At 44.0% G+C, this 51,146-nt stretch overlaps 3 protein-coding genes, 1 long non-coding RNA gene and 2 other non-coding genes across 6 annotated transcripts; 3 read left to right on the forward strand and 3 right to left on the reverse strand.

Annotated features, from left to right (window-relative positions):
• Positions 1 to 698: 698 nt before the first annotated feature.
• LOC118989223 (uncharacterized) lies at positions 699 to 6,505 on the reverse strand. Its single transcript, XR_005066962.1, has 3 exons — positions 6,367 to 6,505; positions 1,645 to 1,895; positions 699 to 829 (listed from the first exon to the last, which is right to left on the reverse strand). It is a non-coding gene; the product is annotated as an uncharacterized LOC118989223 (long non-coding RNA).
• Positions 6,506 to 10,069: 3,564 nt separating this feature from the next.
• LOC118989255 (U6 spliceosomal RNA) lies at positions 10,070 to 10,172 on the forward strand. The gene has a single exon (XR_005066973.1). It is a non-coding gene; the product is annotated as a U6 spliceosomal RNA (small nuclear RNA).
• An 18-nt stretch (positions 10,173 to 10,190) lies between these two features.
• On the forward strand, positions 10,191 to 10,293 carry LOC118989253 (U6 spliceosomal RNA). Its single transcript, XR_005066971.1, has one exon. It is a non-coding gene; the product is annotated as a U6 spliceosomal RNA (small nuclear RNA).
• Positions 10,294 to 15,509: 5,216 nt separating this feature from the next.
• PRSS37 (serine protease 37) lies at positions 15,510 to 20,436 on the forward strand. The gene is made up of 5 exons (XM_037049304.1): positions 15,510 to 15,543; positions 17,362 to 17,503; positions 18,769 to 19,022; positions 19,597 to 19,733; positions 20,296 to 20,436. The coding sequence occupies exons 1-5, from the start codon at positions 15,510 to 15,512 to the stop codon at positions 20,434 to 20,436; spliced, it is 708 nt and encodes a 235-aa protein (XP_036905199.1).
• A 10,612-nt stretch (positions 20,437 to 31,048) lies between these two features.
• TAS2R5 (taste 2 receptor member 5) lies at positions 31,049 to 31,939 on the reverse strand. Its single transcript, XM_037049305.1, has one exon. It carries the CDS (start codon positions 31,937 to 31,939, stop codon positions 31,049 to 31,051), a length of 891 nt encoding a protein of 296 aa, XP_036905200.1.
• Positions 31,940 to 43,803: 11,864 nt separating this feature from the next.
• Positions 43,804 to 44,714, reverse strand: TAS2R4 (taste 2 receptor member 4). The gene is given in 2 exon segments (XM_037049289.1): positions 43,804 to 44,234; positions 44,237 to 44,714. Coding segments are annotated over 2 exon segments (909 nt in total).
• Between the last annotated feature and the right edge of the window lie 6,432 nt (positions 44,715 to 51,146).

Raw genomic sequence — 51,146 nt, forward strand, 5'->3', positions numbered from 1 at the left:
CCATGCCAACACCCAGGAGTCAGCGCTGATCTCTTTTGAAACTCCAGTCAAGCCCAGGTCCAGGGAAGCCTGGGACGGACACACATATGGAGTGGCCACGGGTCGGCCGGGGTGTGCGGGCATCAGTGGAGCATAATGTGAGCTTATTTTGTGGAAATAACGTTCTTGATCCACGGGCTGTAGCTGTGGAGGTCAGTGAAGACCATGGTGTGTCCTGTCAGAATACAGCCTGTTGCCCAGGACATAATTCCTTGTAATTCACTGCCACATATGGCTGGTGCAGCTGCGGCCACCTGCCAGACGGAGTACAGGAGATCAGAGCTTCCCTCCCACCTGAGGATCCCTCAACACCCGAACCAAAAACGACAGCCACTCTCTTTGCCACGCAAAGGGGCCCAGCCTATAAGAAAGGATATGACAGCTCCTTTCCACTGCACCAACAGCCCCCACCTCCCAGCCATCCCCAGACAGACATTTCAAAGCAGTAGCTCGCAGGTAGCTTGGCACTGCCAGAACATGTTTCTCCCCTCCCTCACACAGGCTGGAGGACAGAGAGTCATTCTCCAGCTCCTCTCCCTCTGAGCTCTAAGCTAACTGCAAATCCCACACCCTTGATGAAGCGTGACAGGTAACAGACACACAGACAGAAAAGAGCTACGGAGCCTATGGGCAAACGAGATAAGGAAAGGTACCTGGCATGGATCCCTGCTGCCTGGGGTGTTTCCCATACAGAACATGTCTGGAAGGAATTTTCCATCCAGTAATCTCTTGCAGTTTAAATGAGGATTCAGTTGAGTTCGCATGCTGTACGGGGTTCTGTCTTTATTCCCTAAGCATGAGAAACAAGAGATTTTTCATTCCGGTTTGCATTAGCGTAAAGTAGGCTGTGCCCGCCTCCCTCAGGGCTTCTCCTCAGTTGAAATGGACTCAGGGGAAGAACGAGTGGGACTCCCGTGGATTAAACACATCCTCCTGCTCAGTCTATCATCGCCGATGGACCGTCAGCCTGAACAGGTGGTTGGTGAAGAGACAGCAAGCAAGATCTGACTCAACCTATACCACCGCCAAGTTTGTGGCCTGGGACACTTTGTTAATCTTCGAGTCTTGGTTTTCTCGTTTCAAAGACATATACCCTAATAACACATCTACATGATGTATGATAACAACTGAATAATACGTACAGGGGACTTAGTGCCTAGTACATAATTAGCGCTCAACAAATGGTAGCTATTATTGATGTTGTCATCATGACAATATCCCTCCTGTTAGGCAAAGGGAAAATAGGACTTTGACAAATTTTCAAATTAAGATTCGAAGAAGTTAAGTAATGTGTCCATAACCCTATCATAAATGGCAGAACCAATATTCAAATATAGAGCCCTGGATCCCAGCCCCCTGTGGCGTGTGCCAATGTGATACATACATGCAACAGCTCGATTTGGGATTTGATTCCCAATGGCTTGAAGGAGATCACCCTTCTGCTTTACACAGCCAATAGTGTTGCTCTATTTCAGCTTCACACCTGTGCTTAGAAATCTGGCACCAGGCCTCCAATTTTCAAGTCCTTCCCCTAATTCCTCAGAGATCCTAAAGATGTAATATACCCAAGAACACAACCAACTCTTCTTTTCGACAGTCACTCACCCAAAAAATCTGTAGTCTGTAACCAGGTGTGAATCACGCAATCTTTAACCTCATTACTCAGAAGAGCAGGTAAGTGCAAAGTGTCAGTGGAGAAGAAGGTGAGACGCACAGACAACTTTATCAGCATCAGGTCACTTTTGGGAGATGTAATAGTGAAGTTTGGGTGAATGAAGATCTTCTTATAAGGTATTGTCTCCCCAGTTGTGTCTTGGAAACTTCGGTAACCACCATGAAAGATAACCTGAAGATCTCTGGAAAATGGACACACAATAAAATTAATGCTATCATACATCACAAGGCTAATCTCTCTCCCTCACACACACTCAAACACATGTACACCATTTCTCTTCTATAATAACCCATTTGAGCTTCTCTTCTTATCTCTGTCCATTTGGTCTTTTATGCGTAGCTACCACAGGCGGTCATGTAGGTTGTGTACTCTATAAATTCAGGAGTCAAGCAATGCAATGGCTTGGGCTCTGCTCTTCGCATAATTCCAGAGAGTAGCTCCAATTCCAGACCAAGAAAGATGAAAGAAGCATGCAAATGCATAGTCAAGGCTTGTATGAAAGTGGCAAGTTCTATTAGGGGGCTCGTTGAAAGTAGGAGGAAAAAAATAAACATGTGATTGTACAAAGAAAATGAGTTATGACTTAGAGAGAGCTGAAATATTTTAAAGCCAAGGAGAACCTTCTGAATATATTATGTGTTGGGAACTGCCCTGCCTGGTTTCAAAAGCTGTAACCCCCCGCCCTCTGCCCCCCGCATGGCTAAGGCTGAGTGAGCAACCTTCAGAACATAAGCCACTAAAGGAGACAAAGCTTATCTCCCTGGCAGGGGCACCACCTCTGCCTCTTTTACTTCACCCTGTCTGGCCCCCAATGCATGATGGGTTAGCCAAGGACAGGTAAGATTCCTCAAGGGAGGGACAACCTAAGATAGGCACGATCATGGGGGGCTCCAGGAAAGGACTTGGGGGGGGGGGCTATAGTAAAAGGAAGTGATGGACCCTCACCCCTAGGCTTTGACATAGCCTGAGTCCTCATTCTGTCTTCAACAAGTCTCCTATTCTCTTGGTTGTCTTACTTCCCCTGCCTGATATAATGACAGAAGATGGTACAGCCCTGTGCTGGAAAGGGCAGGTTCCCCAGGGTGATGAGGCCTAAGAAAAAATATATAAAATCCTGTGAAACCTGCCTTGCTAAGAATGCTCTCAATTAAATGATAAGGGTCTGAGCAGGAAATGAGTTTGTATCCCAAAGTCTTGTAGCCCTTTAGCTAACAGACCCTGGCTCAGAATAAGCCCTCGTAGTTCTTTGTATGCTATCTACTGTTTGATCCTTACTGCCTGACAATGATTAATGAGCTTTACCTATATTCCTGAGCAAATTGATCCCAATAAAAGCCCAATAAGGAAACGGCTCTTGGCCCTTCTCCTTGGAGAGATCGGCCACCTTTCCTCCCCAAGCAGATCATGTCTTGGTAGACTTATTCTCATCTGTGGTGGCTGGGGGACCCTATGGGCAGAGCCCCCCTGCCCAATTATGCTCTATTGATTGCTATAAAAAACTTTGCTGGATCAACAACTTTTTCTGGTGGTCCTTTAGGAGAACAACAGTCAAAAATCTTGGATGTTCCACTGAGACCCATTTAATACTCACTCACTACCATGGCTCAGGACCCCAAATGCAGAACAGAACACTTCCCAGAGACCCCTGGGTCTCTGACTCAGGGGTCTCTGCAACCATGACAGGAAGGTTAGTACCACACTGGGGACTGAGCACCAATTTGTTTGCTGAACTTCCAAATGCCAAGTTTACTTTGTCCCCTAACAACAATACCACTTGCCTCTCAGTGTGTTCTTGTCACTCCGTTGGGAGTACATAAGATACAGTCTAAGAGGATAAGACAGGAATGAGCCCTATAAGACCATTCTTCAGGCAGCCCCATGGACTGAGAAGCTTAGGAGACCTCATCAAAGCAGCATCCTCTAGATAAACTTTGTTTGGGGTCAATTTTATAAGACACTGAACCTTCTAAGGGCTCTCCTTTGTCTTGTTTCTGCATCGTCTCTATGTTCATCCGCTTGGAGTGAAGGATTCTGCGGGGACCCAGTTGTGGGGGACTGGTCTTTGCCACGTTGTTTTTACTGACCACTGTAGTTCCCATGGAATCATCTCAGTCTGTCTGGTCCTTGGTAGCAAACATGTAAATGCTGCTCTAAATGGAGTAATTCCCCAACGACAACAGGGAATTGCAGCAGCCCCTTAAGGAAACTTTTGACAAGAGCAAGACGGTTCATTTGAGGAACACATTAGAACGAAAAGGAAAGAAACCCTCATGATAAGATGCTCTTTTGACCATCTAAGTCAGCCAGCACTTACTGGATCACCTCCTGCATTTCCACACCCTGGGGATTAATAAGGACTGGAGTTTCAGTGACAGAACACGATGAAATCATGGGATCTTTAGGCCTGATTTACTGTTTAAATCAGCTGTAACAGCTCTCTTGTGTGCCTGTGTTTGTCAAATTGGCCTTTTCTGTTTCTAAGATTACGCTCCTTTCTTGTAGAAGGAAAATCACTCATGTTTACAGTGTTAATTTAATAACTACATAAAATGGGTCCTCTGTTACGGTTTCTTTTTTCTTCCTCTATTTCCCTTTTCCCCTTCTTTTAAGAATCTACTTTAATTTGCCATAAAATATGTTTGTAAGTAAATACAGAAGTTTATATTGAAGAGAGTTCACGATAAATAGATGACTATCTCATTATGGTAAATTATGGGGAGTAAATTTTGGCTTAAAACAACTCAAAAGCATGAAAAGTTAAACAACGGTGGATAAAAAAACAGAATAATGGTTGCTTCTGAGGGATATGGATGGAATGTACCTGAGAAGGGACATGAGGAAGGCATCAAGATATTGTTTAACTTTAGACTTTGCTACATTAAATAACCATATTAAAGTTTATAGAGCAATGGCTAAAGGAACAGAAATAGCATGTGTATATTTCACAAAAATTAAATGTGAAAGTTATCTAAAAACATTAATCTAGTAAAATGGCAAAAAGTGTTTTCAGGTTAACATAAACAGAGTAGAAATTCAAAATAGGCAGAAACAAGTCCAAATGTAACAATAATCAAAATAAATAGAAAAGGCCTAAACTCACGAGTTAAAAGATATAAATTGTAATATAGTACTTTTCAAAAATCCTGCTATGTGTAAACTAAGAGACATGCTTAAATCAAAAGGATACAGAAAGATGTAAAGAAAAGATGTAGCCCTGGCTGGTGTAGTTCCGTGAATTGAGTGCCTGAGAACTAAGGAACTGTGGTTCAATTCCCAGTCAGGGCACATGCCTGGGTTGCAGGCCAGTTCCCAGCAGGGGACTCACGAGAGGCAACCATACATTGATACTTCTCTCCCTCTCTCCTTCCCTTCCCCTCTAAAGAGAAATAAATAAAAAATCTTAAAGAAAAACTTACCCTCGGGTAAGAATAAAAATTTTTTTAAAAAGAAAGAAAAAATGTAAAATTATATACCAGGACTGGTATGTTAATATCTGGCTAAAAAGGTTTTAAGACAAAAAATTGTCTCCCTGAGTAAAATCAATAACATAATAACATGTTCAATAATATCAAGAATGTACAAAATACATAATTTATAAATGTACCTAAATTTACAGATACTTAACAAAATAACCTGCAAATACATCTGTAATAAACTTATAAAAACTATTTTGACCATTCTATTAATACTAGAGAATATTTCAACACAGTCCTCTCAACTGTTAATATCGAGCAAGAAAAAATTAGTAAGACTATAGATTTCAACTACACAGTTTAAGAGGTTAATACATTTAACATATTAAGAACTTTCCACCCTAAGATCAGAGAGTATACGCTCTTTCAAGCACACGAGGAAGGTTTATAAAAATTGACTCCCTACTGGTCCAAAGAGCAAGTCTCAATTATATTCAAAAACTCAGTATCACAAAGATCACACTGTCTGTGATCACACTGACCACAAAGCAGTTATGTTAGAACTCAAATATTTTGGCCTTGACTTATGAATTACTAATTTGTGAACATTTCCATTTCATATTTTCAAACCACAGTTGACCACAGGTAACTGAAGCCATGAAAAGCAAAACCACAGATAAGGAGGACGACTGTATATACTGTATATACAACTGGTATATAGCTCTAGAGTAACACTTGTAGATAAACACCAATATGTGCATACACCAACACACATAAATATTGCAGATGTATATACAAGAATATCCTTAAGACACATGGTACAAATATGTTTACGGTAACTATGTTCAAAATACAGTGACAGAAAACTAGAAATAACTCAAATCTCCATCCAGAAAAGAAAGAACAAGTTGTGTGATATTTACACTGAAATGTTATACAGCACTAAAACATGAAATATAGTCATACACCTAGCACTTTGGATAAATCTGAATAGAATGATTGCACGATTACTGTTACATATATGTAAGATGTCATACCACATCGGTTTTCCTTCTGGACATGTTAAACGTAAGGATGTGGGGCGTTCCTCAGTCCATTTCTATTGGAGTAACTGAGGCCCTGTTAGCCACCCCAGCCCTAGGATTTCCCGACCAGCACAGGTTGTTTAGAATTCCCCAGGGGGTGTTGAGTCCCGGCCTTGGAGCTTCGGAACAGAGCGGACCGGTCCCCATTACTCACGGTAAGAAGCAGTGTGCAGCTGTTATGACCCACTGAGGGGCAATCAGAGTCCCCACACAGGGCTGGTAACTAGACTTCAGATATAATATGTAGAACATATGATTGAACTCTCCTGTGCCTGCACATGGAACAGCACCTGGGACACAGACAGAAGAGAATCAAGAGACGTTCCAGGTGATCAAAGGAAACAGGGTGGTTATGGAGAGTTTGGGATGCCGGCGTCAGACTGTATCAATAATTACCACTTATTCACCACCACTTTATGGTGCCAGAAGGTCACACTATGAAAACACTGTAGTGAGCACGTGCCATAGTTTTTTTTAATTTTCACAGAACAAGAAAACTGTTGGGGAGATCAATTTTAGATTAGTTTACAGATTAAGAACCTAGCATTAGGAAACTTCCCTGAGGCCATATAAACAGTGTATGATGGTTGGTTCAAGGATTCAGACTTCAGTCTATCCGATTCCAAACCCCATGTAGGCGCTTATTCCCTGCATGGCCTCCTTACTTCTCTCCAGAAATCCTTGTTCATTTCCAGCCTCCTAAAATATTTCTTGGCTCCTCCCAGAGTCTCAGCAAAGCAGCCTTTCCCACACCTCCCTGACTTTTCCTACTAATCACCTGTAGGGACGTTGTGGGTCCAGTTATCATGACTCCAACAGAAATGAAGATTTAAACTTTAATTCTGAAGTGAGAATATAGGGAGAGATGCTTGGTACAGATGGGCACTTAAATACAGTACAATACTCATTCTCTGGAAATAGAGCCTACATTGAGATTCTGGCTCTATCATTACTATTAGTATGAACTTAAACAAATTATGTAAATCTCTATATCTTAATTCCTTATTTGTGCACTGAGATCTTAAACTTCTATCCTAGGGTTGTTTTGAGAATCAAATGTGTTAATATATTTAAGTTGTTTGAAAGAATGTTTGGCATATAATGAATGTTCAATAATGTTATTTCTCAACATTTGAAAATCAATTTGGAGCTTCTTCCTTGTGTTTTTTTTTTCTAGGGGTTTTATTGATTCTGATCTTATGTTGAAGTCTTTAATCCATTTGAGTTCATTTTTGTGGGCGGTGTAAGACAAAGGGTCCATTCTCATGTTTCTGCCTGTGGTTATCCCATTTACCCAACAACATTTGTTGACAAGACTGTCCTTTCCCCATTGGGTGTTCTTGGTTCCCTTGTCAAATATTAGTTGACATACATGCATGGGGTTATTTCCAGCTCTCTATATTCTGTTCCATTGGTTTGTGTGTCTATCTGAATGCTAATAACACACCATTTTAATTATTATAGCTTTTCAGTACAGTTTGCTATCAGGAAATATAATACCTCCTCTCTTTTCTTCTTTTTCCAGATTGCATTGGCTATTAGAGGTCTTCTGTGGCTCCATACAAACTTTATGAGTTTTTTTTATTTCCATGAAAAATACCTTTGGAATTTTGATAGGGACTGCACTGAATCTGTAGATGGCTTTGGGTAATGTGAACATTTTAACAATGTTCTAATCCATTAGCAATTCTTCTAATCCATTAACATGGGTTATCTTTCAATTTGTTTGTATCCTCTTCAATTTCTTTCACCAAAATCTTATAGTTGTCACTGTAGAGATTTTTTATTTCCTTGATTACATTTATTCCTAAGTATTTTACCATTTTTAATGCTATTGTGAATGAAATACTGTAAAAATCCTACAAGATAATATGAGGAAGAAGCCCATGCTGATGAAACAAATCAAAGAACTAAATATTTAACAAAAGGAATGACATGCTGTGTTCATAAACCACAAAATTCAACAGAATAAAAATGCCAATTCTGCCCAAACTAATTTACAGGTTTAATAAAATTCATGTCAAAATTCCAGCAAGATTTATTGTATTCAGAGAGAAACTTATAGAAACTTTTATAGGTAAAGCCACAAGCTAAAATAATGTTTAAAAATAATAATAGAGTGGAAGAGATCATTGTACCCACTATTAAGACTTACTTGTCTAGGCACAGTGTTGGGAACCACACTGCCTGGTTTCAAGAGTTGTAACTGCCCCCCCGTGGCTAAGGCTGAGTGAGCGACCTCTGGAATGTGAGCCACTAAGGAGACAAAGTTTGTCTCTGGCAGCAAGCGCTGCTTCTGCTTCTTCCCCTGCCCCCAAAGCATGGTCGATGTCCATGGCGGGTACGACCCCTCAGAGAGGGGCAACCTAGGCCAGACAGGACCACTTGGAAGGCCATCATGGAAGGACTCAGGGGGCTGCCACAAAGAGGGAGTGATGGGCCCTCATCCCCCAACTTTTCTGACATAACCTAAGTCTCCATTTCCATCTGGGAGAAGCACTTCCAGGCTCTAATCCACTTAAGCCTAAAAACCTATGATGGGGAAGGAGGTGTAGCCCTTTGCTGGCTAGAGCGGGATCCAGGGTGATCAGGCATAAGAAAGAATTCCTAAACTCCTGTGAGGACTGCTTTGCTAAGAGTACTTTCATTCATATGATAAGGGTCCGAGCAGGAAATGAGTACGTCTCCCAAAGTTTCTACAACCCCCTTACCTGACAGACACTGAGTCAGACTAAGCCCTCAGATTTCTTTGAAATGTTATCTACTGTTTGTTCCTTGCCACCTGTATTCCTCTGTATTACAACCCAATAAAAGCCGTTGAGGAAGGGGCTCTTGGTCTTTTCTCCTCTGAGAGATTGGCCACCTCTCCTCCCCAAGCAGATCACGTCTTGGTAGTTTCACTTTCATTTATGGCAGATGGGGGCACTTTGCGGGCAAAGTTGCCCCCCACAGCACAGTACTCCAAACAATGTGGCATTGGCAGAGGGGCAGGCACATAAACTGATGGAACAAAACAGGAAACCCGGGAGTAGACACACACCGGTATATCCGACTGATTTTTGACAAAGGTACAACAGCAATTCAATGAAGCACAGCCATTCAAATATTGCTGGAGCAATTAAACATCCACAGACTGAAAACAAAATCCCCACCTAAAGCTCACACCTTATACAGAATTTAACTTAGATGGATTACAGACTTAAACATATAACTATAACACTTATAGCAGAAAGATAAAGAGAACATTTTCGGGATCTAGGGTTACACAAAGAATTCTTAGACTTGACACCAAAACCAAAACTCATAAAAGGAAAAGTTGATCAATCTGACCTTATTAAAAAAAAACACCCTCTGAAGAATGGTTAAAGACAAGTTACATACTGGGGAGAAAATTTGTGCAAACCTCCTATCTGACAAAGCACTTGTATCTAAACTATCTATTACAGACTCTCAGAGTCAACAGTCAAATAAACAATGAAAGTCTAGTTAGAAACTGAGCGAAAGACAAGAATAGAGACTTCACTAAAGAGAATATACATAAGGCAAATAGGCACATGAAAAGATATTCAACAGCATTAATCACTGGGTAAATGAACATTAAAACTAGGAGATATTGCTTTACAGGTAACAGGATGGGTAAAGGAAAAAATAACACCACCAAATGCTGGCAAGGATGTAGGGAAAATAGCTCACTCACACATTACTAGTGCGGATGTAAAATTGTGCAGCCAATCTGGAAATCCATTTGGCATTTTGGTATGAAAGTAAACATAAAATTACCATAGGGTTAGAAATTGCATTTTCAGGACTGAATCCCGGACAAATAAAAACTTATCATACAAAATGTAGCAGCTTTTGTGCTTCAGCAGCACATACACTAAAATTGGAATGATACAGAGAAGATTGGCATGGCCCCCGTGATAGGATGACATACAAACTCATAAATAAAAACTTATCATACAAAATGTAGCAGCTTTTGCGCTTCAGCAGCACATACACTAAAATTGGAACGATACAGAGAAGATTGGCATGGCCCCCGTGATAGGATGACATACAAACTCATGAAGTGTTCCATACTTTTATTATGCTGAGTGAAATAAGCCAGGCAGGAGGTGAGGGACAAATACCATATGATCTCACCTTTAAGTGGAACCTAATCAACAAAACAAACAAGCAAGCAAAGTATAACCAGAGACATTGAAACTAAGAACAACCCAACAGTAACTAGAGGGGAGGTGGGAGGGGATAATGGTGGGGTAGGGGGAAGGGTTTTCAGGAACAACTATAAAGGAAACGTGGGCAAAACCAAGCGGAGGTGGAAGCAGGGGAGGAAGGTGGGGATGGCTGGGGTGGGGGGAGTGGGGGGCGGACAACTGTACTTGAACAACAATAACATTTTTTTAAATGTAGCAGATTTATTCATGGATGTCCTTTATTGGGTGAGTAATTAAACAAACTGTGGTGCATCCATACCACGGAATAATATTCACAATAAAAAGGAACAAATTATCGATATGAACACAGCTTGGGAAAATCTCCAGAGAATCATGCTGAGTGAAGTCACATGAATCTTCTTAAATCATAAATGTGGACACATAACTCCCGTATTTAAGACTCTTTAAAGGCTTTTTATTACCACCAGGACCATTTCTAAAACCAAGGCCAGAAGACCCTCTGCGGTTGGACTCCCAGTCCACTTGCTGCCTCTGCACTCCAGCCGCATGGGTGGCCTTCTGACCCCGTCACACCTCCGGTCACACCTGCTGGTTTCTCTGGGTGAACGAAAAAACCCCCGTCCCCTACTGCACTTAACGTGGTTCACTACACTCAGTCTAACAGGTTTAGGAAGCATTATGCATTATTAAAAGATAGACATTATTGCATAAGGAAACTGAGGATCAGAGAGGTCAGGGTTTTTGTCCAAGACCGCTTAACTATTAAGCAGAAGGGCATTACTGCCTAATAACAGAGCTATACTAATTTCATTATAGTAGGTTATTCCATTGTTCTGTGCCTCACTTTCCTCATCAATAAAATGAGAAAATACTTATCTCACAAAGTTGAAATAAGAATTAAGTGAGTTAATGTGTAGAAAACAGGGCAGTGATCATTATACAGGTGCTATGTAAGTATATGCTTGGATGGTGGTGATGGTGATTATTACTACACGTTATGTTTTAAAGCCCAGAGAACAAGATCTACTTTTTCCTTTTGAACCTTACAACAAACTACCTGCTGTTCTTGCTCTTTATATCTTTTATAAATTCCGATTCCCCCTTCCAGGATCCTCTCTCCACCCTCCCTGCTGGCATGCCTCTGTATTTCAGCCCAAGAAAGTCATCAGACACTCAGAGGAGGTTTCCAGCCAGTAACAAAAAAGGTTTAATCAGGTACAACAAATGGCCGAGCCTGCACGTGAGATGGCTAGTATAGCACCCACTTCCCAAACTTTCATGTTCTGATCCACCAGCTCTCCCTCTACTGAAGCACCACAGCCTCCCCCCGCCCCCGCCCCCAGAGTCCTAATCAACTTGACAGAGATACCTTCAGTCACTCACCAGTCACCATCAGCAAAACTACTAGCACACACTTCATGTTGATGCCTGAATCCTGTTCTGAACGGAAGGACCTAGTGGAAACCAATGGGCACAAAGCAGGTTTAGAACTTATCATGGGGATTCTGAAGAGCAGGAGAAGGTGTGGGGGGTAGAACCGGGAGGAGGGCTCTATGAACGTCTGTAGTCTAGAGGGCTCTCCTTCCGGGCTTGAGCCTCAGTGTGAACAAAGGACAGTGCACGTGGAAATCTTCTCAGTCCAAGCGCGGTCTGCCCAGGGGGATGATGAGTTCAAGGACCTGGGCTCTATCTGCCTTGTCTAGGGGAAAGAATTCCAAAGGAGTCAAGTGAACCCTCCGTGGAGTTAAAATTCATCCCAAGTTCCTTCCGTTGCCTCACAGTTCTTTTCACCTGTTCCTTCCTCACAGAGTGTGACTTGTAGCCCTCCCTCTACATGAGGGGTCCCCACTGACCCCTCTTCTTTCTGGGCTACTCTGATGAAGCAGAGCTGTCCCCACCCCTCTGTGTGACTCCCCTCCCCTTTATGCACGTGTCACACTCAGCCCGCGCCCCTCAGAACTGCTTTGCCTGCACGGATTCATACTGCACAGCCACACACCTCATGTGAATGAAAGTTCCCCACCGAGGCCCACACCAGTGGCCCCCGTCAGATCCTTCCATCTGTCCTGACCACACTGCCCTCCCGGACATGGTGCACACATGCTCATTTGCATACTCACTTGCACATGCTCTCTCTCTCTCTCTCTCTCAACTTTCTTAGTAGCTCCCTTTTTCAAATTTATTTCTGGTGGCAAAATAGAACAAAAACATTACTTAAATAGAAAATCAGATAGCAGAATGAAATAAGAATAGATTTAGAGTCCTATAAATTTGAGATATATTCTGTGGAATGAGACCAGGGACTGGTATGTCTCCGTATGTACACAGAATCTATTATAACACTAATAGATGAAGAACTTAATAACAAATCACTTACAAACATATGAGGAAAAATTGACTATTACACACACACCATCCATCCATCCATCCATCCATCGGATTCTCAAGTTATTTTTTCAAAGAGAAGCTTTAAGAGCACTGTCCACATCAGCTATCAGGATCCAAAAACAAAAATGAAAACAAATGGGATTGACAAACTAAAGGAAGAATTCAAAGGCTAAAGTCATATAAAGAGGTATTAGTATTAAAGCCCTGGCTGGTGTAGCTCAGTGGATTGAGTGAGGGCCTGCGAACCAGAGGATCGCGGTTCAATTTCCAGTCAGGGCACATGCCTGGGTTGCAGGCCGGTTCCCTGCAGGCCAACTCCCAGCAGGGGACGCACAAAAGGCAACCATACATTGAAGTTTCTCTCCCTCTCTCCTTCCCCTCTAAACATAAGTAAATAAATAAAAAAATCTTTTTAAAAAATAGGTATTAGTATTAAAACGAGAAAACCCACACTTCAGTTGGGTAGGTCCCCCAAAAAGTAGGTGAGGTGGGCAGGTGGGACAGGGTGGCAGGGGAATGAGAAGAGTGGGTGACAGAGACAGATGAGATGAGAGTCCAGGTGAGGCCCCTAAAGCACGCTTGGTGTTTATTCTTTAGGCAGCAGGGAGCTACCAACGAGTTTGAAGAAGGAAACTAATACGATCTCATTTGCATTTTAGAGGGAAAAAACAGTTGCGTTGAAGAGAGAGTGTTGTTCCAGCCACAGTAGATGGTCACAGGTGTCAGTTCCTGCCAGACGACTTCACGGCCTGGGTTAGGATGGCAGCAGCGAGAATGGGAAGGCGTGAGTGGATTTTCGAGATCCCTCTAATGAGCACGGACTTTGGGATTCAGTGGTGAGAAAAAGAGAGAAATCTAACAAGCAGAGGGCACATTTACCTCCCAAAATAAGGAAAGCAGGTAAAAGAATGCATTTGAAAGGCTGGAGAAATAAGGAGTATAATTTTAATGTGCTGCATTTCAGGGGCCTGAAGATGCCAGCAATGGCCTCTAAGGGGCATTGGAAGAAGTGGGATTGGATGCCAATGTCAACTTCAGAGACACAGAGTAGTCCCCAGTGCCAACCTCCCGCAGATAATCTGTTGTCTTTAGAGAGCTTCTCCTAGACAGAAACCCTGCTTTTTCTGTTCTTAGCCCTCACACTCCTGAACCAAGCCCCCAATTCCCTTCCTGGCCCACGGTATTTCCTGAGGATCTGGGGAAACAACCGCAGAGTAAACCTATCTCTTTCCCAACTTCTCACCTGTGCGAACTAATCCCAGCACCCGCCGCAGAAAACCTTTCCCGAGCCCACGCTGTCTTCGAACCTCAGCATACAGGGTGGGGCAGAAGTGGATTTATGGTTGTGAGTATGCGAAACGGAGTTTATTCTTGCATTGTTTTATTAATTATTGTATTATTTTCCACGCAAACAACTGTGAACCTCCTTTGGCCCCACCCTGTGTTTCATAAACCAGCTCTGCTCCACGATGCACCTCTGTGATCACTGAGACGTCAGCAAAGTTCGCGCTGTGTCTGGTGTTCATTTCACACCTGGGGGACTTTGTGGGAGGGAACGGGGCGTTTGCGAAGGTCCGCGACGCTGGTAGATCAGCTGCAGCCTAGAGGTTGTGGTCGAAAAGCCGCGCATACCTAATAAGATCTACACTCTACATCTAGTCTTCCCAGCCAGGTATGAGTTTGAGAAAATTACTCAAATTCACCATTTCTGTTCTGTCACCTACAGCTCTGGGGGGAAAAAATGATACCAGCTCAGCCCAGTCTTCTCTTCCCAGAGTTGTTGAGATATTGGCGTGAGATTATGGGTTTAAGAAAATCGAAATGGTTATAGTGATATGCAGTGTGACTGATTTACATCATATTAGACTAACGTACTATAAAATGACCACTAACAACGTTTGTGAGAACTGAGCCCGGTGCACGGCCTTCGGTGAGTACTCAGTGGGTGTCAGCTGTTAGCATGACAGCTCTTTCTCTCATCCCGTGCGCTCCCAATTGTCCCAGGATAGCATGGGCTGAGAAGTCTTTTCATTAGGTTAAAAAGCACTTAGAGGTCTTGCCTTCTCAACTGTCGCCAACATAAGTAATCTGGAATCCAAACATTCCCCAAACGTCAGAACTGTTCAGTGAGTGCTTCCCATTTCCGCATTTCCTTGGCTCTGGGCTGTTGGGCAGGACAACCCACCCGAGCTGGTGATGATGACTGAGTGATGAAAAAGTGATGAACAGGGAAAGATGAAGCCAGTGTAATAAAGAAGGGAGGGGCCGAGGGGGGGTATAAATAACTATGAGGGGGTTCAGAGCAAACCTGGGGACACTGTCTTCTTGAGCTAAGGTGCGGAATCCTGCCCCCCATGGGCCTGGCCTCAGAAACTACATGGGGAATATTAGGCCTGAGCCTGAGCTCGCGTTCCCACAGACAGCTGAGCTGCCTTTAGTCAGAGGGGCCTCTAGGAAAAGCAGGTAGAGGGACCTGGATTGAGAAGCCTAAGGAACTAGGCTTCTTTTTCCTTCCCCAAAGGCTCCAAGAGAGGTACAGTCCCCCACCTCCTGAAGCAGAAGGGCTTCCATCTGCCCACCTAGAAGCCTCCTTGTCCCCCTGCCCCCTGCCACCATGTGCCCCATGCCTAACCATAGCCACTGATTCTCCCAGGTGTTCTCAAGGAGAAGACTGAGCCGCAAGTTCCACACTATGCTGATCTTCTACACATCACAGGGAAAGATCTGGACCGCCATGAGATTTATCTTCTGTTTGAGTGTCCCTGTTGGTAGGTATCCATGACCTGCTACTCCATAAGGCAGAGGTTAATGTAGGATGGAGTGAGGCAAACAGGAGCAGGATGTGTGGAGGGTGCAAAAAAAAGGGTCATGAGCAGAACGGGGGTCCCCCCTGCTTCTTATACCCCATCCACAGTGCTCAGGACAGGCTGAGGCCACTCCTCCAGGGCTCAGCTGTGGGGTGCTTCACGGTGTACACCCACCTTGACGTATACTCAATAGTGAGTGTTCTCCCTGTTGTTTTTTTTAAAACGTGGGCCTCATCACCCAGAGGGAAAGTCTCAGGGTAGCCCTAAGGACAGAGAGCTCCTTTTGACATCAAAAGCTTAGAAACTCAGAATGCTGGGAAGGGAGAAGGTGGGAACAAAAGATCAAATGCAAGAGCCCTGCCCCCCAACACTCCCTGACTTCCAGAAGGTTCTGAAGGCAGGATTCACTGGCGGCACTGGACTGCCTGGGCTGCGTCACCAATTGGACAGGTTAATCAATCCATCTGGGCTTCAGTTTCTGCAGCCAAAACAGGGATATCCTGCCTACATAATAGGATCATGGTGAAGGTTAAACAAATCCAAGATCTCAGTGTCTTTTTTTATCCTTATTAATACTCTGCCTTTATTCCCCCGGAGTTTTTCACTGTGACCACACAGAGGAGCTTACATGAGAAGCCATTCTAGCTAAGCTTGGGGTAGATTAACAGAGGTATCAAGGGTAGCCCACACAGGAACAGGACTTTTTTTCTGATCCTATAATTAGCCTTTTTCCTCTTTCCTCTCAAGTTTTTAAAAATAATTCATTTATTTAAAATATTACATATTCATGTCAAGAAATTTAGAAATATTAAAAAGTAAAAGAAAAATAAACATTACTCATAATCCCACCTCTCAATGCATGCTAATACTTGGCTGAGTTTACTCCCAGACTTTTATTTATATATTTTTGAATTTAAGCGATTTAATTTTGGCTTCTTATTTTTAGACAATTGAATTACTACATTTAATTATTTTTAACTTAAAGAAAAGGTACCAATATGTTCTTTGCTGTTTAATATTTATAAATATTATTTATACGATTTTAATATGTATGGTGTTCCATTTGTACACGTACTTTTTCACTTCGATGTCCAACATTACTGTGTTGAACATTTGTTTCCAATGTCTACCTACTATAGATAGTGCTGATATGAGCAGACTTATTCATAATCTTTCTCTATATCTGATTATTTCAGTAGAATGGATTCTTGGGGCTGGGACTATTAGGCCACAGGTGATGAATATTTGTCATTTTTGATGCCTATTTCCAAATTGCTTTTCAAAAAGTTAGAATTAGCCCTAGCTGGTGTAGCTCAGTGGATTGAGTGCAGGCCTGCCAACCAAAGGATCACGGTTCGATTCCCAGTCAGGGCACATGCCTGAGTTGCAAGCCAGTTCCCAGCAGGGGACTCTCGAGAGGCAACCATACATTGATATTTTTTTCCCTCTCTCTTTCCCTTCCCCTCTAAAGATAAATAAATAAAATCTTTAAAAAAAAAGTTGGAATCAATTGGCACTCCTTTAGGGCAGTGAATAAGAGTCTCTCAGTGTGCTTTCTTGGATTGAATCTTATCAACATTAAAGAAAAATGATGATTACAAATCTTAGATAAAGCGGTACCTCTTTTTCATTTATATTGTTATTAGAAGAAAATGTCAAGCATTTCTTGGCCAATCAATTACTTTTTAAAACTGTACATAGTCCTTTTCGACTAGGAAACGGTTGATGGTACTGCTTGTTCTAAGAATGTCTGATGTGTGAAGAATGTTATTTCCTCAGGGACACTTCTCTCTGCCTGTTCGGCTGTGCAGCAGGAGGACCACGCCCCCTATTTGGCGTACCTACGGTCCCACTTCAACCCCTGTGCGGGTGTCCTCATCAGAGCAAACTGGGTGCTGGCCCCGGCTCACTGCTACTTACCGTGAGTGTTGGGCATCTCCCCTCGCCCCTGAAATAGCTACTACTCATTGGACGTCAGTGAGTCTCAAATAGAGGCAAGGCTCCCCCCATCCAGGGCACATTTAGCAATGCCCAAAGATATTTTTGGCTTGTCACCCCAAAAGTTGGGAGTTGGGGGGACAGTGCTGTTGGCATCAACTAGTGAACAGAGGCCAGGGCAAGGCAAGGATACTGCTGAAGATCCTACAATGCACAGGACAGCCCCCACAACACCGAATTATCCAGCCCCCAAATGTCAACAGTGCTGCCATTGAAGAGCCCTGTTCTAGGTATTACATCTCTTCGGTCTCTCATCAACTGGTCCAAGTTTTGTACTAGCAATATGCAGTATGAATGCACTTCAGAAGTTAAGGGACCAGTAGCTAACTTAGGAAGGCTCAAATTCAATAAATTCAGGAGAATTTTTAAAAAAGAACTAATGACAAAGGTGTGGACAAAGGAAATAAAAAAAACACAAAGATTGGTTCAGCACTCCCAAGTTAGTATTGGAAAGGTACAGTTACTACCCCTAGACCTGAATGGGTGAGGAGAAAATGAATACAAGTGGGGTTAGATAGTGGCTATGGGAAAGGAGAGAGAAAGGAGTCATATGGAGAGACAGCCTTATATGACCTGTAACCTTTGGTCACGAGACACACCCAACAGCCAATCCATGGCAACCCTTCAGAGAAGGAGCTGGGAGGATAAACATTCCAGCCTCAGACTTCTTCCTCCAGTTACTGGGCAGTGCTTCCTACTGGACAGAGCCCATCGATTTAATCCACATATATCACTTTCCAAAGGTACAGAGCAGGGCACCATAGGGTTGGGCGTGGAGCTGATGAAGCAAACAGGAGCTATATCCAACATCCATTCCCTTACCTGCACCAGAATGGAACTGCCCAACTGGAGAGGCTGGAGCTGCAAGGGACGGGGAGTAATACAGCGGGGACATGCCTAAATTTCCTCTCCTCTGCATTAAGGATGCTTCCGCAGAACCTAGTAATGAAAGGCTCCACTACTGACTATGTGAGCAAGGCTGATTGCTCTCACTCGCCCCCATGACTTGAACGATGGGCATTAAAAACAGAATCCCCTCCACAGATTTGTTGAGTGGTACATGAGGTGACTCAAAATTCAGATGGAATCCTTGCCACAGCTCCTGGCACAGGGTAACGTTCAGTATCGGCTTTGGTGACGATGATGATGGTGATGATAGTGATTACTTCCAAACCCTTCTCCCTCCAGAAGCCTGAAAGTGATGTTGGGAAATTTCAAGACCAGAGTCAGAGATGGGACAGAGCAGATTATTAGCCCCATCAACATTATCCGCTACTGGAATTACAGTGACAGCTACCCCCAGGATGACCTCATGCTCATTAAGCTGTCGAAATCAGCCAACTTCAGCCACAAAGTCCAGCCCCTTGACCTCGCCACCAGCAACGTCCGGCCAGGCACTGTCTGTCTGCTTTCAGGTTTGGACTGGAGTCGGGACAACACTGGTGAGTGCACCCCCCAGAGCAAGTTGGGGGTGCAGATATCCCTCGAGAGGGGCACTCATGACTGCATAGCTGAGAAGAGAGGACGGGAGATTGGGGAGACCAAAGGGAGGGACCACAAGTGGTCTGGCAAAAAGAGCCCCGCCCAGAGTCCAAAGCTCCTCCTTTCTCAGGGTGTCTAATGCCCCGCCCACTGCCCATCTGACCCTATGGAGAACGTGGGTCCTGATGGTCAGAGACACAGGTCACATTAAACAGGCCGCGCCCCTCCATCCCGGACAGGCTCATGTTACATACAGAGGAGGCCTCTGAGACCCTGAGTCAAGCCACCTTTTCTTCCTTTAAGACCGGACACAGAATAGAAAGAAAACTCTGCTTCTGACAGAAACAAAAAGGCTCCTTCAAAACCCTCAGGAGTGACTCTCATAACCATGCCCAGGGTCATCTCCTCCCATTTCTTCCTTCCTTACTTTCTTCAGACACACAAATGAAACACCAGTTGTAGGAGAGGGTGGTGGCCGGAGGGGCTGAGTGACAACTGTGAACAGGAAGATTTCTTTGTCCCTGATTCCCTCAGGCCGACACCCTGATCTAAGGCAGAACCTGGAGGCCCCTGTGATGTCCGATAAAGAATGCCAAAACACCGAGCAAGGGAGAAGCCACAGGAACTCCTTATGTGTTAAATTCGTCAAAGTGTTCAGCCGGATTTTTGGGGTAATCTTTCCTCTATAGTCAGCTTTCATGAACTTGTATGTGTCTAGTTAACTACTTAATCTTGATACTGAGAAAAATGGAAAGCCCTCATCCTCTCCATTATTTTTTTTTGAGAATCTGATAAGGCTGCAGCAACCCCCTGTGGCTTCTTCAGTAATGGGCTCTCCTTACCAGACCTTTGCTCATTTAAGGGCTTCTTGCAGCACCTGCAGTTAATCGTACTGTTACTCTCGTAGCTGCAAGTGAAAATGGGCATTGCTGAAAAAAGATAATTCAGACTTTTCACAAATGGAAACCGGCTTCACTAGTTCAGATAAGTGGGATTTGACTCATTTTACATGTGAGTTTTCAGAAGGTTTTTCTCTAACTTTCTCAGGGTCACACAAGGTTAATGACAGCCAAGCCAGGTAAATGACTCAAGCTTCCTGTCTCGTCCTTCAAGTACTCTTTTCAGGACTCAGCATGCTACCTCCAGCCAGGACTCGCCCAGGTTGGGGACTAAAGTGTGCCTTTCATATCTGACCAAATCTCTCTCTCCCTCTCTGCACTGTCCCTCCGGTAGGAAGTGGCCGTGGCTACGGTTGTCTGCAAAAACAAGCTCCAGGGGATCGAGGTCGGACACTTCATGGGCGGGGACGTCGGCATCTACACCAATGTTTACAAATACATATCCTGGATTGACAGCATCACTAAAAACAGATGAGGCCCTGCTATTTGCTCTGCAGCCCACCAGCTCTGCCACTGACTCTGTAAGCAAACTCAAACTTTTCCCCAAACTCAAAATAAAATATCCAAATACAAACATTTGGATGCAACACACCAATAGGCTATGTTTTCTTATTTTTGTTCTTATTCTAAACTTCTTATTTTGCTCTTATTCTGATTTCTTATTTTGTTTCCTATTCTAAAAGAACCAGAAACAAAAGATGAAACAGAAACTTACCATACTGCCCCAGGGTGCACTGGCTCATAACAAACCTTTGAGGGTATCTTTTTATCCCCATGTCACAAATGAGAAAATTAGAACTAAAAGAGGTTACTTAACATTGTCTACAGCTGGTGGATACCAGGCCCTGCATGGACTGCAACCCCATCGTGTCAGATTCTCAATCCCATGCCCTTAGCCTCCAAATCAGAGTTTGTGTGGCATCATAACAGATGTTGACTTCTGTTTTCCCGCTCTCTCTCTCATCACTCAAAGGGCTTAAGGTTCTCACCTGAGTCCAAGATCCTGGGTACCAGAATGAGCTCCCCTAAGACCGGTCATGCTTGATCTCACTGATGCACTGACTGCAGCACGAAGCAGGGAGAGAGCCAGTGGATGGGTAGAATGTGAAAAACAGAATTTTGGGAAAGAGTGACGGACTGAGAGTTACTAAAAGGAGGCCTGGCAGCTCCAGAGCAAGGCGATAAGTCACCTATATCCAAGAAGAGCATCATCTTGGGGCAGCAGCAGAGCTCAAGAGGCAGTGATGGCTGAGAGGAGGTGAAGGATGGGTAGAAATTGGGCTTGGCCACAGACCCGTGAGATTAACAAGGTCAAGAAAGCAGGTAGCAGCCCTCTTGTTGAGAACTTGGTGAAACACCTCTCCATACGTCCCACATCTGGAAGTGATAGAAGAATTCTGGGTACCCAAGAGATTGGGGCATACAAAACAAGGGTGGATAAAGTAATCTCCCAGCAGAAGATACAGGAAATAACCACACACTATCCTTGGGCAATATATTGTACTCCTACGGTTTAAAATACAATCTACACTTTACCAATTTCTGTGTTAGGTGTAAAAACGCCCCTCACCAAAGTGTCCACACCCTAATCCCAAGACCCCATGAATATGGTATTTTATATGGAAAATGAAGCTTTGCAGATACATGCTTATGTTTGTGTATCTTAAGACGGGGACAGCGTCCTGGATTATGTGAGTGGAACCAATGTAATCACATGGGCTTTTTAAAGGAGAAGAGGAAGTCAGACTATTTGGCCAGAGAAATACAGCAACAGAAAAGGAGGCCGTAGAGATTCAGAGCACGTGGAGGACCTGACCCACCACTATAGGCTCTGAAGATGGAAGAAGCAGGCCACAAGGCAAGAAGTACAAACAATCCAGAAACTGGGCAGGATCCTCAGCCACCAGCTAGCAAGGAAATGGGGACTTCCACCCACCCGTCTCTAACACTGCGCTTTCTAAAGTCAGCCATGACTTGTATATTTCTAAATTCAAAGGTCTCATTTTACTTGACCTTGTCAGCATCCTTTGACAAAGTCAGTCACTCCCTCTCCCTGAAAAGATCCTTACCTGGCCTCCAGGACATCACTGTACCTTGTCCATCTGCCCTACTGGCTACCTCGTTTCTGTCTCCTTTACTAAAGCAACCATTCTACCCTCTCAACATCCGACTTCCCCAAGTTTTAGTCTTGGACTTCTTTTACCTATATACACCAACTTCCATAGGGACCCATACCAGTTTTATGACTTTATTTATTCATTTATCTGTTATTGAATTTATTGGGTGACATTGGTTGATTAAACCACACAGGCTTCAAGTGTACACCTCCATAAAACATCTGCACACAGCATCATATACTCACCATCCAAAGTCAAGTCTCTCTCGGCCACCATCGACCCCCCACTTAGCCCTCTTCCACCTCCCCCCCCCTTTCCCTCTGGCTATCACCACACTGCTGTCCATGTCTGTGTGTCATATGTACACATATTTTTTTGCTCAGTCCGTTAACTTTTTCACACAGTCTCCCAACCCTCTGCCCTTCTGACAGCTGTCAGCCTGTTTTACGTACCTATGCTTCTGTTTCTAGCTTGCTCATTGAATTATTTTGTTTATTAGATTCCACATATAAGTGAGAACATATAGCATTTGTCTATCTCTGATTGATTTATTTCACTTAGCATAATAATTTCCAGGTTCATCTATGCTGTTGCCAAAGATTTTTTCACTTATAGAGCTGAGTGGTATTGTATTGTGTAAATGTGTCACAGCTTTTTTATACCCTCGTCTACTGATGGGCACTTGAACTGTTTCCAGATCTTGGCTGTTGTAAATAACACTGTAATGAACACAGGGGCACACCTTTATGGCCAATTAATATTTGACAAAGGAGGCCAGGGCCTGCAATGGAGTAAAGACATTCTTTTCCATAAATGGCGCTGGGAAATTTGGATAGGTACATGAAAAAAAAATGAAACTAAACCACCAACTTACACCACATACCAGAAAAACTCAAAATGCGTAAAAGACTTAAATGTAAGTTGTGAAACCATAAAAATCATAGAAGAAAACACAGACAGTAAAATCTCAGGCATCTCTTGTAGCAATATTTTTACCAATATCTCTCTGCAGGCAAAGGAAATACAGAAAAAAAATGGGATCACATCAAACTAAAAAGCTTTCAGTTTGTGCAGCAAAAGACACCATCAATGAGATGAGAAGGCTCCAACCACTCCATGGGGGAGCACATTCACTATTAACACATCTGATAAGAGGTTAATGCCCCAAATATAATAAGAACCTTAACAACTCAACACCAAAAAGATAATGCAATTTAAAATGACCAAAGGATCTAGACACTTCTCCAGTCCTGTGATTTTTAAATACCATGTACAATCTAAGAACTCCCAAATGTACTGGAATATCTCCAGTTTAGACTTGTCCCTTGACCTCCAGTCTCAGGTGTCCAGCTGTCCACTCAGCATCTCTACTCTGATACCCAATATACATCTCGGACTTAACATGCCCAGAACTGAACTCCAAGCCTTACCCCCAGATCCACGTGCTTCGCCCACTGTCTTCCCCAGATAAGCTGATGGATGGCCTTGCAAGTTGCTCAGGCCCAAAATTTCAGAATCACTTCTCTCATACCTTATATCCAATTGATAGCCAAATCCTGCCAGGTCTACCTCCAAAACATTTCAACAATCTTTACATCTTTAATTTTTAATATGTGTTGGAGTGTATAATTCAGTGGGTTGTCTATATTTACAGAGTTAAGCAATCCTCACCACTATTTAATTTTAGGACATTTTCATGACCCCTAAAGAATCCCTACACACATAGGCAGTCATTAGCCATTCATTTCCTCTGTCTTTTGCCCCTGGAAACAATTAATCTACTTCCCATCCCTATAGATTTTCCTACTCTGGAACTTTTGTATAGTAAATGGAATCATCTAATATGTAATCTTTTACAACAGGCTTCTTTTATTTAGCATCATGTTTTCAAATTTTATCTATGTTGTAGTATATATGAGCACTTCTTCCCTTTTGATACTTGAATGACATTCTATTTATGAATACATGTGCCATATTTTATGTATCCATTCAGCAGATGAAGGACATCTGGGTTGACTCCACTTCTTCACTATAATGGACAATGCTGCCATGAACATTCATGCCCAGATTTTTGTGTGAAGATATGCTTTCATTTCTCTTTCACTGTAGATACATACCTACAGCGGAGTTGCTGGTTCATATAGTAACTGTATGTTTTTGATATTTTGAAGCACTTCTGAATTTTTTTCCAAAGTGGCTGCACCAGGTTGTATTCCCACCAGTAATTAATGAGCGTTCCAATTTCTCCACATCATCAACAGGTCTTATTGTCTTTTTTGTTTTAGCTATCCTGATGGATATGAAATGGCATCTCATCATGGCTTCAATGTGCATTTCCCTAATGACTAAGGATGTTGACCATCTTTTCATGTGTCAGTCGTCCTCTGGTATATCTTCCCTGGAAAAGCACCTACTCAAACCCTTGGTCCATTTTTAATTAGATTGTCTTTTTACTATAGAGTTGTAAGAATCTATTTCCTGGATACAGGCCTCTTATCAGATATATTATTTGCAAATATTTCTCCTATAGTTTGTCTTTTCACTTCCTTGGTGGTATCCTTTGAAGCACAAAGGTTTTTTGAATTGGTGAAATCCAAATGTTCTACTCTGTTTCTGTTGTGATTGTTGCCTTTTTTTTTCTTTTGGTGTGAATCTAAGAAACCATTGCCTAACCTAAGGTCAACAACAGTTATAGAAGTTATTTGAGAGATATGCAGATGCATAGTCATAAGAATTACTCTTAGGTCTATGATATGTTTATAATCACTTTTTGTATCCCGTGTGAGGTAAGGATCCGACTTCCCAGCACCATTTGTTAAAAGGACGCTTTCACCACCAAATTGTCTTGGCACCTTTAACTAAAATCATTTGACCACGATTCCTTAATTATGAGAATTTATTTGTGGATTCTCGATTCCATTCCATTCATTTATATGTCTCTCCTTCTTCCAGTAAGACACTGTTCTGACTACTATACCTTTGTAGTAAGTTTTGAAAGCAAGAGGTGAGAGTCCTCCAAATTTGTTCTTTCTCAAATTGTTTTGGCAATGATGGGCTCTTGCGATACCATATAAATTTTAGGACCAGGTTGTTAATACCCGAATAAAGGGGGGGCAACTGGGTTCAGATAGAATTGTGTTGCCAGTGTGGGGGGTACCGATATCTTACCAATGTTATGTATTCAAATCCATGAACATGCAATGTTTTTCCATTTATTTAGGTCTTATTTTATTTCTTTCAGCAATGTTGTATGGTATTCACGTACGAGTCTTGCACTTCTGTTAAATTCATTCCTTAGTATTTTATTTCATCTATAAATAGAAAGCCTGTCATTATAAATGGAAGTGTTTTCTCAACTTCATTTTTGAAAGCTCATTGCTAGTGTACAAATATATAATTAAAATTTTTATATTGATCTTGCATCCATGTAACCTTGCTTAAGTTGTTTATTAAATAGTTTTACTGTGGATTCCATAGTATTTTCTATATACAAGATCACAACAATATTTTTTCTCTTTTAGTAATCTTATCAGTGGATTTTCTACTTAGTCTTTTCCAAGAACAAAATTTGACTTATTAATATCTGTAAGTCAAAAGAATAATACACTCAAAGAGATAACTGAAAAGAAGTTAACCGTTTATAAAGGTGTGGACAGGATTAAAGAAACTAGCAAGGGACAGTGAAGTACACAGATTCTTGGGAAGCCACTGCCAAAGCATATTCATCAGGCATTTCTAGTCTATGTTCTCTGGCTTTAATTACTCCTTGCCAGGGCAAATCCTTAGCTACTTTTCCGAAGAGCAGTGTGATAACAATACTAAAGGTATTTTTGTATGGGGATATTAAATACTTATAGATATTACTATGCACCAGGCACTCTTCTAAGCACTTCACATATTTTAATTCATTTAATCCTCATGAAACACTTATGACAAATAAGTCATCCTGCTATAAAGTGATATATGTGTTCTCATAAAACATAGTTGAATATACACACACAAATTAAAAGAGCATATGAGGAAAATAATATTGGAGGAGACTACTGAAAACCTATGCAACCTTGTAACCCCAGCACTAACTGAAATAAAAACAATCCTAATAAGAATCCTGGAAAGATAGGTATTTCTGCTAGCCTTTGCACTCAGCATCGATCACTCACAGCTTTTAAACTGGAGCTTGTTCCTCTTTCAAAGAACAAATCTTTGAAGACACTACTTTCTAATGATCAGTTTCACTACCATTAAAAATACAGACCAGTCTTCTAACAAAGACTTCTTTAAAAACACAAAAGGAATGTTTTTCAGCTATTGAATTCTCACTCGTAATTTCACCAGTAACTCAGCATTGTGTAGAATGTAGATTCATGAAGCTACGACTCCACTAGCTCCCACTAAAGGAAAGCACTTAGCAAACTTTTCAGCTTCTTTCCTGGAACACCCAGATATTGCTACGGCTTCCATTGTAATGGACAGTAAATTACCCCAACAGTTTATTTTGTCTTCAGTCTATATGCTTACTTTTTTGTCTATTTATCCTCTTTCCTTTACTTCATTCTATCACATTTTGTAGCACTGGTAATTATTTGTGCTAAATGATTTTTTTTTTTACCTAGAATCATCTTCATCTACATGGAGAATTGACCCCTTTAATTCAGTCATAAAGTCACACCAGTCTTTCCAAGTCCTTCAGAGTTTCAAGATTTTCTTTTATTGTTAGAACACTTCAGAATTTGCTCATAATCATCAACCCAGTAAGCTTTCACTGACATTTTAAAAATTAACTCTCTGCAATTAATGCAAAATAAACACTTTATTTTAGCCAGAAAAAAAAATATTTCTAAACTTTTGTTCTTGGTGTTATTTGAATCCAAGAATAAAACATTTGCCAGAATAAAATGTGATGCCAAACATTGTTTTTCTGCACTCTGCTGAGACATGTCACTCTGATTTTTTATCTGCTCTTTCTCTTCTAAAGTTCTGGAAACTTTTCTTCCATCTTCGATAGTCTTAAACTTTTCTATAATGTGTGTAAGTGTGAATGCCTCCCCCCTCAACTTATCCGTCTTGTTTAACACACTTTGAGCCTTTTTGATCTAGTATTTTTTAATACTAGATTTTCGGTCATTAATTCTTCAAATATTTTATTCCTTCTTTTCATTTTTACCACCTCCTTCTGGGACTCCATTTACACAAACACTTACCCTGTTATTTCTTTCTTTCTTTTTTTCTTTTTGCTTTTGCATTACTTGATTTTATTTTACACTAGGTTGTGGGCACAAAGCAATTGTCCTTAATGAAGTTCATGAGTAGCTTCACTCTGAACATTTTTAACAATGCCCATTCAAAATATTGCCGCCCGTGGTTCTGCAATCCAAATACACAAGAGCTTGGGAAATGTTTTGAAAACAAAAGCCAACGTAGAAAGATAGATGAAAACAACTAGAACGGTACAAGTTTTATTTGGCTCTGATTTCATAGTTTCCTCACTACCTCATCAATGTGTGTCAGAAACCCGTTCCTTCTGCTGGCCCCACTGCTCAGGATTGAAAGAAATGCCTTCTCCTCCCTGTGTCACGCCACCTCCTGCATCCATCCAGTACCCCCTGCTGTCACCCAGGACTCTTCCTTAAATCCCAACACTGGCACCCCTCCTTTCCTCAGTCTGAAACACGCTGCCAACTCTGCTGCTCAGGATCTGCCTTAGACGGTGACAGGGCTCTTGAGCTTTCACCAGTGTTTGCTTCTTTACGTGTTTTTCTGAAGAAACTTGCTTTCTCCTCTTTCCTTTTTTGTCAACATCCCTCCCTGTCAGAATGGCTGGCAGAGAGTGTTCCCTTGATGGAGGCATTGCTTCCCTCCTGCTCCAGAACAGCCCTGCGCTCCAGAGCTCTGACTCTACCCTGTTATTTCTGCACACCGCATAGCTTCTTTTCTTTTACTTTTCCATCTTTCTGTTGCTTCCCCATACCTTCTAAGAGAGGTCTTTGGACGGACCTTCCTGTTCATTCATTCACCATCAGCTGTATTGATTCCGCTGCTTAAACTAGTTGATGAGTAAACTTCATTTCATCTGATTTAAAAACGCATCGTTCAGAAGCCAAAGGGGAATCAGACTCTCCCTACCCCTCCACCCCAGGACCTGTCCGCTAGGCAGGAGTGTGAGCTGGAATCCGCCACCCAGAGGCTCCTCGCCAGGATTTGGGACCTTGGAGCTGTTCCTGGAAGGGACATGTTCCCGGAGGCAGTGGCAGGGTGAGGACACAGTGCTGACAGGTGGGACGTGGGTGGTGGTGCCAGGGCCAGTCCTGTCGTGTAACTTGGTTGTGTTCTCGGTTGTTTAAACCATCTTGGCTGCCATTTTGACACCGAGGCTGCAGCCTTCCCCCTGATTCTTTCAGACGAAGCCATTTTTCTTCCAACAGACTTATCTCCTCATTAAGCTACATGGAGCTGAACAATGAGTTGGGTTTGGGGAGAAGTACAGGAGGGTTGAAACACTAACTTCCTCCTTCTACTTTAATTAAGATTCTCTAGACACTGCCATAAGTTACGGTTCAAAAACTAAGTTGAAAGGCATATTATTTAAAGTTTTAAAATTAATGACTGGTAGAATGACGAATAAATAAAGCTAATCAAACGCTGGAGAGGGGAACAGATTTGGGACAGAGATAATCCCCAAACTTTAATGAATGGGATTCGGAAGTTATAGTTCAAATTTGATGAAACGAGTAAGAGGGGCAAACCTTAATTAGAGTTGTGAAAATAATCACTAGAAGAACTAAGACAAATGGGAACATTTGACTGTATTTGGTCAGTGAGACTAAGAAGGGAGAGAGAAAGGGGCACAGGCTGCAGTTCATTTTCTACCTTTCTGTACCATTTAAATCCTTCTGAGTCCTCCTCTAGGCTACACAGTCACCCGGCACAACAAAAGGGAAGGCTAGTGATATCTACACACACGGGCACACAGGCACGCACGTGCACACGGATCCAGCTGTGGCTCTCAGAATGCAAACTACAGAAGGTTTAATTACATAGGAATCCATTCAAGCACACAGATTTGCCTCCAGATTTGTTTTCTTGGATAAAAACCCAAAGCAACCTCACACCCACTCTGAGCTAAATCGTGTGCAGAAACGGAAGGAAATCTAATCCCAAAAGGTGACTGGGAAAACACAGGGTTTTGTCCCTCAGAAAAAGCAAGTCATAGAAACTTCAGATTGTCGTGAGTTTGGACCCTGGCTCCCATGCATCCCACCAACACCAGACTTGCAAGATTTGCTGCTGATTTCATCTGTTTAAAAATACTCATCGACTTGAATACTCCACCGGCCTGCCAGCGTAAATTCTCACAAGGCCTGCTAGCATAAAGTCTGAACAAGGGGGACTGCAGGGTTACTGGACACCCACAAGACTTGGGAGCCCAGACATCTTAAACTGTTTTATCTGCATTTCCACCAGTTGACAGTTGATGATCTTGAGCAAATTATCATTCCAGCCTAAGTTCTGTTGTCTGTAAAATGGAGTTAGAATCGCTAACTACACAGAGTTGCTATTAAAATGTAATGGAATGATGGACTATATGTGAGAATACTTGACAAAATGTAACCCACCCCCCTACAGAAATGTTAGGTGCTATAACTGCCATTACAACGGTTGGTCACAAAGGACATCTGTCTAAACATGGCCATGGCATCATGAAAAATTCACACTGCTGCTAAAAACATAACCAAGGAGAGGCTGCTCTCTACTTGAGAAGAACGAGCTGTCGCTCCCAGAAAACAAAAGACAGTGCTTGACCCCAACAACTCCCTGCAACGTTGGTGGAGCCAGCTCTCCCCTCAATGACAAACACCCACACATGGCTACCACGTACCGCAGTTCACAACTTTCAGCAAGAAGAAGACGCGCTAGAGAAAATAAATTAATGAAAGTAGAGCAGCATGATGTGTAGGAAGTGGGAAAAGACTTTAGGCCTCTTAAGTATCGTCCGTTAGATTCCAGATGCCCTAGAACTGAACCGAAAGCAATGTGTTCATACAAGGCTAAAAACCGAGGCTAAGAAAGCACACAGAAGACGGATGGAATTAGGAGGAAGGCACTGCGAAGCTAGCTCACTAGGAAGGCAGCATGACGTCAAGGACAGAGCCCCACGCCAGGAGTCAGGAAGCTGCGCTTTAGATAGGGTTCCGGGCACTCGGAACCTGGGAGGGAACAAAAACAGACACAGCTCCTGCTGCTGTGTGTCTGCCCCCAGGGTGCTATCCAGCTCAAACTCTGACTTACGGCTGTGGGGAGGCCTGAGTGGACCCTCAGGGAGGCTCAATGACCAAGGAAGATGAGGGGCTCAACCTCTTCAAGGAGAGGCGTTCTTTTTAAGAGCAGAATCACGTGCCCCACACTCCTTTCTTGCCCACTCCAGGTTTGGGCTTTGAAGCTTCCTATCAGTCAAGGCAACCAACTGACTTCTAGGACTCAAAGAAATGTCCTGAAATATAAAGATGTTTTACTTTGTTTTTTAGTGAGATAACTAGACCTACTATGTTAAAGAAATGGCAAAAGAAAATTAGATACATCTTTTTTTAAAGCTTATCCAAAATGCCTGACATTAAGGGATAGATGAAATTTCACAAAAATTAATCTTATTGCCCCTCATCTCTGTTTCCTACAATAGAAAAAACGTAACTTACATATGTAATTTAAAAAGAAATGCATTATTTACTACACATACACAGAATGTAACACCCCTTTTTATCAAACCTAAAGCCCCAGCACTGATTTCCATAATACGTTAAAATAATGTACTCTCCACTGCTGAGAGAGAAACAGTATTTTTAGTCTACGATTCCCGTTGCCCGTTTGTGTGAAAGAAGGAAAACTTCAGAAGCTGTAGAAGTCAACTCCCCCGGAGAGAGCTGTCAAAAGACTGTCTGACACCCCAACCACTTTTCTCCCTTGGGTGTGCAGGCCTCAGGACCACCAAGCACGCACTGTCTTCCGCAGGGTCCTCCAACAAGCCTCCTTCACCCTGGGATTCCCCATGATCAATATGACAGAATGAAGAGAAGGATAGGCAGCCATGAGTATCTCCGAGACAAAGACAATGAAGAGATTGGCAGGAGGGGCCTTGTACATGATGGGGTAGGGGCTGACCACAAAGTAAACCATGTAAAGGATAAGGAAGCAGACCAAGGACTTCAGGACAGTGATGTGAGCCTTGGCCCGAGCATCACTCCTGCCAGCCGTGTGGACCTTCATCATCCTGTGGTGTCTATACAGAGAGACAATCAGCATCCCAGAGGAAATAAGAAACAATGCAAAAGGCAACACACTTCCCAAATTGAGATTCATTACACGCTGGTAGTGCCAGTTTGAAATGTGGTACAGAATGCTGCTATTTCTTTGGGAAGGTAAGTAGAACTCAAAGCCAATGTAGGATGCAAGTAATATATTGGTCAGGAGACCCCCTAAAAGGCACCAGCCACTCAGGCAATAAGCTCTCTGCTTCAGCCACAGGTAGACGCGGTGTTGGAAGGTTGTGATCTTCTTGCAGTAGAAGACACTGAGGAAAGTGGCAAACCACAGGCTTGCCTGGCTCACCACAGCCCACAAGACATTGAGAGAGTGAAGCCCAGCGCCGCTCTGGGAGAACGGACACAGGATAAAGTCCACCATGATCAGGCACTGCAGGAGAAATCGGCAGGCAGCCAGGCCCAGGACAATGAGGTGGTAGCAGAGCCCCTTGGATTTTCTGATGCATTCTCGCAGACTCCAGACCACAAGGACTCCGTTTCCAACCAGGCCAATGAGAAACTCCACCACGGCCACCAGCATGAGCAGCCCCAGGGCAGTAGTCAACATAGCTGCGGAAGGAACCCTCTCGGTTGTCCTGCTCTCCTGCTGAGGAATGCCTGAGGCTCCAGGTGGGGCTTCAGGTCCCTGGAGCGTGACACCACGCTCACGGTGAATTTTCTCACCACAAAATCTGGATTTGGCCTTGCCCTTCTGCAACCCGTCCTCAAGCAGACACCAACCAGCTGCGACCAGGAACAGAGTATAGAAGCTCCAATCCCTTCGTATTTGCATCCACATGAGCCAACGCTGAGCCTAGACCCAGAGACCTGGAACAGCAACGCAGACACCAAGTTTCCTCCTCCAGGCTCACGGGGTTGATCAGGGTCTTCAAAGCCCCCTGCCCTGATGACCAGCTACCCTCGCACACTTGACTTAGCATATATCTCATGTCGAGGCCTCAGCGAAAGGAGATGAGGAAGAAGATGAGCCCCAAGAAGTGGGAAAAAAGATAAGTGCATTTATCAAGAAACATAGGTAAAGCTTCATTTATCGTCCAGATTCTAACTTCCCTGGGACCAGCCCCACGCAGATGAGTGTGTGGTAGACTAAATTCTGAGAGAGCCCCCAAGGTCCCCACCCTGAATGATCCTTGAGCTGCCATGGGACTGTGGACAAAATGGGAGGGCACTTCTGTGCTTCCGTTATGTGGCAAAGATGATGGGCGTTGGCAGATGTAATTAAGACCCCAAATTATGCAAGGTTGAGTTTTTCCAAAGGAGCTCATCCTGGGTGGGCCTGACTCCAATCAGTTGAAGTCTCGGGCAAGGGACTGGGCCCTCCTGCTGGCCCTGAAGAGTCCCGCTGTCACGTGGTGACAAACTGCACAAAACCTCCAGATGCCGAGATGTACCCGCAGTGGACAGCCAGTAAGAAAACCTTGGTCCCACAGCTGCAAGGAACTGAATTCTTTCAACCACCATTGACTTTGAAAGAGTACCCTGAGCTCCATCGAAGGAAGAGCCCGGCCAACATCCTCACCACAGTTTCCAAAACCCTGCAGACAGGACCCACGTAGGCTGTGCCCGAACTTCTGGAGCCACAGAGACTGTGACACAATACACGTATGTCCTCTGAAGCTGCTAAGTTTGTGTTGCTACACAGGAAATTAAACAAGAAACCAAAAAACAATACAGTGTTCAAAGCAGGCGAGACGCGACTCTAAACAAATGGGGAGCAAGAGGAATTAGATGGGAAAGGAGGAGGAAGGCCAGGCTAGCTCCTTGGGAAGGCAGCGGCAGTGCAGTGGGAAGAATTCTGTTACGAGCGGTCAGGAGCCCCAGCATCCGGCCCCAGCGTGGCCTTGGATGCTCTGTGAAGCTGCAAACTGCCACCCTCTCTGGACCTCAGCTGGGCTGCTAAGAATTTCATGGACTGTGGGGCAGATTTCCCCTCATTCAGACTAAGATAACATGCTCATTATGTGCCAGGCAGTGTACCAGGTGCAGGACACAGGAGTGAGCATGTGCAGCCCTGCTTCCAGGGAGCACACCTGTGTACCCTCTCCACTCAGATGCAGGACCTGGTGCCTCAAGATGCTGGCCATGGCTGTGGAGACACAGAAGTAGGTTACAATCTGCCACAAGCCAGAAAACCTAGACGAGACATGCACTTCTCCAAGAGCAGGGTTTCTCATCTTTTAAAAAAAAATTTTTATTGAATTTATTGGTGTGACATTGGTTCATTGCAGTGTTATTTACAATAGCCAAGATATGGAAGCAGCTCAAGTGCCCATCAGTACATGAACAAATTTTTTTAAAAAAAGCTGTGGTACATTTGTACCATGGAGTACTACTGGGCTATAAAAAGAAGAAAATCTTGCCATCCGCAACAGCATAGATGACCCTGGGGAGTGTTATGCCAAATGAAAGAAGTAGGTCTCAGAAGAACAAAAACCAGGTTTCTAAGGTGAGTTCTTGACAGCAGACCTAGCTACCCCGGTCGGCCACCCTGCCCTGTTGCGCTCTAGGTTCTGGGCAGTGAACTGCATACAAAGTGTGGTAGTCAAGTAACATGTATCCAGAAAGCCTATTCTGGCCAAGGAGGGAGGGAGGGAGGGGAGGGGAGGGAGGGAGGGAGGGGGAGGGGGTGGGGAGGGGGGAGGGAGGGAGGGAGGGAGGGAGGGAGGGGGGGGNGGTGCCCGGCGCGGGGGGGGGGGGGGGGGGGGGGGGGGAGGGGACTGGAGGGGAGGGGAGGAGAAAGAAAGAAATTCTCATAAATATGAATGTTTCTTGACAGACTACTTTATTACTGGTATTAAGAAAGCCTGAACCACATCGGGCATTGAGATAATTTAGTTAATTCCAGTAAGAAAAATGCTTGCCAAAAAAATATCTAGCAATTGATGCACAAGTCTGTCTTTTTTTCAAACTACATCTTATTTCAAAATAATAGGTAGTTTTTTACTTCCTTTCATCACGGGAGATACAGTGTGTTAGCAAAGAAAATTAAGTTGTCTGCAGTAGTTTAGAAAAATGTGATACTTCCTATGCAAAATATGAAAACTCAGTTTTGACTTCTGGAGTTTATTAAAATAATGTGCTTTGCATTGCTTAGAGAGCAATAGCTCTGGTTTCTATTCTGTTTTTCATGTTACCCTCTTATTTTCTTTCAAAATCAAAGAAATACTGAGAACAAAAGTTTTAGTGAATGTTACTGCTGGCAATAGTCTAGAGTAAGGGCTAACGAGGTCCTTTCCCAGGCATGGTCCCTAGGATCCACACCAAGGCTGGTTCCTCGTGGCCATCACGATAGAACGGAGAGAAGTGTAGGCAGCCATGGGTGTCTCAGAGCTGAGACAGCAGTGAGCTTGCAGGAGGAAGAACTGGAGATTATAGAAGAAGGCTGGCCAAGGCACAAAAAGCCAAGTAAAGGTGAAAGAGGAGCTGCAAGACTCCGATTTCCAAGACTCGGGTCTGAAACTTTCCCCCTAGAAATGCTCTCCCCCACCAAGGTGCAGGACTAAGTACGTCTCCTTCCATAGTGTACTTGGGACTTGTCCCAACGACTAGCTCGCTGTGTACTCCCGCGCACAGGCGGCCCTCGTCTAGGCTTCCTGGAATTGTGCACTGCCCCTAGATGGCGTCCAGGCAACTCCTCGCTGGCAGGGGTTGACCTGGGCAAATTAATTCTTCTCTTCCTTAAGGCACCATGCAAGTCCAGAAACTGAGCAGATTGAGCTTCGAACAAACATGTGTAACAGGAACAAAAATTGTGGGTATACGTACAAGTATATTCAAACTCTTCCCATCTTCTTTCTCTCCCACCTTGTAAGGAGGTGGGGTTCTGGCTCCCTGGGTCAGTACCCCTCTTGGGTCCTAGACTTCAGATACTGGGAGGGGCTGGAGGAATGGGCTCTGGCCACAAGCAGCACGATCAGTCTTCGAGGAAGGAGACTGAGCGTCAGCAGTACTGCAGGGGTGGACAGCATGGGTGGAGTGGCCGCGTGGCAGTGCGGGGACTTGGCAGATTGGGGAGTGGGGAAGTCTTTTTGTCTGCCTCCACCCACACGAAGATTTGGGAGGAGGTAAGCACAGTAGACAAAATTTGGGAGACCCTGTACGAGGCAGGGCTTAATATGCCTTCCCTTTGGAGTGAGCTGGACTTAACGACTCCCAACCAGGAGAGAATAGGGAAGAGAACTAGAATAACGGGAAAGCTGAGAAACCTGGCAGATACCACCTTCATCCAGCCATCGAGGGTCACCTGACCGGTGATAAGTCACGGTGATACTGCGTACCCCTGAGGAGGCTTGACAAGAAGCCTACGCACCCTCCCCAAGGGCCCGTGATGCCTGTCCAACCACAATACAAATGTCAGACACACCCGGGGGGGGGGGGGGGGGGGGGGGGGGTTGTNGGGGGGGGCGGGGATGGACATTTTACAAAACGCCTGCACGGAAATCCTCAAAACTGTCAAGGCCATGAACAAACAGGGGAAGGCTGAGAAACATATCAGACTGGAGTGGATTAAGAATCCCTGATGACTAAAGAGAACAGGACATCCTTGTCTGGATGTTGGCGGGAGGGGGCGAAGAACGTGGATGGGAAAACTTGTAAGATCTGTATAAAGTCTGTCATGTAGTCAGTGCTAGTTTCTTAGTTTTAACAAACGCCCCAGGTTACCTCGAACAACAACGTTAGGAAACTGAATGAGGAAAATGGGGCAACTCTACTCTCTGCAACTTTTCCGTACAATAAAACAAAATAATAAATCCCAACTTTAGTTTCCAAACTCCATACAAAACTCAGTTACAGAAAACTGAATGAAAATTGCGTTTTCAACAAGCTGACAATTGTGTGTTTCCAGAGGAACCTAGGAGACTGAGGCTTCCCTGTCACGTTGTAAGAACATGCTGCGCGAAGGGCCAGACCAGAGTGACCGCAGACAGGGCTTTCAGGGTGTCTTCTCGTCCAGACAAGCGCTCACAGGTTCAGGCCTGCACCCGTCCCAGTGGGACACAAATGTCATGACCAGCTCCTCGGTAAGGGGACCTACAAAGGGGACACTGAGGCCATTCATAGAAAGGCAATGGACTTCAATGTCAGATCGATGTGGGTTTGCTTCCCCACTCAACCAGCTGAGTAGCTTGTTCTTAGAGGAGCCAGTCAGCCTCTCATATCTCCAGGTTCCTCTCTATAAAACGTGGGATAGTGTTTACCTCACAGGGCTACTGTGATGGGACAAGGACATCTGAAATTACCTAGCCTGGTGTCTAGCAAATACTATAATGAATGCAACCTTCCTTTCCTTCCTTGGTGATTTCTCTCCATTATCACTCCTTTCAAAAAGGTAGGAGGGCACCAGAAGTCCCCTCAGCCACAGGCAGAACGGAGCTGCTGCGGGCTGCTGCCTCCAAAGAAAGGTAATCTGCGTGATTCCGGAGTTCCTGGAAAGCAAGATTAAAGACGGAAGACTAATCACCCCAGGTCTTTAAAAACATCCACTAAAGTCGAAGATACAAAGGTTTTCTCTTTTTTTAATTTTTAGAAAACCATGTTTATTGATTTTAGAGAGAGAAGGGGAGAGAGGGAGAGAGAGAGAGAGAGAGAAACATTGAGGTGAGAAACATTGATTGGTTGCTTCTCATATGCACCCAACTGGGTATTGAACCCGCAACCTAGGCCTAGGCCCTGACCAGGAATGCTTCCCACACATGCTCAGTCAGGGACAGAACCTACAAGCTAGGCATGTGCCCTGACCAGGAATCAAACCTTTTGGTGTAACGGATAATACTGCAACCAACTGAGCCACCCAGGCCAGGGCAAAAGATTTTCTGAGCAATATCAGTATATTTCACTATTTCCTTCTCTTGACATTCAGATCATCATTCTCAGTCACCGTCCCAACTGGGAAAGCAGCAAAGTTGAAACAAAGAACCTTCCTGCTTTTAAAAGAGGCCAGAAACATGATCAGACAAATCTGTAAAGGATGCCCATGTGTTTAGACAGCTCGCTTGCCAGCAGGCTGTACACACGCTGAGTCCTGTACCAGGGCCTCTCGCTCCTTCCCAAGGAGGCAGAGACAGGCATGGCCTTGCCCTGTGGGCCCTACAGCTGTCACCACACAGTCCAGCTGTCACCGACCTCACACCCAGCACCCAGTGGGGGCGGTGGGCACACCAGTCCATGCCCTGCCCTCCTTGTCGTTACCCCTCGCACTCCCTGTCTCCTCTCCTCCCTGCCCTCCATGGATCTTATCACCTCCCTGTTCATTTCCATGCCAGGCAAATCCACACCCACCCCCCCACACACAGAGTTCCCTTTCACCCTTTTTCTCTCCAGGAGTTTAACTGGCTATGGGACAGTGATCCAAATTCCTGGAGTGTTCAGTCAGGCCACTTCAGTGGGAGGCAGGGAACACAAAATATTAAGAAAATTCCCAACAGACTGCTTCTCACCTCTCCCACCCTCTTTGAGAAGCAGTGGGCCAGCCTAGAAGATCCATTACCAGCTTTCATTTTAAAAAGGCACATTCCCAGGAAACTGACTTTGAATGCCTTCAGTGAGATTCAGTGGCACCTACATTCACTTCAGGCTTTACATAATTAATGTCTCCTTCCTCTTTATTCCTTCTTTCTGTTGTTTGTTTTCAAACAACTGGAAATGGATCATGAACAGAATGCTGGTAATAGTATTAGGGGTGCCCAAAGTAACATGGTTAAATGTAATGTGGTAATATAAATAAAGGTTTTAAATCCTTTAACTGCCTAAGAATTTTGTTTAGTTCTTACATGAATTCTACTTTCTCAGCATCTATTAGCCTGTTTCTTCCCCAGTAACAGCATTTAAAAGAAATTTTAAAATGGCTTCTTCTCTAATGTTAATACTTCTTGGTTTAAAATTGTATCTCACCTAAATTTCAGAATTAAAAGCCCAATATTTACACAACAACATGACATTTGTCTCACCTAAGGAAACTAAACACCCACAAGGTTTTCATACCTTCCTTCCCCAACCTTGATAGATAGATAGATAGGTAGATAGACAGATACACAGACAGACACAAGGAAATAAGTACATAAATATTTATCTCAGTAGCCCTAAGTAGGTTTTCAGGATGGACAAATCCTACTTTGGACATCACTTTGAATATTTCCTTCCTCAAGAAAATAAAGCTTTATTATTGGGCATGATACTACTCCATCCCTGTGTCTCTCAACCTATCCTGAAAAAGATTGGATTTTAGATCCAGAAGATGAACTGGGGCCTTGGGTCTACTCCTTCCTATACTTACTATAATAAGCCCTTTAGTTATCCCATCTGTGTCTCGATTTTCTCACCTGCATAATGGGTATAATAATACCTATGCTGTCAAAGAAGTTGTAAAAACAAAACAACAATAAAATAGCATGGGAAAATATAGCTAAGACAACACTGTACTAGCAGCAATTAAGAGTTAATGGCAATGCCCCAGAGTCAGAGCTCCTGTGGGGTCTCATGATGTCATATAGACACTGACCTGGCACCCCCCTTTATTTCCAAACGTGACTCATCTTATTAGAGAGTTCTAAACATCCCCTCCCTGCCTGAACAGGCAGCGATTATAGCATTACTAAGCCTACAAGTTATCATATGTTGAAGAAACAAACTTCAATTTTTTTAAAGTTCCTGGTGAGTAAGTATTTAATGGCAGAGCACACTGGAACCAGCAAAACTCCAAACCCACACCCACAGTATCACTAAAATTGTGCCCAAGGAGAACTTGGGGCCAGTGCCTAAACACTCAATGGGTCAAAAAAGTATGGTGCATTTACACAATGGAATACTATGCAGCAGAAAGAAAGGAGCTCCTTCCTTCTGTGACAGCATGGATGGAACTAGAAAGCATTATGCTAAGTGAAATAAGCCAGGTGGTGAAAGACAATTACCCTATCATCTCACCTTTAACTGGAGCCTAATCAACAAAACAAACAAGCAAGCAAAATATAACCAGAGACATTGAAAGTAAGAACACTCTGACAGCAACCAGAGGGAAGATGGGAGGGGATAATGGGGGGAAGGGGAGAAGGGTTTTCAGGAAAATGCATGGACACAACCACAGGCAGGCTGGAATCAGGACAGGGAGGTTGGGATGGCTGGGTTGCAGGGAAGAGTGATGGGGGAAAAGGTAGACAACTGTACTTGAACAACAGTAAAATAATTTTTAAAATTCCAAAACAGAAACAAAGACTCAAGACTTCCTTCAAATAGCAAAAACAGTGCTAATACAGGTCCTAATGGAAAAACAGCACATCCAGCCCCGATGGGGGGAAAAAATCAGTGTAGGATGATCAAAAACTGAAACAGCAGCATGTTGCCTATACAAGACAAAGAGTCCGGGCTATTGGAAAGAAAGGTTACTCACTTGGCCTCTCCCACACAGGAGGGACTGGGAGTTAGATCAGAACACCCGACATGCCCTTTAAATAGACCTATAGGTAGACCTATAGACAGAGGAAAAGACAAGTAGATATTTATATACCATGCACATTTTAAAGTGTATGATTTTTCTGATTATAGAAGAAATATATGTTCATCACAGAAAATTGAGAAAATGTAAAAAACATTACTCAAAACTTTCTACTTGAAGATAACTTGCTATTTGCAATTTTCTTTGGATATACATATTTTTTAAAAATATTGGTATCATCTGGCATGTACCTGTTTTTATCTTAATTTTTCTTATCACAAGTATTCTTACAAGTTATATGAAAATATTCTTTGACTATAGGACAATAAATAACTACGAACTGCTTCATCATGAAGATCTATGTTGCCGTATGTAATTATGGTACAGCATAATTTATGTGTAAGGCAAGCGAGAGACAAGGACCGAAAGAATGGAGATGTCCATCTCTCATGACCACTCCTGCAAATAAGAAGTCAGGAGTCCAGAGCTGCTGTGACATCTCCACAGTGCCAGGACCTGTGTCACCAATTCTAGGATGGATAATTGTTCCCCAAATCCCAGGTGGTCACCTCACCTGCATGGTCCAAGATGTCTAATCATTACCATCCAGCACACAGGAAGAAGAAAAGGCAAAAGGGGAAGGAAGGACATACCCCTACGGGGTCGTCCCCTAGAAATTATACATCACGTATGCTNGATTCTTACAAGTTATATGAAAATGTTCTTTGACTATAGGACAATAAATAACTACGAACTGCTTCATCATGAAGATCTATGTTGCCGTATGTAATTATGGTACAGCATAATTTATGTGTAAGGCAAATGAGAGACAGGGACCGAAAGAATGGAGATGTCTATCTCTCATGACCACTCCTGCAAATTAGAAGTCAGGAGTCCAGAGCTGCTGTGACAGCTCCACAGTGCCAGGACCTGTGTCACCAATTCTAGGATGGATAATTGTTCCCCAAATCCCAGGTGGTCACCTCACCTGCATGGTCCAAGATGTCTAATCATTACCATCCAGCACACAGGAAGAAGAAAAGGCAAAAGGGGAAGGAAGGACAATACCCCTACGGGGTCGTCCCCTAGAAATTATACATCACGTATGCTCATAGTCTGTTGGCAGATCTGGATCACCTGGCAACACCCACTTATGAAAGAAAGCTGTACAACGCAATTGGCTGCCAAAATTCTGGGTAGCTGGAAACCCATTACTACAGCAGAGAGGGGAAGATTACAGATCTCAGGGAACCACGAGGTTTCTGCTACTCACGTAGAGTTCTCATGTCATAACGGGCAGCTCATCACTCGGAGTAATCCTTTATCTCCTAATGCTAAGATTCTAAAATTAGGAGTACCTCCAAGTTTTCTAGTATAAAGTATTGGTTTGGATAATCCTTGCTAAATATTGCAGTCAAGATTGGAGAGGCCACATTAAAAAAAATTCAGATAATTTGTAAAATGTGCAGGTTTCTCTCTTCTTGTTCATAAAGAGAAGGTTATTTTAAGAAGACTATTTAATTTCAGGTCTAAAAATATTATGTGTTTTATACACACCAAAAACCTGTATAAATTATTACTCCCCAATCCCCATCCCCAAACTTACCCATATTCCATCTTCACGCTCCTGTTCCCCTGGAGCCGTGGGGCTGCCCTTCCAACGAAGAAAAAGAAACCCCCGGTTCTCCCAGGGACTGTGCAGCGCCCATTGACTCAATGCGTGACTGCACAACAGGATGATGTGAACCCACCAAGAGTCAGCCACTCCCACCACCAGCCCCACGGCTCTACGTGGCTCCCTCTGGATTCCACGGCCACACGCTGAGGCGCGATCTTGAGTAAAGCTGCCCTCGGGCTGTGTTAATGCCACTATTTGGAGCTTGCTTTTTCTAAATGTGAAGATCCAGTGGGCTTTAATTAAGAGAGTCATGAACTGGTCAGCAACCCATCAAGTAACTAGAAGGATACTCTGGAATTTGCTTTGGACCTTGACCTTGGGCTAGCTACCTGGATTTTAAGATGCTTGGAACTAATTGGGCTTCTTTAATACTAATCACTTCCCCCCACCTAGCAACTCTGATCCTTCCCTTCTTTCTAGAAAAAAACTAGAAAAATCAGCCTCCATACTGTTTTCCAAGACATGGAAACAACCGAAGTGTCCATCAATGGATGGATAAAGAGGATGTGGGATGTATGTATACATGTGTATGTGTATGAATGTGTGTGTGTATATATATATGTGTATGTATGTAAGTGTGTGTGTATATGTATTCATATATCCATAGCTCAGTTACTATCACCAGCAAGTTGAGGACAATTTTTATGTGCATCAGCCATAATGTACACCTATTTTCTTTCACTTTTTTCTTTGCTCCACTCTCTCTCTGAAAGTTCCCTTTTGTCTTTTCCACCTTGCACTCTCTAGTGATGCTTTAAGCCAATCCAGTGACTCCCAGTGCTGAGTCCTGACACAGGACACCTCAGCTAAACCTCAAAAATTTAACTAAAATATTGTGTGCTTGTCTCAGCCTATCGACAACCAATATTGTGGCTGGACAGGCAGCTGAGTTCTTATTGTGACTGCAAGACACCCTTTAGGAAAAACCAGCAGAAAACTATGCAATGATCAAGGTTTATTACTTACAGAACCTGGAAGTCACACGGGACACTTGGAGTCACACAGTGAGGTCATAAGTAGAGAATGAGCGGGAGAGCGACAGAGAAAGGAGAAACTAGGGGTCTGCTTTTACTGAGGTTGAGGGGCGGGGGCGGAGGGTTTCTGAGGGCTCACTCTTTATTGGTGAATTTAAAACACAGGAGCGGGAATTTAAAGTGCAGAAAAAGAAAAAATGTGGCCCCAATGATCATTACTAAATCCAACCAAGATCTCTAAAACTAAGGAGCCTCAATGAGGGAGGTGGCCTTGCTCTTGATCGAGTTGTGTGACTAGCAATGTGGTTATTCACTGGAGTGAATGCCTTGCAATCCAAGCTTAAGGCAGGTTGTCTCCATGTCTTAGCTACTGTAAATAATGCTACAATGAATACAGTGATGCATATATGTTTTCAAATTTTTGTTTTCATATTCTTCAGATAAATACCCACAAAAGGGATTGGGGGATTATTTGGTAGTTCTACTCTTATTTCTTTTAAGTATCTCCATACTGTTTTCCAAGACACGGAAACAATGAAGTATCCATCGACAAATGAATGTATAATGAAGATGTGGTACATATATACAATGGAATACTACTCAGCCATCAAAAGGATGAAATATTGCCATTTGCAACAATATGGATGGACCTTGAGGGTATTGTGCTAAGTGAAATATGTCAGATGGAAAAGTATGAAAACTGTATGATTTCATTGGTACGTGGAATATAAAACAAAAAAGAAACAAATGAACAAACAAAACACAACAAAGCCATGGGTACAGACAACAGATGGTGGTTACCAGAGGGAAGGGGTTTGTGGAAGGGTGAAATGGATAAAGCGGGTCAATTATTTGCTCCCAGATGAGACCGAGTCATTTGGTGCTGAGCACACTGCAGTGTATCAGTCAGCGGATTACAATATTGTACACCAGGAACTTACATAATGGTAATAACCAATGACACCTCAATTTTAAAAAAAGAAGAAAAGAGCTTAAGAATTTGAAGTACAAAAAATAGATAAGCAACTGTCAGAGCTTAACACTATATATGTGAACTACAATGTATTGGTTAATTTGGAGGAACTTTCCATTATATTTCAGTAGCTCATAAAAAAAATACCCCAAATAAATTCCTAATAGAAAGTGCCTAATTTTAAAATATTAGCAAAACTTTGAAGCATTAACTGAACTACAGGCAGATGTAATTGCTGCTCTGACTTCTACACAGCCTAAGATCATATCAGCAATTACAGAAATGAAGCCCTCAGACTGACGGAAAAACTGCTAACAGAGAACAACCTTGCTCCCGAACTATGAAGTGACTGTAGCCACTATTCCCTACTGATAGTCCACCATTTATTGAAACATAGAATCTTCTTCGCTTTTGTTTTCTGTTTAGGATGTGTGGCAACAATGAGAACAGAATGTCCTGGGTGGTTAACAGCAGACAGAACCACACACACGGATCTGGTTCCCAGATCCATCCCCATAGAAGATGGGAGATGGAAGAAGAGGGCAGCCAGGAAGTAAGGGATGTCCAGGAGGAGGGAAGAGGCCATCAGCTTCATGGCACCCACGTGAGCTTCAGCCTGGGGATTCCAAAGGCCACTGGCCTTTCTCTGCATCGCCTGTATGTGTCTCTTCAAAGAGTTTATTAACAAGGAAGCAGAAGTCACATTCATGATGAACTGAAGAAATGAGCTCAACAACAAAGAGATCACCAAAGACAAGATGTACTCATTGCCACTGAATTCCGTGCCTTCCTCCCCGGCACGAATTCAGGAAACCGTAGTGTCTGCCTGAGCGCAGCATATAGAAGGGTGGTGAAGGCGGAAATCAGCACACAGACCAGCAGCAGCCTCAGGGTCTTGGAGGAGAGATTTTGCTTCAGCAGGAGAAAAACTGAGTGCTGTGAGTTAGTAATCTTCACACAGTACAGGACATGGAGCAGGGTTACAAACCAGAGACTGCTGGAGTCCAAAAACACCCAACACAGCAGGACAGCAAACAGGCTGACTAACCTTCTGACACGTGGGAAGATGAAGTGGTGGGTGATGGCCAGGAGAGACAGTGCCAGCGTAAGACATCTGGTGATGGCCAAGCTGAACATGATCTTATCAGGAGAGATTCGGTGACTTTTGACCCAAGTCTGGCAATTGACAACTGCAATAAACAGATTCACAATGAGCCCTACAAAATTCAAAGTTGCTGAGACAATAACGGCAAAGAGTATTTCCGGCATCTTCTCTCCTTAAAGGGCTCAGCGGATGTGGTGCTGATGTTGGGAACAGGAGAAATACTGAAATGTACAAGGAGGCACCATATCCAGCCGGAAGGAACATTTTCTTTTTTCATTTTCCCCAGTGTGGCAAATGAGCCATTCGTGGTCTAAGAGCCCACTGCTTTTACTGAGATGCAAATCTTCCGAGGATCACATTACTCCCTCTTCACTGGCGTCCTGTTTGCCTTAGAAATGCCTAATTCAAACAGCCTGGGTGAACCTGGGAGTCCACTCCTCCAACAGAAGGACAGCTGAGGGGGCAGTATCGGCAAGCTCCAAGGACATCAAACCCAAGTGACAGAGTTCCCATCCAGCACTGTTTCAGTCACTGTATCACAGTGAAGGCAGCTTTTCTTCACAGCAACCCCAGAATATGCCTCTTTTCATCCCATCCACCCCCATCCACACACCCATGAGTGCCTGAATCCACCTGCTCTCTCCCCTCTGATCCGCTCTTGTCACAGCAGTCATTCTGGCTGTGCCAATATTCCTCTTTCATCCCTTAGCACCTACAGTGATTGACAGTTGTCTAACAGGTCAAGTTCAAGGACCTGACACATCCTTGAGAAAGCCTTTTTCAATTAATTCCATCCTCTCAGGATGATTCTCACTCTGTGTTCCCTACCCAGTCACATATAGGGATTAGGGTCATACTCATTTGCTGTAATCCGCTTCCTCTTGGAAAAGAACTGCCAGCCATTTCGTGTTTCCTTTATATAGATCTGGGCTTATGCTTAGCTCACATGTGTCTATTCCATCGTAGGCACTTAACTGCCAATCAAAGTACTCTGGTACCAGATGCACAGTAACACTTTAGTTATAGTTTTCTGGGCCAAATACACAGGTGTCTCATTGCCTGATTTCTCTGTAATTGCTCAGGGAGGAAAGGGTACCCTATTTCGAGCAAATGATGCTATTGAAAACTCTGAGTGAACGCAAGAGTCTGGCAGTCAGGTGAGACCGCAGCAGGACCCTGCATGAAACAGTCTAGGTCACCAAACCAGCCTCATAAAGCATCCAAAGTCCTGTTTCCAAACCCAAAGAGGAAGAGGCAAAAAGAAGGAGGTAAAATATGAAGGTTACTCGGTCCAGAAGAGGCAATAAATTCATGAGGCCCTTTCACCCGGATGACTGGAAGACAGGCCTTGGAGAACTCCTTGGACTGGAGCCCAGCTGGTCTTTGGACAAAGAGCTCTTGGTACAAAACTAATGGGCACTGACAGGGGCAGGCCCAGATGAGTTACACGGAGGGAGCAGCAGCAAGGCACTGATTAAAGGGAAGAGTACGCATGTCACAGAGCACATATTTCCACTTAATTATCTGTAAAATAGACCACTGCTGTAAAGTAATGAAGTTGAAATATTATAAATACCACACTTAAATAAAATGAATAATACACAGTAAGATATTAAATTAAATGTTCCCCAAAGGGAAGGACCCACTATGGACAGTGACCGACTGCTTTCCGAGTGTGACACACCAGGTTCTGGGTTCTCGGTGGCCAGGGAGACTAGTGATGATATGATCATGTCGTTAGCATGGTCAGTTGAGTAGGCTGGTTCTGCCAGAAGTCATTTCTGAAAGAGTCAACATAGGAACGGTGTTCAAACCCTTTCTTCCTCTGCATGAGCATTTGACCTTCAGCTAAATGTAAATATCTCACGAAGACCCCTGCCTCTGACCTCCCTGGAAGTGGTGACTCTTCCCATGTGTTTGTCCTTTAGCTCAACCGCAGAAGCTATGTCTACAGAATCACCCCTAAAAACAGTGGCTCCTTTGGTACAGGCAGTTTTTGTTTTAGGGGAGCTCCTACCCTTCCCTGCAGGGAGACCTTAAGGGCAAAGAGTCAAAGCAAAAGAGCGACTTAGCTTAACTTGATGAAGTACTTCAAGGTTCTTTTTGAAAAGTAAGAAATGAGAAGATGAATCCAGACAGGAAAAAAAAGGGCCAAATGAGGAATGGCTTTATGTTCCAAGCTAGGAAGTTTGGGCTTTATCCAAAGCAATAAAGAGCATGGCAGGACTTTATGAGAGGAGTATTATGATGCCTTTTCCCTGTGTGAAGAACATAATCCAAGTAACATAGAAAGGTTTTGCTGGAAAGGGATGGAACTGGAAGTACGAAATTAGTTAGAATCCTGTTGCAGTCCCTCTGATGGGTTGAAGAGTAGAAATTGAGACTGGGGGACACTTGGGAGAAACGTTCACAAAGTACAACCAAATGGATCTAGTGGCCAAATAGACACGGAAGATAAATATTGAATCTGAAGGAGAAGAAAGAGTGTGGGACAATTTCTAGAATTCTAGTGCACCTAAAGAAAATGCCGTTTAGTGACAGGAAGCACAGGCTGAAATGGTATTAGGCTTTCAAAAGACTGCAGGTGGTAGGGAGGAAGAGGAAGTGGACAGAGTATTCAGACAGTAAAGTGGGTGCAATACCTGTAACAAAGGGAGGGGGAAGGAAGAATTTAGTAAGGAGAGTCCCAGGCTACAGCAAATTCCCCCAGAATATCCCACCAAGCTCATGCAAAGTCCATGGACCGAAATTGCCTCTTGGAAGAGCCTCATGTCTCGGGGGGATAAATCTGCCTTCATACCCCACGGGGCCCCATGATGGGCTGAGAGTAGCCAGCAGGACCTGTGGCCTCAAGCAGCTGGCCTCACCCATCAATCATGTGCCCCGCTGCAGGGGAATTAAGCAATGCATTTGCATGGCTGCCATGACAGGGAGTTAGACACAACCCTCACCAGAACCAGGACCCTCTGTAACAAGATGTTCCCAGCCTCCTGGGGGAAGCATCTGTTTCAATGGTGCAGAAATGGAACACTTGTGTCTCGCCCACTAAATAAGATGAAAACAGGAAGTGATCTAGTATAGTGCTTGGTGCAAAGTGTTGGATGAATATCTGTGCTGTGAATGGATAAACCAGATTCAAGATAAGCCAGAGTCACGGCTACTGTTGCAGCAGCAGGCAGCAGCAAGCCAGAAGCCATTCCTTTCTCCGAAAGCTGGGCCTGCTGGGCAGTAAGAGTGCCACCTTGAGCAACCACGAATAATTCATACATCGTCCCTCTCTGACTGGAAAGTAGCCTATCTGGCAATAGACGGACATCAAGGCCAGACAGAACATGCTGAGAAAGTCCACTCACGAACTTCTGAAATTGTATTTTCCAGGGTTAACCTGGAAATGTTGCTCTGATCACCTGGCCAGTTCCGCCAAGTCACAATGACAATTTAAGTATAACAAAGTCAATGAAATGTACTAACTCTGCCAAGTCAGAAGTGTGACAGGAAAGTAAGGGTTTGAATTTTGTCCACAATAATAAGGTTTATGCCCTGAGTCCCCACCTACTGTCAGGGGCTGAGGGGGGCGGGGGGTGGCTGTCTAACCCAATGCGAGAATGTGAGGAATGTGAGGAACAATCAGAAAAATGTCCAGTCTCTATGGATCTAAAAGAGGAAATCCCAGAGACATCCTGCCGGTGGCAGGGCACACTTCTCTCCTGTAGCCAGGGCTCAGGGGTATGGGGAGAGGGGCGAGACTAATTCCACTTTGTGGTGGCAGACAAGTGTCTGTCTGGTCCCAGTCTCCTGGGACTTCCAGAAAGAGCTTCTGGGCCCGTGGTTGCTGCTTGCCCTGCCAGCTCTCACGGCTGCTGCGCCTGTGCTTTGCTCCTACCAACTGCAAACAGGCAGCTTTCAGCCCGTCCTCACGGAGGGGCAGGATCAGGACTCTCGCGTGCCCCCTGCCGTCCCTCTCCTCTCCCCCTCCCGCCTCCCCCCCACCTGGAGGCTGGAAGGAGCAGACAGCCCCTGGCATCCTGTCCTCTCATGCCACCAGGAACAAGGAACTTCGTGGTTCACTGTCCCAAGAGCGAGAGTCCCTCGGTTACATACTTCAGACTAAAACACTGACTGCAAATATCTGTAGTGCATTTACTCTGCTTTAGTTGTTTAAACACTTCACATGCATTGTCTCGTCCATCCTCAAACCAAGCCTATGAAGCCCGTTTTATACCGAAGGAAACTGAAGTCCAAGGAGGTAACTTTTCGACAAACACGCATCTCAACAGTGGTGGGTTCAGACTAGAACTCCAATGTGTGTGATCCCGGAACTATCATCTTAGCCACTACGTCATACATATTTCTAGCACAGCAAAAGGTGGAAATACCAGAAAGTCATGTACAGCTGTCAGCAGCAGTGGTTGGAGTTGAACACAAACAGGTAACATTGGTTTTCACTTATCAAAAGCCAAGAAAATCACAAACACAGCGTTAAAATGTTCTACGTAGCCCTATTCATCCACAGTGGGGAATTATAAGGGACGCTGTATTAAGTAAACAGCAGTGGGAGGCACAGAAACTGAGACATGTTGGAATGTATTTTTCTTGTTGCTTTGTTGTTTCCTCTTTTTATTGATAATCCTCCTGCACCCAAGCTACAGTTCAACCTCATTGTCAAGATCTATGAACTTGGCCCAAGAGGTCAGACAGCAGTCACATGACAGGCAGCCTCACCAGACACAGAACACAGGGGCCCTGGAGGGAAACTTGGAAGGTCTCAGGAGCTCCTGTCATAAGCTTCCACTGAGTCACATGTCACTGTCCCTCACAAAACACCAAAGAGCAGATGTGTTGGGAGGGCCCACATGGCCTCGGGAACAAGCTGTGACATACAACTGGACTCCAAACGCAAGGTCAATTCTGACTCCCACGCTCTGACCCAAGGGACCTGGTGGTAGCGGAAGGAAGACAAGCACCGGTCGCTTGTGCAGCAAACAACTACATTTGAGAGTTAAACAGGGATTAGCAACTCAAGTTAATTCACTGAAAGCAAAACAAAACTAACAAGATGGCCCCTGCGAGGGTCTCTCACAGCTGGGCCTGAGACACTAACTAGGTCATTCCTCCCCATGTGCTGGGATTCAGTGAGGACCTGGCAGGTGAGGCAGTCCCCTGGTGGGCTTACAAGACCACCTCCTCTCGATAATGGCTAAACAGCCCATGGATGTTTAGAGAGTAACCAGCCACAGGTTACTCTCTCCCTCAGACACCCGCCCACTACGCACACCCGTGTCCCCACTCTGACCCCCAGCTCTGATGATGGCAGTCCTCGTGTGGCTGATGTCTCATAACCAAGTCCAAGGCTGTCCAGGAGTTGCCTCCGAAAAACTCCCAGAAAGAGGAACCAGGGGAGGCGCTGACAAGGTCCTGCCTGTGACTCTGATCTGATGCCGCACTGACTCTCAGGGAAGGCCACTCTGCACTCAGCCCCACGGAAGTCTACAGTAGGTTGGCCGGCCACACTCCGGGCTGCAGCAGAATGAACAGTGGTGGGGACTTCAGCGTGTTCACTGCCCCGTATCTGAATTGGGCGGGCCAGTGTGGGATTTCATGGAGCCACAGGGAACACAGAAGGGAGGGACCCTTGGGAAGCTGGCCCCAGGCACCAAGAACCACTCAACAGCCAAGCCAAACTCTCTACTAAAATACTATGTCCCATCACAAGAGAGGAAAATCCCCATGCCTAAGGCAGAAGACAGACCCAGGAACGCAGGTAAGGGCTGAAGAGCCAGAAAGTCAGAGCCACGCAGAGAAGTTGCCAAAGGAACAGACAACAGCAACGAGTGTCCAGGCGTGGGTGAGGGGGCTGGAGAAGAGCAGGTGGGTCAGGGTTGGCAAGGCAGTTGTCCACCCACACAGCCTGGATTTCCACAGCTGGACTGCCCTGTGCTGAAAGGAAACGCCCACTGTATGAACGACAAAAGGAACCATTACAGAATCCTCGTATTTTAGTGAATTGGGAATGAACGCTGAATCATTCTTTCAGATTTCAACAGACACCTTTTTCAAAGGGCACGTTAAGTAAGTTACTTCAGAATTAGGGATTTTCCTAGCAGACTGAAGAGATAAGCATCAATTTGAAAGCACACAGTTTTGACCAAAACACTTTATTTTTGCAACTTTGAATATGTAAGTGAATACATAAATTCCAGAACAATCCCAAAATTAACTTCTGGTCACAAATATCTAAATCCCATGTCATGTGCTGATCCTTCCCACCACATCAAGATGTAGCAAAATAACAGCAATAACGAGAGCAATATTTATCGAGGGTGTTTACTCCACGTGGGGCTTGAAGCAGTTTTCATGCCAACCCACTCATTGCCTCCAACAACTCTACCTACAAAGTACCATTCCCACTTCACAAATGAGGAAAGTGAAGCAGAGAGGGGTCGAGGAGCTTCCCCCAAATCACCCAGTCCCTAAGGGCAGGGCTCGGGATGCGAACCCTGGCTGTCAGAGTCCCCCTGCCACACGCCACCGAGCCCATTACTGATGGAAACCCGGACTCACGATTGCCACGTGTGTTCACAGGTCTGGGAATTCTG

Source organism: Sturnira hondurensis, unplaced genomic scaffold (genome assembly GCF_014824575.4).
Source record: "Sturnira hondurensis isolate 20B ecotype Veracruz unplaced genomic scaffold, ASM1482457v3 Scaffold0006437, whole genome shotgun sequence".
NCBI classification, from domain to species: domain Eukaryota; kingdom Metazoa; phylum Chordata; class Mammalia; order Chiroptera; family Phyllostomidae; genus Sturnira; species Sturnira hondurensis.

Bases quoted from the DNA above. Each gene is read 5' to 3' on its own strand.
- PRSS37 (XM_037049304.1), top strand. From the start codon at position 15,510: ATGAGATTTATCTTCTGTTTGAGTGTCCCTGTTG. The intron at 17,504-18,768 runs GTGAGTGTTGGG...TTCTCCCTCCAG, and splicing joins CCGGCTCACTGCTACTTACC to AAGCCTGAAAGTGATGTTGG. The intron at 19,023-19,596 runs GTGAGTGCACCC...TGATTCCCTCAG, and splicing joins CTGGAGTCGGGACAACACTG to GCCGACACCCTGATCTAAGG.
- TAS2R5 (XM_037049305.1), bottom strand. From the start codon at position 31,939: ATGTTGACTACTGCCCTGGGGCTGCTCATGCTGGTGGCCGTGGTGGAG.